The following is a 72,089-nucleotide window of genomic DNA, read 5'->3' on the forward strand; positions in this document are numbered from 1 at the left end:
ACTTCTCCACAGTAGATATTTTTAATATTTATTCAAAGAATCACCAAATTATTAGCCTTGCCCAGTGGCTTGCACACCGCAGTGAGGCTTGTCAGAGCCTCTTTGAGGCACAGCAGAGCTGCCAGACCATTGCAGGGATGAGGTGACAATGTGCTGATGGGAACCCGAGTGGGATATGGGAAAGTCCAAGGGATAAAAAGACTTCAACATCACATTTACTGATCCTGATTTCTGTGCTGTTTCCCTGAAAGCAAACAGGCACTGGGCCCACCTGTAAGTGTTGCTTCACATGAAATGGACAAGGTCACGACAGAGAGATGGGCTGCAATTCACTCAGTCAACAGCAAGGCCATCTTTGCTTGGCCTGAGTACCTGTGTTCCTGTGCCACACCAGTTTCAGTCCCTTACATGGCTCTGGCACAACCCAAAAAAAGAGAGATGGCAAGAGGAGCTGGGCAGGGAACTGAATCCCCCAGGCCATTACAATGGATTCAGTTCAAGCCGACCCCACACAGGTTCACAGCAGCCCATATTGCCCAGGGAAGACCATGACCTCCTTCCCTCCCCAGGGCTCCTTAACATTGACTGAACACTTACTATGCTGTAGGCCTTGCTTTACAAGCATTGATTCACCTTCACAACTTTAATGAGGAAACTTCTATTATTATGTTCATTTCACGATTGAGAAGAGCGACGCACAGAGAGAAGTCTGCCTGTTCAGCAGTTACTCTATGGCCTTACTATGTGCCTGGCACTGAGCTACATACTGGGAGTTGCAAGGATGAGTTTAAAAAACAGACAAGTTGGTCAGGCGCGGTGGCTCACACCTGTAATCCTAGCACTTTGGGAGGCCAAGGCGGGTGAATTGCCTGAGCTCAAGAGTTCGAGACCACCCTGGGCAATAAGGTGAAACCCCATCTCCACTAAAATACAAAAAATTAGCCAGGCATGGTGGCACACACTTGTAGTCCCAGCTACTCGGGAGACTGAGGCACAAGAATCGCTTGAGTCCAGGAGGCAGAGGTTGCACTGAGCTGAGATCATGCTACTGCATTCCACCCTGGGTGGACAGAGCTAGACGCTGTCTCCAAAAAATACATAAATAACAGACAAGTAAATGGCACTGCTCCTGTCTCATGAATTTATTTCTTTTTCCTGTTTCATTAAGTCATACAGCAAAACTTGCATTTATTTTATTTTATTTTAGAGATAGGATCTTGCTCTGGGACCCAGGCTGGAGTGCAGTGGCATAATCATGGCTCAAGGGATCCTCTCACCTCAGCCTCCCAAGTAGCTGGGACTAAAGGCACACACCACCATGCCCAGCTAATTTTTGTATTTTGGGTAGAGATGGGGTTTCGCCATGATGCCTAGACTGCTCTCGAACTCCTGGCCTCAAGCGATTCTCCCACTTTGGCCTCCCAAGGTGCTAGAATTACAGGCGTGAGCTGCTGCATCTGGCTCACATCTTACCACATCATAACATATATCATGCATGCTGTCTTTCGCTTGACGCTGTACCATGAGAATTTTCTCATATCACTAAAAATTATTTGAAGATGTGATTTTTAATAATTCTTAGCACAACTAGGTTATGCTAATTAACTGTACAGCTTATTTGCAGTCTGGTATAATGTAGTAGCTAAGAGCGGTCTGAATGCGTGCTCAAATCCTGACATTTGCTGCTTCCTAACTGTGTGACGTTGGGCAAGTAACTTCTCTCTATGCCACACTCTTCTCAACTGTGAAATGGACATAATAATAGAAGTGTCCTCGTTAAAGTCATGAAGATGGGTCAATGCTTGTAAAGCAAGGCCTACAGCATAGTAGGGATTCATTTAGTCAATGTTAAGGAAGAGAGATGGCAAGAGGAGCTGGGCAGGGGACTGAAGCCCCTAGGCCATTGCAGCAGATGCAGTTCAATGTCAAGTAGACCCCACATGGGTTCACAGCAGCCCATACCCCCGCAGAAAAGATCTGGACCTCCTTCCCTGCCCAGGGCACGCCTCCCATTCAGCAGTTATTCTACAGCACAAATCATATTATATCATAATGTATGGTGATTATTTAACAATTCTGTGCTGCTAGTCTTTTGGATTGTTTCCAAGATTTCAGTAATGATGCAGGAATTTCATTTGTTATATTTTTCTGTCCTTGTTGCTGACTATTACATAACACTTAAGATACGGAATTATTAGATCAAATGGTATAAAGTTGTAAGACCCTCAAATTACTTGCCAGAAAAGTTCTGCTACTTGGCTGGCCACCAGCAGGGTTTGAAATTCCACTTTACCAATTACCACCTGCATTAAAAATCATTGCTAGTTTGGTAACTATTATTAATGCTATCTCACTGTTTCCATTTGCAGTTCTTAGATAACCATTGAGATGGGATATCTTAATTCTTCTCTTACTCAGATTTTCAGTCCAAATTACTTTATCCAGAGCTAAAAAATAATCTGCAAAATCGCAGTAGGAAATTCTGCCAGGAAATAGAAAACTGAGGCAGAGGCCAGAAAGGGACTTGCTTAGTCCAGGAGTATCTCCAGACTATATAGAGGCTCGCTCAATGCTAAGAACATTCTAGAAAAACATTAAGTTTCAGGCCTGGCATGGTGGCTCACGCCTGTAATCCCAGCACTTTGGGAGGCCGAGAGAGATGGATCACCTGAGGTCAGGAGTTCAAGAGCAGCCTGGCCAACATGGAGAAACCCTGTCTCTACTAAAAATATAAAAATTAGCCGGGCATGGTGGCAGGCACCTGTAATCCCAGCTACTTGGGAGGCTGAGGCAGGAGAATCGCTTGAACCCGGGAGGCGGAGGTTGCATTGGGCTGAGATTGCGCCACTGCACTCCAGCCTGGGCGACAGAGCAAGACTCTGTCAAAAAAAAAAAAAAAGAAAAGAAAAGAAAAGAAGGAAGGAAGGAAGAAAGGAGGGAGAAGAGAAAAACATTAAGTTTCTTCCAATAATCCCCTGCACGGAGCTCTAGGACAGCAGAAGCCCCTGGCACAGTAGGATTTTCTCTCTAATGTGCTTTCTTTATCCCCCAGGGAGCTTTGCTTCCCCTGTCTCTGTCTCTAAAATGCCCCCCAGTGGCCTTTATTTTACATCTAAGTGATGGTATTACAATAGAAATTGACCTGAAGGGGAAAAAACTTGGACTCAGCACCAGTTTCCTCCCATGGACAGAGCCTCCGAAACTGACCCTTCCCAATTCTTTTGCCAAGCCCCCAGGAGAGGCTGTCCGTCGCACTTTGAAAGGCAGCATGCGGCCACACCGTTCACTTCACTTAGACACTTTCCATTTTCTGGGATTTTAAGCAGCTGTGACTTGAAAACACTCATAGGTGACAGCAGCATATTGCCCAAGTCCCCAGCTAGACACGATCTGCTACAGAATGTGACCACACTGGGAGCACCTCTCCCCAGGCCCCAGGCTATTCCAGAAGGGTGAGTGGCGACATTGCTACCACCCTACCATTCCAACAAGTAGAAATTGAAATTAAGGACTAATGGCTTTGGGGCAAATTAAAAATGCAGAAGTCAGAGGCACTGTTTCCCAGAGAGGCCCACTCTTCCCTCTAAAGTACAGAAAAAAACAGTAAATACTAACCAGCTGCCATCTCATTGACTACCCATAGCCACACCATAAGGGACATGGTAACACTCCCATTTTACTGATGAGGACACTGCATCGGTCAGGGACCAGCCAGAAAACAGGACCACTCCAACAGAGGAAATTTAATAAAGGGGATGGGTCATATCAGAGATGGAAAAATCCAGAATCCAAACAGGGGACAATGAAGCGACCCAGAGATGAGCAACAGTGAGAAGCCACTGCAATTCAAGGGCTGAGAATCAAAGGAAGAGCCGTGGGCAGGCCCTGGGGGGCTGTTTCCACCGAGGAAGGAGCCAGTCAGTGGGAGCGGGGAAAACAGAGGAGACGCAGCCACAGCTGAAGACGTCACCACTGCCCCTGAGATGCCACTGAGGCAGGAGGGGTAATGGGGATACTATGCTTCTCCCCTCTCCCCATCCTCCCTTTCTCTACCAGGCCCCCAGCTGCCTGACCCTACAGGAAGCCAGGGACAGGGGAGCCTGGAAAATGTGGTGCCTGACATGCAGACTGGGACTGAGAAGGGCTAGGAATAAATGTGAGAAAAGAGGCCAAAGGCTGGCCCATTGCTCGTGGTCCCATAACTACGGTGTGGCAGGGCCAGGTAGTGAACAAACTGCACCTGAGTCCACTAACCTGCTGCATGGAAGAAGCCTCCAGGGAGATGAGAGGCGGACAAAGCAGCAGATGGCAGGAATAAACAGGAGGAGATGTTACCGTCATGCCTCCCTAACCACAGAATCATACAAACCACCAAGGGTGGCGCTTGGGTGTGGACCCCGGCTCCCTGACTCACTTGCATCACTTAGTAGGGATGTGCGGGATCGTAAATTTCTCCAAGGCTGTTTCCCCGTCCACTCATTCAACACTTACTCAACACTGAACAGGTGGAGAGGCAATGTGAAAAATAATGCTTCAGGGGGTAAGAGAAACAAATCTTCATCCCTTCTCTCCTCTACGTTCCTAAACCACCAGGAACAGACAAGAAGGTAGAGGTGAGAAATCAGTTCTGCATAGGCAAGAAAAGGGCAGGAGAGTAAGCAACCCACACAGCCCAAAGTCCATGCAGCAGACCCGCCCCTGGTCCATATGTTCCAGTCAGTCTTTATTTACAGTCTCTCCAATCAGATAAATCCGTCCTTCCTCCTATGGTGAGGAGCAAGTGAGGACCTCAAGAGAGGAAAAGATACATTCCTGCAAAAACCTTCCCATCCTGGAGGCTAAAGAGGTGAATGCCTTAAGGATATACGAGGAAGGATGTATGTAGAACCCCACGCACACAGCAGATGGCCCACGAATGCCACATATCATTAGCACATTCAGGGACCAAGTGTCAATGTGCAATCTCTTTTTTTTTTTTTTTTTTGAGAGAGGGTCTGTATTAGTCCGTTTTCACGCTGCTGATTAAGATATACCCAAGACTGGGAAGAAAAAGAGGCTTCATTGGACTTACAGTTTCACATGGCTGGGGAGGCCTCAGAATCATGGCGGGAGGCAAAAGGCACTTCTTACATGGGGACGGCAAGAGAAAAATGAGAAAGAAACAAAAGCAGAAACCCCTGATAAACCCATCAGATCTCGTGAGACTTATTCACTATCACGAGAATAGCATGGGAAAGACCGGCCCCATGATTCAATTACCTCCCCCTGGTTCCCTTCCATTCCCACAACATGGTAATTCTGGGAGCCACAATTCAAATTGACATCTGGGTGGGGACACGGCCAAACCAAATCAGGGTCTCACTCCATGATGGCTGGAGTACAATGGCATGATCACAGCTCACTGCAGCCTCAACCTCCCAGGCTCAAGTGATTCTCCCACCTCAGCATCCCGAGTAGCTGGGGCTACAGGCATGTGCCACCATGCCGGGCTGATTTTTGTATTTTTTTGTAGAGAGGGGGTGTTACTATGTTGCTCAGGCTGGTCTCTAACTCCTGGGCTCAAGTGATCCACCCACCTAGGCCTCCCATAGTGGCTGGGAGCCACCATGCCCAGCCTTCCAATGTGCAAGCTCAACTCACACTTAGTATGTCCCGCACCCTGTCCATAAGGGATCTCACAGACTTCAGTGCAAATTCTGGCTTCTTTCTACACCGGCTATGTGGTTTGGGAAAATTACTTAAACTCTATGATCCTTAGTTCCCTCACCAGATATGGAACTAATATCTACCTCACTCAGGTGCTTAGTCCAGGTTCCCTAGAAAACAGCGAGAAACAAAAGCTTATGTGCAACTGGAAATCATCAAAGTTAAAAATTATGTTCTTCAAAGGGCACCATCAATAAAGTGAAAAGACAACCCACTGATGAAAGAAATGTGTGGCAAATCACTTATCTGATAAGGGAATTATATCTAGAGTATATAGAGAATTTAAGAATTCAGTAATAAAAGGATATTATTAAAAACTGAGCAAAGGATCTGAACAAACATTTCACCATATGCAAATGGCCAACAAGTACATGAGAAGATGCTCAACATCATCAGCTATGAGCGAAATACAAATCAAAATCATAATGAGATGCCACTCCACACCCACTAGGATGGCTATAATAAAAAAGAGACAACCTATAATCAAGCAACCAGTGCTGATTTTAAGAAAACCAAAGTTTTAGAGTCTAAGATAGCAACTGAATTAAAAATTATGTAATACTTGTGGCACTTTGACAAATGAGACCTTGAGGTCCTTACTTGCTCCTCACCATAGGAGGAAGAGGATGGACCTACCTGACTGGAGAGATGTAAGTCAAGACTGATTGGACTGGACATGTGGAAAAACTAAAACCATCATACACTACCAGTGGAAATGTAAAATGGTGCAGCTGCTTTGGAAAACAGTCTAGAAATTGCTAAAATGGTTGAATATAGAGTCACCATCTGATATTCAACAACTCTACTTGTAGGCATGTACCAAGAGAAATGAAAATATATGTTCACACAAAGGGTGAGTTTTGCAAATGTTCACAGCATCATAATTGATTATGGCCAAAAAGCAGAAACAATTCACATGTCTAACAACTGATGAGTGGACAAATAAAATGTGGCATAACCATACAATGGAATATTATTTGGCAATAAAAACTGAAGTATTGCCACATGCTGTGTAACATGGATGAACTTTACTTTCTCATCATACTTCCATATAAAATTAGAAACAGATAATAAGAATAACAACCAATACTTTCTGAGTACTTCTATATGCCAGTCCTTTTGCATGCATTCATTTGTTTAATCCCTGGAGATCATGATAATGTTCCCATTTCTCGTATGACTGAGATATGGAGATATAAGAAATATTCTTAAGGTTCTACAGCAAGTAAGTGGAAGAACTATGCTCAAATGCATGTGACCTGACTCAGGGTCCCTCTATAACTCTATATTGCTTCTAGGTGTAGGTTATACTCACACTGAAAGTTCCAAAGAAAAAGTCACAATTGTTTAATGGAACAGACCACAGTGGGTTCCTCCCCAGTACTCTGGAGCCCCATGGCATGCTGCTCTATTCCTAGAAGCTGTGAATGCTCTCGGCTTCCAGGAACATGCAGGCTGACCTCCAAGCTGGTGACAGCCCATTTGGAAGGGGGCAGAAGCCACAATCTGGAATGTAGCAGGAAATTAGCACCTAGAGGCAAGCTGTCTTCAGGCAAGTTCGGGCTGAGGGAAGCTAAAATTCAATAAGCCAGGCTTCAAATTACATGTATCTGATCAATTCACCAAGAAATGATTTCAGCTATAAAGCATATCTGTGAGAACAAACAGATTCAAAAACCTGGTGGAGTTTTCCGGATTCTGTTCAAGGATAAAGTTTAGAAGGTTCCAACAAAATATCTAACCTAAGTTAAAGTTGGCTGTACACCATTTCTTCTCCTCTCATGCTTTCATAACCCCACTCAAATCTTCCCTACTCCCCATTACTCTACTGGAACTGTTTGTCAGGATCGCAAGGACCTCCCCACTGCTGAGTCCAATGGTCAGTTTTTATAGCCCTTATCTTACTTGACTTCTCACAGCATTCAACACTGCTGCTCATTCCTTCCCTTCTTGATACTTTCTTCACTTTATTCCTGAGACACCACATTCTTACTTTTTCTCCTACTTTATTGGTTGTTACCTATCAGTGCCCTTTTGTTGATTTTTTTTCTCCCTATTATCAGAGAAATTATCTTCTTCTCTTCTCACATATTTAGTGTATTGCCAGTTTCCAAAGTATTTCCTCTCTGCTCCAAAGCCACCCTTCATTGCCTGTTCTGCAATAATGGAACTGGACTCTGTAAACATTTCTCCTGCACAGCTGATACAATGTTCAGTTTTGCCAACAGAGAGTGTTGGAGGAGGGGGCTTCCTTTCCTGGTTCTGGTGTGCTTCCATATGGTTCCTGCCACACGGCTACCATATACATGTGAGGGACATCCAGCAGCACTTCATGCACCCTGGCAGGGTGCTTCCTGCTTCCCCAGTGGCTGTAGACCAACACAGGCCCACGGAACCCAACAAACTGTGCTGTCCAGTGCCATACCTTCTCCATATCCACCTTTCTATGTCCTACTCTATGTCCACCGCCATACGTCCTCCAATGAAGCTCAGGTCCCAGCCTTGGGGAGGGATTTGTCTTCCAAATTTGTTCCTCAAGTGCTGTCCCTCAGTGCAAGAATATTCTTCAGAGTTCTCATTAGCCTTTTAGAATTAATCCTTGCTACTCGATAATTCTTTATATTACACTGACCTCATTCACAATACTGTGCGGCTTCTGTCTTCTGGACCCTGGCCAATACATTCCCTTAGTGATCTCACCTAGTCTCATAGCGTTAACTGCTTAGGACCCCCAGATCTCTCAGGACCCCTAGATCTCTCTCTCTCTCGAACACCAGACTTAATACAACTGCCCACTTGACATCTCCACTGGGGTATTAATAGAGCAAACCTCTATGTCCAAAACAACACTCCAGATACTCCCAATACTTGCTCTATCCACAGCCTTCTCTATCACACTTGCTAACTTAATCCCTCCATTTGCTCATGTCAGAAACTTTGGGAGACATCACTGACTCTTTTCTCTCTTACCCTCACGTTAAATCCACCAGGAAATCCTCTTGAATCTATCTTCAAAATATCCGCCATTTCCCAATTCTCCTCTCACAACCTCCACTGCTACCACCCTAACCACTGTCATTTCTTGCCTGGATTCTTGCAAAAACCTCAGTACTATCCTCAACACAACAGCCAGAGCAATCTTTTAAAACATATCATGCCACTCTTTTGCTGAAAATCCTTGCGGTAGTTCCCAAAATCCAAAACCAAATCCTTACAATGCCCAACACTCCCTTACATTTGCTATTCCCAAACCGTGCACCAAGGCACTCCAAGGCAGCATTCACAGGGACTCTACAGGGTACTTTCCATATTCTAGGTTATACAGCAACATCAGTCATATTACTACTATAAAATTGTTAGAATCCAACCACTTGTAAATCCAAATCATTAGTTATTTTCTTTGATGTAGGGGCATTGTAAAAAATTACTAAGACACTAAGGGCACTATGGACCTAGAAAGTTGAGGAACCCCTATCCTACACAGTCATCTGTCTGATCTTATCTCCTGAAACTGCCCCTCTGTTTGCTCTACTCTCTGCCCCAGCCAACCCAGCCTCCCTGTGTTCCTCACCCCACCTGGTACACTCCTGCCTCAGGCTCTTTGCAATGACTGGTTCCTCTGTCTTAAAATGTCCTTACCTCAGATGCCCTTCTACACTTTCTTTCAGATGTGTTCAAATGTCACTTCCTCACATGAGATATTCCATCACTGCCTGTATTAGTGTGGGCTGCCATAACAAAACACCACAGAGTGGGTGGCTTAACAACACACATTTATTTTCTCTGTTCTGGAGGCTGAAAGTCCAAGACTGAGGCTCCAGCCAATTCCATCTCGTGAGGGCTCTCTTCTCAGCTTGTGGACGGCAGCCTCCTTGCTGTGTCCTCACACAGACTTTCCTCAGTGCGTCCGTGTGGGAAGAAAGTGAGAGGGAGAACTCTGGTGTCTCTCCTTATAAGAACACTAATCCTGTTGAATCAGTGCCCATCCTTACGAACTCATTTCATCTTAGTTACTTCCTTAGAGGCCCCATCTCCAAATACAGCCACATTAGAGGGCGGGCTTGAACATACAAATTTGAGGGAGACACCCACATTCAGTTCATAACACTACCATTTCTGAAATTGCAATCCCATTCTCCCCAACACTCCTTCACCCCCTTACCTTGCTCTCTTCCCCCCACAGTTCACCTTTCTCATACTCTCCAATGAATTCATATTATGAATTCTATTGTTTATTATCTGTCACCCTCTCCCCCAACTAGAATAAAACTCAATGATTAAGGGTAGGAGCCTTTGTCTACTTGTTCATTATGTGTCCCAGGCATCTAGGTTAGTGCCTTGTACACAGTTGGTACTCAGATTAGCTGTTGAATGAATGAAGGAGAAAAAACATCTCCTTCCTGGCCCCTTTTCCCTTTTCATTCTCTTTGCACATCACCAGGGAAGGAAAAGGAACACACCTCAATAATCGATTAGTTTCAGTAGAGCTGGTAGTCTTCATTCCATTTAGAAACAGATCTGGTATTCAATAATTAAAAATAATTAATAATTAATAAGCAGCCCAAATTTCTACCAACGGATGAGTAGGTAAACACCAGATTAAAAGGCTTCCAAGCAGTCCATGATTCTAGCATACTCATCTATGACTGCTGGATATGAGACGTGATTTGATTAAAGAAGACAGGCCAGGCGCGGCAGCTCACGCCTGTAAATCCCAGCACTTTGGGAGGCCAAGGCAGGCGGATCACAAGGTCAAGAGATTGAGACCATCCTGGCCAAAGTGGTGAAACTTCATCTCTACTAAAAATACAAAAATTAGCTGGGTGTAGTGGTGCACGCCTGTAGTCCCAGCTACTCGGGAGGCTGAGGCAGAAGAATTGCTTGAACCAGGGAGGCGGAGGTTGCAGTGAGCCAAGGTCATGCCACTGCACTCCAGCCTGGGTGACAGAGCGAGACTCTGTCTCAAAATAAAAAGACAACACGATAAATAAAGTGTATTTATTAGGATAATCAATAATTACCAGGTCCGGTTCTAAACGGAATGAAAACTACCAGCTCTCCTGAAACTAACTGTACCCTCGTTAAGTCTCTTAGTGTGTGGAACTGTTTCTTCATCTGAAAACTGGAAACAACAAGACATGCAAGGTACAGCATGAGGTAATGTGCTCAGGGTGCTCTCAACAGCTAGACTTGTATACTAGTTTCACGTGCGCAGCTCTCTAGCTAGGTGACTTTGAATAAGCAGTCCAACCTTCTGAGCTCCTATTTTCTTTCCTGTAATAGTTGGATAAAATCACCTCATAGTGGCAAGAATCAAGACTTCTCAAAAGTTAAACATAGAGGCCAGGCGCAGTGGTTCACAGCTGTAATTCTAAGCACTTTGGGAGGCCGAGGCAGGTGGATCACTTGAGGTCAGGAGTTTGAAACCTGCCTGGCCAACATGGTGAAATCCCGTCTCTACTAAAAATACAAAAAATAAATAAATAAATAAAAATAGCCAGGTGTGGTGGTGGACACCTGTAGTCCTAGCTACTTGGGAGGCTGAGGCAGGAGAATCACTTGAACCTGGGAGGTAGAGGTTACACTGTGCTGAGATCGCACCACTGCACTCCAGCCTGGGCAACAAAGCAAGACTCCATCTCAAAAAAAAAAAAACAAAGATAAACACAGAAATTACCATATGGTCGAACAATCCTGCTCCTAGGTATATATCCAAAATCATTGAAAACAGATACACACACACTTATACATGAATGTTCACAGCGGCAATGCTCACAACAGCCAAAAAGTGGAAGCAGCCCAAATGTCTATCAACAGATCAGTAAACAATATTGCAGTGGATACATATAATGGAATATTACGCCACAAAAAGAAATAAAGTACTGATACATGATGCAATGGGGAAGAACATGGAAAACATAAAGCTAAGTAGAAGGAGCCAGATACGAAAGATCACATACTGATTCCATTTATACAAAATACCCAGAAGAGGCCAGGTGCAATGGCTCACGCCTGTAATACCAGCACTTTGGGAAGACAAGGCAGGAGGATTGCTTGAGTCCAGGAGTTTGAGACCAGCCCAGGCAACATAGCCAAGACCTGTCTCTACAAAACTTTAAAAAATATCTGGGCATGGCAACACGTGCCTGTAGTCTCAGCTCCTCGAGAGGCCAAGGTGGGAAGATTGCTTGAGCCCAGGAAATCAAGGCTGCAGTGAGCCATGTTCATGCCACTGTACTTCAGCCTGGGTAAGAAAGAGCAAGACTGTCGCAAAAAAATAATAATACCCAGAATTAATTCACAGAAACAAAATGCAGATTGGTGGTTGCAGGGGTTAGGGAGCAGGAATGGGGAGGAACTGCTTGAAGAGCTCTGGTTTTTCTTTTGGGGTGATAGAAACGTTTGGGAACTAGACAGAGGTGGTGATTATGCACTACTGTAAATGTGTTAAATGCCACTGAACTGCTCACCTACTTAACTTTTAGTACTTAAAATTAGCCTTAAAATGGCTAATTTTGGACGGGTGCACTGGCTCACGCCTGTAATCCCAGCACTTTGGGAGGCTGAGGTGGGCAGAGCACAGGGTCAGGAGATCAAGACCATCCTGGCTAACACGGTGAAACCCCGTCTCTACTAAAAATACAAAAAAACTTAGCCGGGCATGGTGGCAGGCGCCTGTAGTCCCAGCTACTCGGGAGGCTGAGGCAGGAGAATGGTGTGAACCCAGGAGGCGGAGCTTGCAGTGAACCGAGATGGCGCCACTGCACTCCATCCTGGGCAACAGGGCAAGACTCCGTCTCAACAACAAAAAAAGGCTAATTTTATGTGAATTTCACCTCACTAAAAAAAGAAAGAAAATACGTGGTAAAGGCGTTTAAAAACAGCAACTGTCTGGTGACTAGAGATCTGGACTTAGCTCTGCCAGTTACCGGCAACAAGGTAATGTCTCTCTGGGCTTCAGTTTCCTCACCTGTAAAATGATCGGGTTGGATTAAATCACTACTAGTTCTCCACCAGGACAGTCTACATTGGCCATATGTGGAGAGCTGCTTCTAAATGCACAGGGCCATCCCATCACCCCCAGATTTTGACATGTCCAAGGCAGAATCAGGCCTGTGTTCTTGTGTTGAAATATTTATTTCAGGATTTAAACCCACGCCCTTCTGAGAACACCAGATTAAAAAACCTCCAGCAATCCATGATTCTAGTGTACTCATCTCTGACTGCTGTATATAAGATGTGATTTGATTAAAGAAGACAGAAAACAAGTACATTTATTAGGAACAACATTCTGAATACTCACAAGTAGTTATCTTGCACACTTAACCCTAGGCCAGAGGACACGGGGCAACCACACAGGAAAAGGATACCAGGACAGAGTCCACGGAGTTTTGCTTATACCACAAAAGGAGTTTTAAGGCAGTTTAATTCAAGGCTGCAAAAACTACATCTATGACATAAACACGACATTCAAAAATAACTCAGCCTTTAAAATGTCCCCAATACCAACAAATCAATAAAGTAGTCAAGATGACAGCCACTGTCAAGGACAGATAAACATTCTCAAAAGTGATCCAACATGACACCACTATAGCAGGTGCTATGCAGAGCCCTCCCTATGCAGTTAACACAGACTGACGGATGCTATTTGCTGGCCGCCAGTCTCGCATGTTTTTACTTCACATAAATGTATTACACTGTCCTAGGAGAGCAAATGCACGTTACATGAGAGAAAAATAGGACTCATTATCTCGTACCACAAACAGGGGTTACAGAAAACACAAGGCTGGACAAGGCCACACTGAGATAGGTTAGTGACTTTTCTGGCAGGCCCCTCACAGGCACAGAGATGAGGCCTAAAAATATGCTGGGGTGAGTTCCGTCCTTCCTTCTGTGGTTACCACCTGGATTAGGCTTCCTGAGCTCGGTCGGTTTTTCCCTGTGATCCAGTCATGGAAGGTTCTGGAACAGAAAAGAAAAGTTTTTTGTATATTCTCAAAGCAAAAATCTGGGCACATGGTGACCTTCACAGTGACGGCTTGTGGGGTGGGGGGAAGGGGTGGCACAGCAGCGACTGTTTAAAAGCCACTAAGGGCTGAGTGCCATGGCTCACTCCATGATTCCAGCACTTTGGGAGGCCGAGGCGGGCAGATCGCTTGAGGTCAGGAGTTTGAGACCAGCCTTGCCAATATGATGAAACCCCATCTCTACTAAAAATACAAAAATTGGCCATGGTAGCACGTGCCTGTAATCCTAGCTACTCAAGAGGCTGAGGAAGTAGAATCACTTGAACCCGGGAAGCAGAGGTTGCAGTAAGCCAAGGTCGCACCATTGCACTCCAGCCTGGGCATCACAATGAGACTCCGTCTCACAAAAAATAATAAATAAATAAATAAAAGCCACTAAAGGTCAGGCATTATGGCTCACCCCTATGATCCCAGTACTTTGGGATGCCAAGGCGGGCGGATCACTTGAGCCCAGGTGTTTGAGGCCAGCCTGGACACAATGGCAAGACTCCATCTCCAAAAAATAATAAAAAATAAATAAAAGCCACTAGGCATGATGGACACATACCCAGGCCCCCAGTGAGTTCAGTGGTGTACTCGTTCTAATCTCTGAGTGGCAGGATTTGGCGTAAGTTTAACTTTCATTTTGGTATGTTTCTACATTGTTGGAATTCTTTTGTGATTTTTAAAAGATTTTAATTTGGCCAGGGGTGGTGGCTCACACCTGTAATCTCAGCAATTTGGGAGGCTGAGGCAGGTGGATCACTTGAGCCCAGGAGTTTGAGACCAGCCTGGGCAACTGGGTGAAACCCTACCTCTAAAAAAACACAAAAAATAGCTGGGCATGGCACATGCCTGTAGTCCCAGCTACTCAGGAGGCTGTGGTGGGATGACTGCTTGAGCCCCGGAGATCAAGGCTAGGGTAAGCTGTGATCGTGACACTGCACTCCAGCCTGGGTGACAGAGTGAGACCCTGTCTCAAAAAATTAAAAAAAAAAATTGTTTTTAAAGATTTTAATTAGTTCATTCAAAGAGAGAGACATATGCACAATACTTTGCTATATTACCTTCTCATAAATTTATGAGAGAAACAGACGGAATTCACTTATTTGGCATTTTTTTAATCAAACATTTATAGAGTACCCACAGCTGTGCCAAACCATGGAAAAAGAGATAGGAAAAAAACAGACTATTACAATAAAATGTTAAATACAGTAACAGGGCCTTTCACAAATCTGAGGAGAGGAGCAACTGACCCCACTTGCGGCAGTCAAAAAGACCCTCTAAGAAGACGGGAATGAAAAAGGGCAAAAGAAATTCACAAGAAACAAGAAGTAGATGATAATTCTTTAACACAAAACATTTACATTTGAGTACATCATCCATTTTGACAATTCACCAGCTGAGACTTCAGACCTTCATTAACTGGAAAGCGCTTAGCAGTTCCTTCCTGGCAGACTCCCAGTACCGATCTGTAACCTTCTGGGCCAGCGCTGATGTGTAAAGGTCCAGTCATTCAGGCCCCCACTCTGGGGTTTGAACGAGCTCATTTGAGCACATGGGCTTAAAAAACAAAGCGTTGCTAAAATTCTCTAAAGTACTGTCATGTCATGGCCTCATCTCTGGGGACAGGGCAGGTCTCGGTGAGGGAAGGCTCTGAAAGAGACCAGTGCCGTTTGGATGTGTAGGGTTTTGTGTGTTGGTTACACATGTTTTTTTGTTTGTTTTTTTATACTTTAAGTTCTAGGCTACATGTGCACAGCGTGCAGGTTTGCTACACAGGTATACATGTGCCATGTTGGTTTGCTGCAATGCATGTTTTAAATGGTCTTACTTCTCCTTCACCCTCATCTGCAGCGTGGATAGGTGAGCGAGAACGCCATTCTAACCAGGGATAGTAGAGGAAGGATGTGCTCGCAGACTTTATGCCAAAGCAAAACTTTATGCCAAAGCAAACTTTATGCCAACTTTTCTGAGAGTTTTCAAATACCACAAATGGGTGGATGTGATCTCTAGAACAAAAGGGGGCCTGTGACAGCCCGTCCTCTGTGGGTCTGTAGCTCAGCACGAGTTCAGACACAAGATCCCAGATGTTCCATCAAGAGTCTAGGTCTTAGATGAATATCTCAAGTGTGGTTGGGAGTGTTGGCCTTTAAAAAGAAATTCAAACACAAACACAATTCAAAGCTTGATTTCCTCTACAACTTCAATTTTTTTTCCTGCAAATCAAGCATTAAGCATGATTCCTGGCATAGATAGAAATAACTGTCAGCACACCAGTTAAGACCATAGGCTCTGCAGCCACACCACTTATGTCAGATCCTGGCTGTGCTGTGTGAGCTTAGGCGAGTGACTTAGCCCCTGCCATCCCTCCAAGTCTCTAAGCCTCAAACAAAAATGACAGCTCCTCCCTCAGAGTTTGCTATGAGCATTAAATAAGAGTTATGAAGTGCTTAGAATGGTGACTGGGACATAAAAAGTGTTCTGTAAGTATACGTTTCAAACATAAAACGCAAGTCCCAAATTTCTCCCGATTTAATTTAAATGAGATTGTGACATCAGGCCAGAAGCACACTGCTAACTTCACAAACATCTCTTATAAACAGTCGTCAAAGCAGTTTACACAGAGGCACTGCTGGGTCAGGCTGTCACCTTGACCCTCTCGGCACCCCTGCTCCACGTGGGCAGGGATCCCATCTTTGTCCTCACTGTGACCCCGGAGCCGAGGGCAGCACCTGGCCCATAGTGGGTGCTCGATGAACACATGCTTACTAACTAGAGAGGCTTGGGGAACTGACACCTAAACAAACACAAAGGAGGAATTCAGCTCTCTGTCCCATGAGCGTTCAAATGCCACCCATATTCACAAACGGGCAAAAAGGATTTCGGAAATTAAAGGGCACTTTCTGTGGGTCTGTGGCTTGACACAGATTCAGACATGTGCCCCCAGGCCATCTACCTGGTGTCCCCCTCCCCCATGGAGTCTCCTCATCACAGCAGTAACGACGCAAACTGCAGCTGGGGATCACTGAGCACTTGCTATGGCCAGACACTGTGTCGAGTGCTTGGCGCACACTATCACATTTAATCCTCCTAACAAGCATGATGGACTTCACGATACAGGTGGGGAAACTGAGGCCTCGGCAGGTCAATAATGTGCTCAGCATGGCCGGAGGTGAGGGAGGGAGCCAGGATTCATGTTGGCACTACCCATTCCACCACTCTGCTGCCTGTCTCCAAGTCCAGCTACCCTGAGATTCCGTCTGATGTGCAATGCATCCTCAGAGTCCCAGAGACCTCCCAAGACCACCCGGATTGACGATCTCAGGGAACACAGACTTGTCCTCTGGACCAGAGCAGGCAGAGAATAGGGGCTGGAAGCTGCTCAGTCATGGACATGACTATAATACTCACTCAACTAGGAATTCTAAGGGTGTCCAGGAGCTGAAGTCAGCCTCAGGCATTGATTTCCTGTTCATCGGGGTATCCAGGGTAACCCTGCAATGGACACAGATAAACATGTCATTCATGTCGCTCCTTCCTAACAACAGGTGCCCAGTCCCCCTTGGCCAGGAAAACGCAAACATACAGCATGACAACCTAGAGCCTCTGGCACTGAGGGTGCTATTTACATGGAAAGATCAGACAGAGAGATAAGCAGAGAGAGAGCAGGAAGCTGTCCCCGCTAGCAAAGGCCAGATCTGAGCATAATTCAATAAGGTGTGCCGTGGCTCACCACTTAGGCAAATAAGAACAAAACAGAAGGAGCCACATTTTGCCATTTTTAAAAACAGTCTTCACTGAATTAAACTGCTTTGTTGCTGTGTCTTTATTCACTCCCTAACATGCAGCACATTCATTTCTAAGGATTTAAGATAGTAATATGCCTTTAAATATGAGAATACTGAAATACTAAAATTTTAAATATGTGGCTATTTTCCACAAAACCTTAAGATTTTTGGCAGAAGAATACAGAATTCAGATATGCATGAATCTCCCAAGAACATTCAGGCCTCGGGAATCATTCGAATCATTCAAAACAGCTGTGGGAATCATGTCACAGAATCACAGAGCCTCACAACTAAAAGGGAACCAGAAAGTCAATCGGTGCACTCCCTACAGTCTCAGCATCCCTTTATAGGACCACAGGCAAGAGGCAAGCCTGCTGGCGCTGGAAGCCTTCCAGCGAGAAGGAGTAGCCTCCCTCCAAAGCAGCTGCCTCTGCCTGGGACGGCTGATGGGGGACTGTCCCCCGATGACCAACAGAAACACCTCCAACAGTTTCCCATATTCTCTCTCTCTCACACACACACACACCCCATATAATGACTTGAAAGACAGAACTACGTATAAAAAAGTAAAATGTGCAGTCTAATTTCAAAGGAAGAAATGATGAAGGGAGAAAAGAAAGGGAGAGGAAAAAAAGAAGCAAAAAAGACAGACCCATCCAACCAGCCAATCAAACATTCTGGACAGCCCAGGAGAACCCAAAACTTGAAATATTGCTATGGTCTGAATGTATCCCCCTCAAACTCACATACAAAACGCAATCTGCAATGTAATAGTATTAAGAGGTGAGGTCTGCAGGAGACAACTGGGGGCCTTTAGGAGGGGATTAGCATACTTATAAAGGAAGCTAGAGGGAGCCCATTTGCCCCTTCCACCATGTGAGCACATATAGAAGGCGCCATCTATGAGGAATGAGCCCTCACCAGGCACCAAATCTGCTGGTGCCTTCATCTTGGACTTCCCAGCCTCCAGAACTGTGAGCAATACATTTCTGCTGTTTATAAATCACCCAGTCTAAGGTACTTTGTTAGAGCAATTCAAACAGATTAAGATAGTAAGTATCTTAAGAGACTTTGGTGTGTTTCAGAGCCAGAGGTGAGAGCACACACAGCCTGTGGAAAGCTACAGTCAGACAAACGGTCACCCGCAGCAGTGGGGCAGAGGTGGGCAGCAGCCAGGGAACCCCAAGCACTTACGGGAGCACAGCGATGGCGGCTGCCCCGGGCGGCATGCCGCTGTTCTTCCCAGCCAGGCTCTGGCAGAGCTGGTGAACAGCACCCTTGGCCATGCCGTACCCGATCATACCTGGGAAATGGTGAGAAGATGGCTCAGTGACCACTGGCAGCCAGGGGGACAGCAAGGACATGCAATCTTCTCTTGAGATCTCTATTCCCTGAAAACTTTATAAATAGCTGCGTCTGGCCTCCTCCTTCAGGCCGGACGCCCTCACCAACCCCCACCAAAAAATGGCAGAGAGCCATGAGAAATAGGGGATGGGAACAGGTGGGTTGGGAGTTATGGCCTCTGGCCAGTTTCCAAGAATACAGGCTTTACACAGGCCACCGGTGCATCCAAGGTGCGGCATTCCAGGGCCCAGAAGAGGCCAGGAAGAAAAGATAAATGAATATTTATGGAGAGAAAAGTGGAGGAGACATGACATTTCAGGTGTACCTACTATTCATCTAACACTTAACATTTATTACAAAAGCCAGAAGGTTGATCTTATTTTTATTCTTAGGAAGCCAAGACTCAAGACAGGTTGAGTACATGCCAGGCTCACACACAGACTTGTGCCAAAGCTGATGGAGAGGTTAAAGCCCAGGCAAGAAATGGGTTCTGAACCTTTTGATCACTAAATGCTTGTGAGCACCTGGCACACAGTGGTACTCAATGGGACAGCAAAATCAAGCAGTCATTTGGAGTACAGGCCTTAAAGTTAAATTACACACATTCAAATCCCAGTTCCTCCACTTACCACTAAAGAAATTCTGGGAAAGTTCCCAAAACCTCTCTAATCCTCAGTTGCTGCATCTGTAAAATGGGTTTGAGGTGTTTTCTAACACAATCAATTCTCTAAGTCTCCAGACACCAACTGGGTGTCTGACAATTCAATTAGAACTCCCGGCTAGGTGCAGTGCCTCATGCCTTTAATCCCGGCACTTTGGGAGGCTGAGGCAGGAGAATTCCTTGAGCCCAAGAGTTCCAAGACCAGCCTGGGCAACATAGTGAGACCCCATCTCTACAAAAATTAGCCATGCCTGCTGGTACATGCCTGTGGTCCCGGCTACTCGGGAGGCTGAGGTGGGAGGTTCACTTGAGCCTGGGGGAGGTCAAGGCTGCGATTAGCTATGATCACATCACCGTACTCCCGTCTGATTTAAGGGCTCAGTCTCATAAGACCTACCCTACTTCAGATGCCAGTCACAAGTCCTGGGCCACTTAGACTTCTGACCGACAGGCTAAATCAGGGGTTTGCACAACCTCCTCTTCAGGTGCAATAATTTGCTAGAATGGCTTGAAGAACTCAGGCAAACCCTTTTTTTTTTATAGTTACTGATTTATTATAAAGGATACACTCAGGAACAGCCAGGTGGGATGACACAGAGGCAGGGTAGGAGAGGGGATGGGCGTGGAACTTCCACACCTGCTCCAGCCACGCCATCCTCCCAGCGCAGACGCCTATCACATCTGGAAGTTTTTATAGAGCTTAATCTCCAGCCTACTTCCTTCCAGGAGGTCAGTAGGTGGAGCTGAAAGTTCTAACCTCCTAATTGCTTGGTCATTCTAAGAAGTAGCTCCATCCTGAGACTGTCTAGGGGCCCCAATCTACTAATCACCTTATCAGTATAAACTCAGGTGTGATCCAGAGGGGCTCACAACAACACACAGGAATAGAGTAGTTAATTGTGAGCATACCCTTAGCACAGGACAGGCACTCAATGAAGGTTTCCCATCAAATCAATAGAAGTAATGTGCCCTGGAACCCAACCACCTGGCTTCGTGTCTAGGCTCTGCTGCTTGCTAGTGACTGACACTGGGAGAGGCTACTAAACCTTGGAATCCTCTGTTTCCCATTCCGTGAAATGGGAATGACAATCCCAAATGCTAAGGATAATACAACAATCAAATAAAATACCATGTACAAATGTAGCAGACAGGGAGGGTCTCCAGGGACTATAGGAGTTTCATCAGCTTGAACAATTAGCCTGTTTCACAGCCTCCTGCCCTTCAGCCTGGTTTTTCCCACAACTTGCATGGAATGCAGTCACCAGGTCAGGTGAAACCAGCAACTTATAGAGATGATCCCAAGTGGACTTTCCTCATTACCGTGCTACAGTCTGCACCCGGGAGGAGCTATAGCTACATCACCAGAACATGTGACTATGTGCTGGCGTGATGACTCACTGCATCTGTGCCACTGGGACCCCTCCTCCATATGCAATGACACACCCTCTCCACTCTCCATCACCCCGTGAAACCCTCCTGGGAGAGACGCTGCTTTGGAGAATACTTCCAGCATCCTCCTTAATTATGTCAAGTAACAAAACTCCACTGATTGTTTTTTTTTCCAGGTTAACAAATCCCCTTTGTACAGTACCAAGCACAGAGGAACACTCAATCCTGGCCATTATTGTCATTCATGACTCTCAGCAGGTCACTGGCAACTCCTTTTCCTCGGACAGCAATAGGAATTGCAAAAAGGGTCATCAACTTGGAATTCAAAGAGTGCAGCCCTAACTCCTGCCTTTCCAGCCACCAAAAAAAAAAAATCACAGGTTCTGTGGGCCTGCTTTTCCATCTGTAAATGGGAGTGGTATCTCAGATCACAATTTATTCCCAAGGCCGTGCTGAGGATGGGAGGAGACCGCATCCAAAAAGGGACTTGGAAACCATGGAGGCCATGCACAGAACCCGACCGACCAGGGCGGAGGGAGCCCAGCCTGGTGTAGGAGGGGCTTTGCTCAGCACCTTGCCAGGGAGATGTTCTCCCAGTGACTGCGACAGGGAGGGGGTGATGCTTCTCCCACTCTCCCAGCTCATCATTATTCATATTATAATACATGATTCCTCTCCAGATCAAGCAGTCATCTGCGGCCCATCCGGGGCATTTCCTTCCTTATCAGCGATGGAAGGACAGTGGCATGACTGGGATGGTGACAACTCTGGCCTTAACACCATCAAACCGACCTGCCATCACTCTGCTGCCTGTAAAGCCAGAGCCTGGAAAGGGGCTGCCAGGGTCTGCCTGCTCCCGGGCATCAAAACCCACTTACCCCACCCCATGTCATGGAGCCTCTTCTATGTGGGAATCCCTAGGCTCAGTGTTAGAAAGATGAAGAAGCACAAGGCAGCTCCCTGGCTCCCAGGAATGGCACAGCACACCAGAAAGAACCCAGAATCTGGACTTCAAGGCCAGGGCTTGGAACCCAGGTGATTCCGCACCACTGTGACTTCGGCGAGCAGCTCTTTCAGCCTCTGGTTCTTCCCTGCTAAATGGGATCCAATGCCCAGGTCATAGGCTTTCCTGAAAGCGACGTGAAACGTGACACGCCTCATAAACTCGAAAGGGCTCTTTCATTCCCAGAAGAAAGTAAGTTCCACAGAGGCAGGGATTTTTGTTCACCAATGTATCCCAAACCAAAAGGTGACATTCAATAAATACTTTATTTGGCCAGGTGAGGTAGTTCAGGCTTGTAATTCCAGCAGTTTAGGAGGCTGAGACAAGTGGATCTCTTGAGCCCAGGAGTTTGAGACCAACCTGGGCAACATGGTGAAACCCTGTATTCACAAAAAATACAAAAATTAGCCAGGTGATGGCGCGCGCCTGTAGTCTCAGCAACCCGGTAGGCGGAGGTGGAAGGATGGCTGGAGCCCAGGAGGTTGAGGCTGCAGTGAGCCAAGATCACGCCACTGCACTCCAGCCTGGGTGACAGAGCCAGACCACGTCTCCAAAAAAACAAGTAAAATAAATAAATAAATAAATAAATAAATAAATAAATAAATATTCATTGCTTTCAGAAAAGAGCAATAGGTGGGTTTCTCAAAGGAGGATAATGGGGCTTAATCAAATGGTGGGCACTCAAAAACTGTGGGAATGAGAAAACAAACTGGGGCCAGGTGCGGTGGCTCACGCCTGTAATCCCAGCACTTTGGGAGGCCAAGGCAGGTGGATCACCTGAGGTCGGGAGTTCGAGACCAGCCTGACCAACATGGGGAAACTCCATCTCTACTAAAAATACAAAATTAGCTGGGGGTGGTGATGCATGCCTGTAATCCCAGCTGCTCCAGAGGCTGAGGCAGCAGAATTGCTTGAACCCAGGAGTCAGAGGTTGCGGTGAGCCAAGATTGCGCCATTGCACTCCAGCCTGGGCTACAAGGGCAAAACTGTCTCAAAAAAAAAAAAAAAAAAAAGAACAAACTGGTAGCTCTGTTCATTAAAACTATGGCAGGTGATTCTCAGTAACTCATGAGTTTCTCAATATTCCAGACAAACTAACTTTTAAATTATTTAATCTATGATGAAGTGAAAAGAATAAGGCACAGAAAAGCCTCTACTGAGTCATCAAATTATGGTGCTTTTCTTTCTTTTTTTTTTTGAGACAAGCTTACTCTGTTGCCCAGGCTGGAGTGCAATGGTGCAATCTCAGCTCACTGCATCCTTGACTTCCAGGGCTCCAGCAATCCTCCCACCTCAGCCTCTTTTTTTGTTTGTTTGTTTGGAGACAGAGTCTCACTCTGTCACCCAGGCTGGAGTGCAGTGGTGCAATCTCAGCTCACTGCAACCACCGCCTCCCAGGTTCAAGCGATTCTCCTGCCTCAGCCTCCTGAGTAGCTGGGATTACAGGTGCCTGCTACGATGCCTGGTTATTTTTGTATTTTTTAGTAGAGATGGGGTTTCACCATGTTGGCCAGGCTGGTCTCGAACTCAGGTGAACCACCCGCTGTGGCCTCCCAAAGTGCTGGGATGACAGGCATGAGCCATTGCGCCCTGCCAAATTATGGTGCTTTTTAAAAAGTATGTGAATGTGACATGCGCGCACAGTAGAATGGGCGCAGAATGCTTCCCGAAGGACACCCGAGAAGCCATCACTGTAGTTGGGCCTGGGAGGGAGTGCCATAGAGATCAGGGGTGTGAGTAGGAGAGAGTCTTCCTATTCACTGTGTTTCTTTTAGTGCCATGTGAATTCTTACTACATGATTGGTTAGTTTTCCAGTTTAAAAACTGGTTAAATTATTTAAATAAAAACTAATACAGTGCCTTCTTGTCTTTTCCCATAAGCTCTATTTGTCAAAGCAAGTCCTTTTCCAAGACCCTATTTGAATCAGCTCCTTCAACAAAACCTTTTCACAGGTGGACTCACCCCCCCAGGAGCACTCTGCTTAGACCGTAATGTAGCCCAGTCTCACACTCACACCACCAGCACCCCTGCTGCCAGAGGAGGCTCTCAATATAATTATATTATCTCAATATAACTATATAATTATCTCTATATAATTATATTATCAGTAATTGCTATAATTACTGACTATAATTATATATTAATTACTGATCAATGTATTACTCAGACCAATCTGCTACTAACTAGCCAGGTTGTCTTAGACAAGGCACCTAAAATCACTGAACATTTTTTCCTCCATAATCAAGGGAAAATAATAGGACCTACCTCTAGTGATGAAATAAGATCAAGCTTAGCCCAACAAGCCAAGCACCCAGAAGACAGATGCCTAAAAATATTTCTTTTTCACCAAGTCTATTGAGGTATAACTGAAACACAATAAACTTAAAGAAGTTTAGGGTGTACCATTTGAGCAAATTGTGACATTGTGTATACCTGCTACCTATTGGTCTCCCTTTCCTCCACTATTCGATGGATATTTGCTGACAGAAGCAAGGGACGTCTTTTATTAAGGTAGGTTTCCCTCTGCGCCGCAGGCATGTGGCAGGAATGGGGTCTCTTTCCTCTTTATGTTCCCTCACTGTGCCCAACTGTAGCTGCTCACTAAATACTGCTATCACAGCAACAAGAAGGAATGATGAGTCACTGTAAACCTCTCCACCTTCTGAAAACCACTATTTCTTCTAGAGGTCATCAGGCTCCCTAAAATCCTCGGCACACACACTGTTTAAAATGTAATCGCTGTGGAGGCATCACAAGTCCAGCGGGAGGTGGGGGGATGACAGCCCAGCCAAGGGATCAATCACAAAACTGCTTCAACAACAACCTCAAATTGCAAAAGAGGGTCAAGGTCTCAAAGAGCTATTGGGAAGCACAAGAAGAATATTTCACCATCCTTAGCTTCTCTGTTTAATCAGGGGGCATAACAAACTCTTCAGTGACTAAAATAAACCAGGGCATAAGTGCTCATTAACCCAGCCCTGGTCCTCAAAATCCCAGAGCTCTCTCTTCACTCCATTCAAACAACACAACACAAGAGCAGGGACTCGGACGAAGGAAAGAAACAAGCAAATAGCAAACGTAATGGCTTAATTCTACAGAATGACCTTTCCTTGGGCACACAAAAGGGGTTATTTGCAAGATATGAAAAAAAAGGCATTTCACTAAGAAGGTCAACACTTCCAAATTATTAAATGATCAATGTTGTCCCCCAAAACTGATTTCCAATCACAGCACAGATCCTGTAATGGTAAACAAAAGTGAACACCATTTTAATACAGTTTGTCCTACAGAAGACAGTCTAGAAATATAATCTTGGAAAGAGGAGGGTGAGGTTTTCTCAGTATCCTTCCAAGTGAAAAACTTCTCATGTGCAAACAAATCTTCTTGAGTTTGAGGGACTACTAAGCCTGATTCATCATTTACTTCCAAACTGTAGATCTATTTCCCCAGATTTTTCTGAGGTCTGCAGCATACTTAAAAGATATCATGACTCCAATTATTAATAGCTAACAAAATCTAACTTAAGAGGTTAAAGATGAACAAATTCATTAACATCTGAGGCAGAACAGCTGGGCAGAAATAAGCCTAGAGTAAATAATAATAATGGCTCACACTTACTATTGACTCTCTGTAATACTTTTCTCATCCATTTAGATCCACTGAGACATTTACAAGGTACAACCACCATATATATAAAGGAGACACTATTTAACCTTATTTTACAGATGACAAAACGCAGACTCAGAAAGGCGAAGTAACTTGCCAAATGTGTCACAGAGCCTTAACAGAAGACCAACATGCACAGTTCCAGAGCCTACAGTCTTAACCACTACCCAAAATGTAATCAAAGGATACTTGCAAACCAAAGGAAAGTAGGAGACTCTTCTGTCATTTAGAAAAATCAGTCTTTTGGTCCTAGGGTTTTGTTTTTTAAAATGTCAAGCTAAGACTCATTTCTCTGTTTACTTTCTACTGCCTCTGTTCCATGTCATCTTAAATAAAAATCAGATCTCAACCAACCAGACAGCTAACATTTACACAGCATCAATGATTGCTATAGCCATTGACTTGTAACATCACATGCTCTAAGAAATGGAAGAAGAAAATGAGAGGCAAGGTATTGCTAGTAGTCACGGCCTCACAGTTCAGTGAGTTGTATTAAAATTGAGAAGGGGCCTGGTGTAGTGGCTTGTGCCAGTAGTCTCAGTGCTCTCGGAGGCCAAGGCAGGAGCATCACTTGAAGCCAGGAATTTGAGACCAGCCTGGGCATCATAGCGAGACCCTGTTTCTACCAAAAATACAAAAATTAGCCAGGCATGGCAGTGTGTGTCTGCAGTCCCAGCTATTCAAGACGCTGAGGCAAAGGACTGCTTGAGCCCAGGGTTCCAAGCTGTAGTGAGCTAGGATCGTACCACTACATTCCAGCCTGGGTGAGAGACCCTGTCCCTAAAAAAATAAATAATTGAGAAGGGTCCCAAGGTCTCTACCACTCAATAGAGAGTCAAAAAAAGCTCCCGCTTTTTTTTTTTCCTTTTTTTTTTTTGAGACGGAGTCTCGCTCTGTCGCCCAGGCTGGAGTGCAGTGGCGTGATCTCAGCTCACTGCAAGCTCCACCTCCTGGGTTCATGCCTGCTTCAGCCTCCCGAGTAGCTGGGACTACAGGCGCCCACCGCCATACCTGGCTAATTTTTTGTATTTTTAGTAGAGACAGGGTTTCATCATGTTAGCCAGGATGGTCTTGATCTCCTGACCTCATGATCCACCCGCCTTGGCCTCCCAAAGTTCTGGGATTACAGGTGTGAGCCACCGCGCCCAGCCAAAAGCTCTCATTTTTTTAAAAGAAGAGCTCAACTTAGGTAGTTGAGGTAGACACTTCCTGCCTCCCTATGCTGCCCCTTTCTACCCCTGCTTAAATTCCTTTAGCCCTATCCCACAGGGAGTGTTATGGGCTGAAATGGATTCCCCCCAACATTCATCTATTGAAATCCTAATTCCCAGTACCTCAGAATGTGACTGTATTCGAAGATCTTTAAAGAGGCAACGAAGTTAAAATGAGCCCATTAAGGTGGGCCCTAGTCCAATATGCCTGGTGTCCTTAGAAGAGGAGGAAACAAGGACACAGACACACAGAGGGAAGACCACGTGCAGACAAAAGGAGAAGGCAGCCATCTATAAGAAAAGAGGATGCAGAAGGAGCCAGTCCTGCAGATACCTTGATCTCCAGACTTTTAGCCTCCTGAGTTACGAGAAAATAAATCTCTGTTGTTTAAGCCACCCAGTCTGTGGCTACCTAAACAAACTAATACAGGTCATAAAAAATGCAAAAGAAATGACATAATGGAAAAAACACACAGTTGGTAGATGATTAGGGTTTTGGTTCAAGTAAGTCTGCAACTTACTTACTGCACAAACCCAGACAAGTTACTTAACTCTCCAAGTTTTAGTTTCCTAACCTGTAAACTGAAAAAGATAATATTGATGAGATTAAAGTGAGAATATATGTGAAATGAAAAGAGTGAATATAAGACCTACCATTTATTTTGAATAACAGTAAGACTTACCATTTACGGGTGCCTACCATGTGCACTTTCTACATAGCTACACCTCTACAGTTTTACAGCACTCTTCAAGTTAGATGTCATTGTCACTATTTTACAATTAAGGAAACTACAGTAGACATCTGGTCAGAGACCAAAGAACTGGTTCAGGGTCACACATCTAGGGTAAAGAATCCACCCCCAACCCTCTCATTCTCTTTTTTTTTTCTAATGTAGAGACACAGTCTCACTATGTTGCCCAGGCTGGTCTTGAACTCCTGGGCTCAAGCAATCCTCCTGCTTCGGCCTCCCAAAAGTGCTGGGATTACAGGTGTGAGCCACTGTGCTGGCCAAATGAACCTCTCCCATTCTAAAACTTATGCTATTTCCAGCTGCTAAGCTGCTTCCCTGGAACACATGGATCCAATGTGATAATAATAATCCATGTTTATTAATTAATTAATATCCACTAAACCATTCATTCCAGTGTAGATCACAGATAAATAAACTAAATGGGGGTTGCCAGATCAGTGTTCCTTACCACCACCATAAACCTAAGGACAGGCAAACAAAAGATCAGAACTCTTCTCCCTAAAATGATTCAGGCCCAAAAGAAGACAAAATCCATCCATCTGTGAAGCAGCTTAGAGAGTAAAGGCTTTAACAGTCCTCATCCCATGAAAGTGCCCAGCAGCCCCAGCAAGCAAGGTAAGCACCCCCACTTCACAGATGGGGAAATAAAGGCTTACCAGGAGTCCCATCCAGGGCAGCCTTTGCACCAGCCAAGGTCAGGAGGCCTCCTTCCTTGAGATGCTTGGTAGCCAGATGGCTGGAGATGGTCGATGTCCATATGCTCTGCTTCCACATCAGGTCACAGTTCTTAAAGAGAGCTGAGTGAAAAAAACATGTGGGCTCAGCATTCCCAGGAAAGAAACCAAAAGGTGAGCTCAACTCACACAGCCCCACACTCAGGGAAGCCCTCCCTCCTGGTCCCCGGGTCCCTGTCTACAGCAAGGTCTAACACAAACAGCACAGGGCTCAGTGGTCAGAGACACAGGTTCAAATCCAGGCCATGGGATCACCCGAGGTTCAGCTTCCTTACCTATACGCTGGTAAAACGTTGCCAATAAATTTTAGCAAATAAACCTAGAGTTTACTGATTTGCTGGACTGGCTTTAATTCAAAGATTGTTTTATTTTATGAATGGTATCAGATTTGTAATAAGAACCTATATGTCTACGTCAGGTTTTCTCTGTGATAAAAATCCAAGGGCCTATTACTGTACAGCTATAAGGAGCGCTTTTACTGAGCTACATATTTTATGTCTGAAAGTTTAATGTTAACTTTAAAGACTCTTTAAAAGAAAGCTAAAATAACAGCCATTTTACACTTGTTTTAACTCCCCGGCCTCGCCAGAGACATAAGGAAGAACAAATGGTAACATATGTCACACCACCAACTGGGCAACTCGAAGGGCATGTGGTACCTGGTGATCAAAAAAGGATGTCCTCCTGATATAGGAGGGGTTGGTAGGTGATAAACAAGAAATTGCATTTCCCCACTAAAAAAGACTAGGAAAAAAACCTGATGGATCCACATTTATCATTTCTTGCTCCCAAAACATACAAAAAGGTTATCAAGCTGTTTTGCTAACCTGATCACCTCACAAAGCACCACTCTCACATTGACATGTGGGTCACATAATGTCAATGTCTTTTTAAATGGCTTTGGCTAATAATGTAGAAGGGATGACAGAATTAGAAAACTACCATTTTCCAACCCCTGAATAAGTGCTTCAGGCAAAGATTATCAACGAATGCCTAAAACCACTGGGTGAAAAGTATAATACTTGGGAAACAGGACATTCACACACAATACCACAGTACCACACATCCCACAGATGACTGACTTACCACAAATAGAAAAAAAGTACCTTTATAATGGAAGTCTGGCAGTTGCCATCTCAACCAAGCATCAAATTTGGCATCCCTAAGGGTAGGGCAAGCTGCCATGCTGAGCTTCCCAGGTGATGTCATATGAGGTACACACCATCACTCAGGAAGAATTCGCACCTCAAGAATGTTTATGCTAAATCTAACTGAGTCTCTAGACCCAAATTCCAGTTCACGGGGAATACCAAGGATAGAGGAACAAGTCAAACAACACCTTAAAGAAAAGTTCAGACAAGTTCAGAATGTGAGACATGCTATATGAAAACTCCCAAGGACTTGACAAAAAGTCTTATCACAGGGGATTTTTTAAAAAATTCTAGATTTTCTAGATTAAGAGACTAAAAACAACATAACGCAGTACATAAACCTTGAGTGGAATATGTTTAGGGAAAAAGAACTATAACAGACATGGAATAAACTGGGGAAATTTGAATATGGGCTCAATATCATTAATCTTAGATAATCACCGTTAATTTTCTTAGGTACAATGGTACCATAATAATGTAGGACGGGCTTATTCTTTGGAGAAACATGCTGAAATACAGTGAGGTGTAAACTTACTTTCAAACAGTTAACAAAAAAAAAATGCACAAAGTACACAGGCACAAGAAAACAAGCTCAACTCAAGTACAGCAAATGTTAACAGTTACTGAATCTAGATGGAGCATATAAGGGTGTTCACTGAACTGTTCTTTCAACTTTTCTGGTATGCTTAGAAATGTCCATAATGAAAAGTTGAAAAATGGGCCAGGCGCAGTGGCTCACGCCTGTAACCCCAGCACTTTGGGAGGCTGAAGGGGGTGGATCACCTGAGGTCAGGAGTTCAAGACCAGCCTGGCCAACATGGTGAAACCCCGTCTCTACTAAAAATACAAAAAATTAGCTGCGCTTGGTGGTGGGCACCTGTAATCTCAGCTATTCGGGAAGCTGAGGCAGGAGAATCGCTTGAACCTGGGAGGCGGAGGTTGCATTGAGCCGAGATTGCACCATTGCACTCCAGCCTGGTGACAGAGCAAGACTCTGTCTTAAGAAAAAGGGGAGGGGAGAAGAGGGGAGGGGAGGGAAGGGAAGGGAAGGGAAGGGAAAAGAAAAGATGAAAAAAGGAATCAGCTTTAGTAAAATCTCAAGTTTGACTTCTTCTGACTTTCTAAATGATCTCTGCACTTCCTACACATCCTCCAATGCCTGAATAGCAGCACATGGCCTGGGGCACAGGCCATGCTGATTTCATTCTGCCTCTACTTTAAACTCAAACTTAATGCCCCCGTCCCCTCACATCCTCCAGGGGAAGTTTCTTCTTTATCCGTAAAATGGATTAAGTGCATTAATCACTCTCTCCCCGAGCAACTCTAAAGATTCTGGGATATATACAAAAAACAGCTGGCCTGTCACCTAGTGCAAACCCAATCCTTGTCAGCTGGACAAAGAGCAGAGCAGAACAAATGAGTGACTCAGGAAAGGACTCACACTTGGATTTGGCATTGCCCCCGGCCCATCCTCCAGCAACGCAAAGAATTGCATCCACCTTCTCTTCACCCAAGAGCTTTCCAACCTCAGCAGTCACCTTCAACACAAGAACAAAAACATGTATCAACTGTAAGGTAAGCCAACACAGGCTAGCATCTTTACAGATACTCAGTTTCTTTTTCTCTTCTTTTTAAGCCAGTTTACAGTACCTGGCAATTAACACTTTGAGAATTAGAGGGAAGACTAAGCTCTGATGAGCATTTTAGACATCAAAGCCCAAGTACACTTCAGTGTGATTTTTAAAAAACAATCTAGAGTCTCTCTGTGTACATTCTGAAAGGTAAAGACATGAGCATCCCTTGAAATGAAACAATTAATAAATAAAAGTAGGGAAAGGTTAAAAAAAAAAAAAAAAAAGCACCTACAGCTTCACTGCCTGCCCATAGTTAACATCCTGGTGTATTTCTTTCCAGACTTTCTTCACAAATCACAGAATTATAATCCAAAAAGAAAATCAACCTTATTTTCCCTACCCCCATCCAAAAATCCCTTTAACCGCAACTCTGAAAAAAATGCCAACAAAAAATTGTAAGAAAAATCATGAGCAAGAAAAAATACAGTCAATAGCAATATGTTGGTAATATTAAGTACATGGGGGTTCACTTTAATGATCTCTCTACTTCTGTTTGTTTGAGATTTTAAAGCATTGAAAATATATGCATGCCCTCTTGTTATAATTTATTAAAAGAACAGTCCGTCAGGACAGGCAATTCTGGCCATCCACCATGACTCTTCCACATTTCTCTGGAATGGCTGAGACGACACATCCCAATTGCTTCATTAAGATCAATCTTCTTAAGATTTTTTTTTTTTGAAATGGAGTTTTGCTTGTCTCCCAGGCTGGAGTGTGATGGCGCAATCTCGGCTCACTGCAACCTCCACCTCTCCGGTTCAAGCGATTCTCCTGCCTCAGCTTCCTGAGTAGCTGGGATTACAGGCACCTGCCACCATGCCCGGCTAATTTTTTTGTATTTTTAGTAGAGATGGGGTTTCGCCATGTTGGCCAGGCTTGTCTCGAACTCCTGACCTCAGGTGATTCGCCTGCCTCGGCCTCTCAAAGTGCTGGGATGACAGGATTGAGCTACCACACCTAGCCCAATCTTCGTAAGATTTAAATCAGGCTTGGCACAGTGGCTCATGCCTGTAGTCCCAGCACTTTGGGAGGCAGAGGCAGAAGGATCACTTGAGCCCAGGAGTTCAAGACCAGCCCGGGCAACAAAACAAGACCTCATCTCTACATTTAGTTTTTTTTAAAAAAGACTTAAATCAACACCCTGTGTCTCTCCCAGCAGGAACATTTCAGTTGATTACCTCTTTCCCCAGTTTCATGACAAAACTGAATGTTATGCTGTTTGTTCAGAAATTCTTAAGGTTGGGGGTATGGTGGAAAAGATAATTGCCTCCCTTTGGTGGAGTAGTAGAAGAGGGAAGAGATTTTCAAAGCTAAGTTTATAAGCACAAACGCATCTCTCAATCTCTGTCTTAGAGATGCACTCTACTGTCAAGCCTTGGGTGGAGACAACCTCCACATTCAATCTACAGGGACATTAGAAACCTATAATTAATCAGAGCAGAAGAGACACTGAAGAGACACCAATTACAGAGACCCACACCTGGCAGGGCTGCTGCTCTCCAAGCCCAGACACTGCCCTTCCATTTAGTTTTGGCTTTTATTACTTTATTTTTTGTTTGTTTTTCAGAGAAGGCTGGGCTCTGTCACCCAGACTGGAGTGCAGTGGCATGATCTCGGCTCACTGCAACCTCTGCCTCCCAGCCTCAAATCACCCTCCCACCTCAGGCTCCCGAGTAGCTGGGACTACAGTTGCATGCCACCACATTCAGCTAATTTTTGTATTTTTTTGTAGAGATGGGGTTTCGCCATGTTGCACAGGCTGGTCTCAAACTCCTGGGCTCAAGTGATCCTCCTGCCTCAGCCTCCCAAAGTGCTAGGATTACAGGTGTGAGCCGCTGCACCCAGCCATTTTGGCCTTTATTACTTTATTCACATGGAACTATTTTGCTTTAAGGCAGCTTAGCATAGCAGTTAAGAGGACAGCCGTCAGACCCCCACTGCCCATGTCCAAATACTGGCTATGCAACCTTTTTTCTGTTTGACCTTGGACAAATACCATGGCCTTTCTGTGCTTCAGTTACCCCCATTTAAAAGGAGGATAAAATTAGAAGCTTTGTTTTGGGATGTAATGAAGACTACATGTGTTAATGAAAATAAAGCACTGAGAATGGTGCCTGGCAACTAACAATGATGCCATGTCAACTTTCACTATTAAATTCACTAAGGCCAATCTATATGACTTAGGTATGGGAACACTGAGACCACACTAAGAAAAATAAGAACAACAAAAATGAAGTGCTAAAATAAGTCATCTGGCTTTTACATTCCAATCTATGTCAAACTGACACTTTAGAAAGAGCAAATGAGTAGCAGAGTTGTGCTCACAGTTTTATGTTCAAAATGTGTAGATTTATACATGTATATTTTGGAGAGACAGACTAGAAGGAAATATAAATAAATGATTAACTATATGTTAGAACTATAAATGATTTCCCTTTTCTTTTTGCTTATTTGTATTTTCTATATCATACATGCATCACTTCTAAAATTTTAAAAATTTGTTATAAAAAACAGATAAGGATCATAAAACATCAGTATTGAGATTACTAGGGAGAGTGTAACTAAATGAAAAGCAGACCCACGTACAGACCAAGCGGCACCTGAACTTATTAAAGTTCGTATCTGGAGACCTATGATCCTGACTCCACCACTGAGTAGCTTGTTGGCCTTGTCACTTAGTCGCTGCAAACTTGTCTTCACAACTGTAAAATGGCCTGCCTGCCTGCCACACTGAGTGGTTGGGAAAATATGGCGCTTCACACAGTGATGTGAAGTTATCCTTGGGAATGTGGGCTGCAGCACTAAAAACCATTAAACACAGAGTCAGCTGGGCACAGTGGCTACTCGGGAAGTCCCAGCTATTTGGGAGAATGAAGCAGAAGGATCCTTTGAGCCCAGGAGTTCCAGTCCAGCCTGGGCAACACAGTGAGAACCTGACTCAAAAGTCATCCAGGCAGCTCACCAGAAGAGCTTCTCAAGAAAGTTAAGCACTGCTTAAGAGCATCTAAGATTTTTTTTTTTTTTTTTTTTTGAGACAGAGTCTCACTCTGTCACCCAGGATGGAGTGCAGTGGCACAATCTTGGCTCACTGCAACCTCTGCCTCCCGGGTTCAAGTGATTCTCCTGCCTCAGCCTCCCGAATAGCTGGGACTACAGGCGTGCACCACCATGCCCAGCTAATTTTTGTATTTTTAGTAGAGACGGGGTTTCACCATGTTGGCCAGGATGGTCTTGATCTCCTGACCTCGTGATCTGCCCATCTCAGCCTTCCAAAGTGCTAGGATTACAGGTGTGAGCCACTGAACCCAGCCTAGAGCATCTAAGATATTTATACCAGGATATCCATCAAACTGTTAATAGTGCGTCCTTCTGGGAAATGATACTATGATGGGGAGAAAAGGGACAGTTTAACAGTTTATTTCTATATTTACATAGTTTTGTTGGACTTTTGTTTTATAATATGCATATCATTTTATAATTTAAAATAACCTGTTTTGTTAGTGTTCTTGCTGTGAACTGGGTAATTCCACTTTTTAGAATGTATCCTAAATAATCAGATATGTGGGCCAGGTGCAGTGGCTCACGCCTATAATCCCATTACTTTGGGAGGCCGAGGTGGGTGGGTAACTTGAGGTCAGAAGTTCGAGACCAGCCTGGCCAACATGGCAAAACCCTGTCTCCACTAAAAATACAAAAAAGTTAGCTGGGCATTGGGGTGCATGCCTGTAATCCCAGCTACTCAGGAGACTGAGGCACAAGAATTGTTTGAATCCGGGAGGCAGAGGTTGCAGTGAGCTGAGATTGTGCCACTGCACTCCAGTGTCAACAATAGAGCAAGACTCTCTTAAAACAAGAAACAATAATAATCAGATATGTAGACAAAGATGTTCATCACAACATTCTTGACAATAGTAAAACAAAAATCCTGCAAAAAACTCAAATGTACAATAAACAGAAACTAAGTAAATTGTGGCCATTCCATAAAATGGAATATCAGGCATCTACAAAGAGGTTTTTTCAGTAATCTGGAGAATTATTTAAGTATAAAAAAAAAAAAACAAAGCTGACCGTAAACTATAAAATACAAAATTACCTAAACTTTTAAAAGGAGTAACATACAATATGCATAGAAAAAGACAAGAAAATAGGCCAAAACATTAACAATGAACTAACTCAAAATGATTATATAATTTATCTTTTTATCATTTTTCACTTTTTCCAAATTTTCCTCAATGAACACAAATGGCTTTCCTAGTTAGAGAAATAACAGCTTTAAAAAAAAGGAAGAACAGGCCAGGCATGGTGGCTCATGCCTGTAATCCCAGCACTTTGGGAGGCCAAGGCGGGCGGATCACAAGGTCAGGAGTTCAAGATCAGCCTGGCCAACATGGTGAAACCCCGTCTCTACTAAAAATACAAAAAATTAGCCGGGGGTGGTGGCAGGCGCCTGTAATCCCAGCTACTCAGGAGTCTGAGGCAGGAGAATTGCTTCGACCCGGGAGGCAAAGGTTGCAGTGAACAGAGATCATGCCACTGCACTCCAGCCTGGGTGACAGAGCAAGACTCCGTCTCGGGGAAAAAACGAAATAAAAGGAAGAACATACAGCCAAAGAAGAACATATAGCCAGTGGTCACCTCTCCCCAGGGTTCCCCTCACAACGTTTGGGGGCCTTTTTGAAATTACCTGGTCAGCCTGCTCAGTGAACGAATCTGTCATAACAACAACAACACTAGCACTGGCCTCTTCATTCTCCACCACATCAATGCTGGCAACCCACTGGAAGGAGAAAACAGCTTTGGTTAAGAGGCGGTGAGTTGTTATTCCAGGAAAGAGTCACACATAGAAATGAGAGGAGTTGGCCAGGTGTAGTGGTTCACGTCTGTAATGCCAGCACTTTGGGAGCCGATGTGGGAGGATCTCTTGAGGCCAAGAGTTTGAGACCAGCCTGGGCAACATAGCAAGACCCAGTTTACAAAAAATTTTAAAATTAGCCAGGTGTGGTGGCACATGCCTGTAGTCCCAGCTACCCAGGAGGTTGAGGCTGGAGGATCACTTGAGCCCTGGAGTTGAAGAGTGCAGTGAGTTATGATCACACCACTGTACTCCAAGCTGGGCGACAGAAGGAGGCCTTATCTCCATTTAAAAAAAAAAGAAAAAGGAGGAGAGTGGAGACAGGCAAGAGGCTTAAATGAAAACTCACCAGAGAAAGGAACTAGCAACTGACCTCTCACACATGTTCCAGGGGCACCTGTCTTTGGCCAGCCTACTCTATATTGGGCTCCATCCCAGCCCCTCCTACCTCCAAACACTCCCCTCCTCCTCCACATTCACCTCTAAACACAAACCCTGCACTTCTAGAGACATCAAGGGCCAGCAAATTTTCTGTAAAGGGCCAGATCATAATTACCTTAGGCTTTGCTGGCCATATGGTATCTGTTGTTACTCAAATCTGCAATTATAACAGAACACAGCAATAAATAGAGGAAAAAAATAAATGCAGCTGTGTTCCAATAAACCTTCAGAGCTGAAATGTGAATTTCATATAATTTTCACATGTAACAAAATATCATTCTTCATTTGATTTTATTTTCAACCACCTGAAAATGTAAAATCATTCTTAACTCTTGGGCTGTACAAAAACAGGTGGCAGACCAGATTCAGCCCATAGAGGATCCCTGCCCTATGGCAGAGAGGGATGGGTTTTAGGATTGGAAATCAGACAGATCAGGTTGGAATCCCAGCTCTGCCAGAGTGGCTTTCTCACTCCGATGCTGGGCAGAGGTTCCCAACAAAAGAGGTTGTTTGTTAATGATTAACAGGGTCAGTGTAAGAATTAAATGAAATGGAAGATGCTAAAGCTCCTGGCACAGGTGATGCTCAGTCCTTACTCAGGGTCTCTTGGTCTGAAGTCCCCAGAGATAATTATCTCTACCTTAAGCTGTAAACACAGCATCTATTAATTAACTTGTTATCCCATGGGGGATACTGAAACAATGGAAAATCTCCATTATCCTAGCCCTCCCTAAGATGGCAGGAAGAAGTTCGGAGGGGAAAGACCAAGAGCCAGAGGTAAATCAGCTCTCCAGATTCTGCCAAGACCAAAGTGCCACCACCAGGAGAACGCACAGCCTTCACCCTCTAACACATGACACTAAGAAGATCTACTGTCTTAAAGATACTGGGAGCATTAAAAGTCTATGGGAACTCTGGTACTGGGAGCACAGTGCCTGGCCCTTGGCAGAAGTGCTGCCTCTGTCACCACCATGCATCTCTGAAGACCTGGGAAAGCACCCTCCTCAGTGACCCCAGGGATTGAGCAGATGGGTGGCAGGAAGTGAGCGGTGTGATTGAATTCTTCAGAAGCATATTCCTGTACCAGATTCTGAGCAAGAAGAAAACCTTGGTAAATGTACACTATTTGGGTGATGGTTACACTAAAAGCCCAGACTTCACCACTACACAACATATGCATGTAACTAAACTGTACTTTTGCCCCCTTCATCTATAAAAATTAAATAGTTTTTTTTTTTTTTTTTTTTTAAGAAAATCCTGAGATCCTTTTTCTGGTCCCAGGGGTACTCTTGCCCAGGCTGCCGCGCTGCTGCTGCTAACTAAGCTCCCAGAACGCTGCCCCTGGCAGGGTCTCCATCGGGAAAGTGCTGAGGCCTGCTGAGCGGCTGAGGTCAAGGGTCTTTGGCCATGGATCAGCTCTGCTCCGACTTGCCGCCTCCTGGAAATTGACACCTGACTATGCAAAGTAGTTGAAATAGTCTTTGCAGAGCAAAGAAGCCGTCAGCGTTTTTCCGTGCTGAGCCTTCAAACTGTCAGATCCAATGGGGCTAAAAGAACAGGGGTGGGTAGTAATAGTAACATTAATAGCCAGCATTTAAACAGTTTTTACCAGGCGTCAGGTAATTTATGTGCAACGACACCAATTATCTCATCTAATCCTCACAACTCTCACTGTCAGAATCTCCATTGTACAAATGGGGAAACCGAGGTCCTACGGCGTTAAGTAATCAATACGCGGTCTCACGACTAGTAACCGAGACTGGGCTGTCTCGTTCCAGAGCCTTCCTTCTACGCTCTCTCTCCGTCCTCTCACCCCCGCTCCCGTTCCTCCCCTTTGGAATTCTCTCCCGAGTCACGCCGGGCTTTTTGGGTCTGGCGGAGGCCCACGGAGCACCCCCTTGCAGTGCAAAGGCCCAGCGCCCTGGGACTGGCGTGCGCACACACTCGGAAGCAGGAATAGACGCGTAGACCAGTGCGCGCACGTGCAAGCAACACGGGTCGGGGGTGCATAGGGGCCCCCACCTTCCTTTAGACTGCCCCCAGTCGGGCTCCACACGAAAGCCCCCGGCCACCCCCGCGAAGACCCAGCAGCCCCCCGCCCGCAGCATTACCCAGTTGCGGGCCCGAAAAGCCTGCACGCATCGAGAACCCAGCGCGCCCCTGCCGCCGTACACCAGCACCCTGCGCGCCTCGCCTGCAGCCGCCGCCGCCATCCTGCTCCTGCCGGCTCGGCTCCCGCAGCTCCGAATGCCTCGAGCCAGAGCGCCGCGCCGCGCCCCGCCCCGGCCGGCCAACCCCGCCAAGAGGGAACGCGCGGCGGCCGCGCCCCGCTCCGCGCCCGCTGCTGCCGCCTAGCGCACTGCAAGCTCGGGACGCCCGGACAGCCGGAGCGACTGTAACCTCGGCCAGGCCTTACCCCGGGTACGGGGACATCAGCGATGCCCCGCCTCCCACCTGCAGGCAAGTGCTGGGCCCCGGGGTGTGCAGCGAGCGGCGCTACGGGCGAGGATAGTGGAGAGCGGGTGTTTTACGAGCATTAATTTGTGAAGTGTAAGCATGTAAAATATAGTATAGTACAATTTTCGACCACTGTTTTGGCAATTTTTTATTTTTAATTGTGCATCAAAATAGAGATTTAAATATCCCCACCTGCCAAAAAAACGGAAGAGGTCGCTACGCTCAAGGAGCTGAAAGTCCACTGCGGAGACGAGACAAACCACACTAGGTCTTATTTCTTCTACCTAACCGTAAATTTATACCCATTAATCCAGATGGCCCTTTTACCACATGCCACCCATCGCCAGACACAGATCCTGGCATTTTCTCCCTTGTATATTAGTTATTTCTGCCCATGGCCTGTATCTTTAACACAGAGCTTCTCATCTACAGCACTACTGACATTTTGGGCCAGATAATTATTTGTGACAGGTGCTGCCCTGGGTATTGTAGGATATTTGCAGCATTCCTGGCCTGCATATACTAGAAATCAATAGCAAACCCCTACCCCTCACTTATAACAATCAAAAATATCTCCAGATTTAACAATTGTCTCCTAGGGGCAGATTCATCACTGATAGAGAACCAGAGCTCTAACACTCTGATAACCTTCTTGATAGCAGAACCCTGTATTATGTACATCTTTGTGCCACTTCCCACCCACACATAGCCTTGTACACAGCAGACACAGATGTTTATTCAGTAAACTTGTGCCAGGTAAAGCACGCAGAAATATGTCACTAGAGAAGAGGATGCAGCCAGCAGCACATTTTGTTGTCAGAAGCTTCGTTATCAGAAATAGAACTACTAGGAGGCTGGATGGAGAGGAGAGCACCATCTATTTAGTGCCCATTATATCCAAGGCACTGCGCTAAGTGATCTGCCTGTGCTATTTCACTTTACTCCACACGATAATCCTATGCAGATTAGAAAGCGGAGGCATGAGAGTCACAGACACTTGTCTAGAAGAGTGGGAATTTGAACACAGGTCTTCAATAGCTAGAGTTCCACTTAACCACACCTTTGTTCAGCAAGACAAAGGCTTGTTGGGAATCAAGTGTTTCCCTTAGAGTTTTTCTGAAAACAATTGCTTAACCCTCAAAACACCAAAAGTTGACACAGGTCCCTCACTGACGGCAGAAATATGACTCAATGATATTTACGCAAGTCCTGACTTGTCAAAGCATGCTTAATGTTAAAATAAGAACGTGAACTAACATTATTGATCACTTAATGTGCCAAGCAGTCTTCTGAGCCTTTTATATGTATTCTGTTATTTTTTACCAGAAAAACATTTGCTGTTTCAAAGTCACTGGGATGAAGATGAGCTGTTGTAATTCAAAGACCTGAATTTCAGCCCCAGCACCGACATCCAGTTTCCCATGAGAGAAATGGCTGAAATCGTACATCTCCTGTTTACCATAAAGGGTTGCTGGAGCATCAGAGGTGAGTAAGCATATGGTCAAAGCATTTTGTACATGGTAAAGTGCCACTCATCTTTATATATAGTAAGAGACAGGATCGCGCTCTGTTACTCAGAGTGGCATGATCATAGCTCACTACAGCCTTGAGCTCCTGGGCTCAAGCAGTCTTCCAGCCTCAGCCTCCTGTAGCTGGGACTACAAATACACGCCATCAGGCCCAACTATTTTTTTTTTAATTTTTTGTAGAGATAAGGTCTCACTACATTGCCCAGGCTCAGAAATTCTCATGTTTATTTTCATTGTGGAGTGGCCACTGAAGTGAGCCCCAGTTATGAGGAAGGAAACTGACATTTCCATTAATATGTCCCTCTGCTTCCTTGCCATTCTCCAAGTGAGATTCCTGGGACCGCTATTGGTTAACAGTGCAACTTCCTGAACCCCCCTTCAGGTTTCTGTGACCAACTAAGAAATTTTACTGCTCCACTTCTGCCCAACTTTGCTCCCCAGAGATATGCATAGAGTGGCTGTTGCCAGTCTCACATGATGTTAAGTTGATATTCAGGAATAAGGTAAAAGTCAAAATGTCAGAGTCCACAGTATAAGATAGAAAGGAAAGAATATTTCATTCCTAGTGTCTACAGATTAAAAGGAAAACCTAGATCTTCCACCATTAGAAGGGATGAATACCCCAGCAGTGTGACTACTATTTGCTAATACACTAGAAAAACACTTTTCTCTCCCATTTCAGATAATGTAGAAGGAGGGATGGGTGAGAGCAATGTTAAGTGTTGGATTCCAGGCTGCTCCAACAGCCGCAAAGTAATTCTAGTCACAGTTTACCCCCAGCAGATTCACACAGTGAGAAATTCATAAGGTCCTGTTTGCACATTTCAATATTAAAGCCCCAAGAACCGGGGTCATTTGATGGTATTAATAACAGTCCTAAAGATTCTGATAGCAGTGACATTTCCGAGAAAGAAATGCCAGGGCACCCACGCATCAGAGAGATCAACATTTGATACTGCGCATTGTTGGCAGTATTCAAGTGCTAATCATTCCGTTTTTGTTTTCCTTCTACCATATGCCTTTTTTGAGATTGGTTTGCGTCTCTTTATCGTGAGAGCTACCTGGTTTTGCTTATTACTAACTCCTTTATCATTACGAGGTCCACTCCAGGGCTATTTAAATACTTGAAACGAGGAACAATTAAGCAGTCTGCTGAAACTTTAGTCTAGGAGGAGATATAAGGTTACTTCCTTCAGTAACACACTCCGCTACATAGTCAGGTGAAGATTGTCTCTGTAGAGGCTTCTGGATGTGGTTGTAGGAAGCATGAACTGTGCAAGCTCGCGCTGAAGGAGGACGAGAGGATGGACTTACAATCTTGAAATAGAGTGTTTGGAAGAGCTGACCTTGGAGCAGAGCATTGCCGAATATCTGAAAGATGTCAACGACCCTCGCTGCTGCTCGGAGACCTTGGGGATGACCAGCACCCACGAGCATGCCTGGATGGTTCAAAAAGGCGTGGTATGGGCTGGCGTCTTTACTCAGCTTCTCCTCCTTCATCCTGATCATCGTTGCCCTGGTAGTGCCCCACTGGCTGAGTGGGAAAATCCTTTGTCAGACTGGAGTGGATCTGGTCAACGCCACAGACAGAGAGCTGGTCAAGTTCATTGGGGACATTTACTACGGGCTCTTCCGAGGGTGTAAGGTGCGGCAGTGTGGGCTTGGGGGCCGCCAGTCCCAATTCACGAGTGAGTATATTGGAGGCATGAAAGCTGATTCTAGGCACTCATTTTTATTAATGTGTAAGGGTGCTTATGTCTCGTTGTGGAATTTGGCTGCTGCCTCAATGTCAGGCATAATGTCAAAGTCCACAGTGAGCCAAGGGTTCTGGATCCACATCAAAAAGATCTTTCCTTCCTTCCTTGCTTGCTTCCTTTTCTTTTTCTGTAGAGGTGTATAGAAACATTAGAAATAAGGATTTGTGCATTTTTGCAGTTTACCTCTATTAATAATGACTATTAAAATATTGAGGGTTTACACATGTCAGACATTGTAAGCACCTAACACCACCTGTCTCCTTAAAGCCTTACAACAAAGTTATACGGAAGGAATTGTTAATGATCCCATTTTCCAGAGGAGTACACTGAGGCTTGGAGAGGTTACATAACTTACCTGAGGTCACCCAGCCAGGAAACAGTAGAGCTGGACTCCAGACCCATGCCACGTGACCACAACAAGTAGGTGGAGGCTGCCTGCAGAACTGAACCTTTGGGAAGCATGATGACCACTTCCACATCTACTTTTGTAAAAGTTTCATAGTCTGAGAAAATGCAAAGGGGCACTGTGCTTGGGTTCTGGAACCAGACTACCCCGGCTGGAACCCCTACTGGAAAGTTTACTGGTGGGGAGACCTCAAGCAAGGCACTTGCTTGCTCTCTGTGAACGTGAGCGGGCACGGACTTTGACTGGCGTTCAGTGTGGCATCAGAGCTGCCCAGGATGTAAGCAGAGCAGTCTGTGCAAACAGGAATCCAAGCGGGACTTAGAAATGGGCTTCTGGAAAGGCAAAAACAAAACAGGCAATATTCTGCAAGCTTTTTGAATCGATGAGATCACTGGTGAAAACAGTGTCCACCCAAAACCGTAATTAATCAATACCATGCCAATGCAAGGTGATACAGAATTGTATTCATTCCTTTATTTCTATATTTCAGAATTATAGTAGTTTATAGAAATCTGGCCAAGGTAAATGTCGTATTAAATTTATAAGGACAAAAAGCTGGAACCGTTGACAAATATAATACAAATTGTCATCATTTAAATACACAAAAATTTAGGTTTGTTATGTATATTCAAGATCAGTATGTCTGGGCATATTTATATTTACCTAGCAATTAGATTAGACCCTGGATATTGAAAAAATAGCTCCATCAAAATTATAACATAAAACTTGAAAATACACACACATAAACAAATAAAAAAAAGAAATGCTAAAAGCTAACCATGACAAGTACATGGACTACTTGATTCTGAACTAGATGCTTTGCTATAAAGGATGTCATCAGGACTGTAGGGGCCAGGAAAACTTCCCCTTTGCACTCTGAAGGTTCTCTGAACAATCTACTGACAAAAGGCAGATTAATAGGGAATATGGCATACACATTTATTAGCATGCATAGGGGAAAAATCACAGAGTGATTGTCCGCTATCTCAATGGGGTACAGATGGTTGTATCCTCTTCATCTTAGGGGAAAGGGAGATGGGGAAGTGTGGATGATTTTAGGGGACTAGTAATTTATTTTTAGGGAAACTCAATGGGCTTAAAGAACATACAGTGAGCTGGGACAAAGTCTGTTGGGCCCACAGAGCAGACATTGATTTGTGACAAAAGTCTGTCCAGCTGTGTTAACAGACTTTAGTCTTTCTTCCTGTGATATGGGTACAATTAATGAACACTCAGGGAAGGGACCAGAGGTCTTTTTCTTTGGTAAGTCTGGATGTAGGCAGGTAAGGGAACGTCAGAGAACGACCTCATCCTGTGCTTATGAGACAGACAAAGAATGGAGAGACACGAGGGAGAGGGGGGGCCAGAGAGACCTTGAGGCTTCTTCACAAAGCTTCATATTTTAGGGGTGTTGGTTTCTGAACCCCAACAGGACAATTGTTGAAACTGGAATGGGGTGAGAAGATTAAACAGCAGTCACATGCCAGCATTAACCTAATGACCAGACCCCTGCCATTCCCAGCTCACAGAAATGTAAACTGCTTCGAGTGGGAAGCTGCAAACAAATGCATATTTTGTTTGAGTCTTGGAGAAAGTCAGAAAATACTTCTTGCCTTCCTCCTTCTTCCTTCTTAGAAGGACACCCATGGGAAACATTCCCCTGGGTTCATCTAACATGGTCTGGTCTGGAAAGCATCAGAACCCTGTGAGAAGCATAAAGGACATTTTATTCTTGTCCCTGAGTAGGAGCGTATTTGAGAAGGTTTTGTTTCCTGCTGCCCCGGGGTTGTCTCAGAGGAGGGTCTATAAACATCCATGCACAGTACCTTGGATGTGATTCTCTTTCAAAACATTCACAAGGAACCTGGGGCCAAGTTCCTCCTGTGCTTGGCTGGCTTTACCCCAATACAGCTCGGGGACACTGATATTACAAGGTTCTCTAGTGCCAGTCTAGTCTTCTTTAGATTTACAGCTTTTAATTCTAGCACAATGTAACCTTGAGGCAGCTACGGGGTATATCAGAGCCTCCCACAACCAGGAGTCTGTTTCTCCTGGAGTCTCTTTCTGACATTCACTATCCATCTGTAGAAAAAAAAAATCCCCGCAGTTGCAGATCAGTGTAGATGGGGACATAAGTGAAAGTGCTTTGTAAACTGTGGGATGGGGAGGTTTTATTGGGTCTTGTTCACAAACAGCCACTTTCTCATCACAGAGGTCTCCCCAAAAAATCACCCAGGGGAATGAATTCCCATGCCAATGATGGAGAAAACCAAAGAACTATTCATCACAAAGATTAAGGTCCTTTTTTTATACCCAGGCCCTATGAAATAAAAACAAGCCAACATGGCTGTTTGGGTGGCTAGAGAAAGAAAGAGACAAACATTACTTTAGCATTGTCCACACATTCAATTGTACTATGGAGTATTTACAGACCAGGCTCTTAGGAAAACAGGGATGAACAAAACAGACAAGTACCTGCCCTAGAAAAGCTTACCATCTGGCCAGGTATAGTGGCTCATGCCTATAATCCCAGCACTTTGGGAGGCCAAGGTGGGTGGATCACCTGAGGTCAGGAGTTTGAGACCAGCCTGGCCAACATGGTGAAACCACATCTCTACTAAAAATACAAAAATTAGCCAGGCGTGGTGGGAGGTGCCTGTAATCCCAGCTACTCAGGAAGCTGAGGCAGGAGAATCACTTGAACTTGGGAGGTGGAGGTTGCAGTGAGCCAAGATTGTGCCATGGCACTCCAGCCTGGGTGAAAAGAGTGAAAATCCGTCTCAAACAAAAAAAAAAAAAAGAAAGTAAAAGAAAAGTTTACCATCTGATAAAGGAGAGGCAGGTAAATATATACTAGGCACAGAACACAGTATCTGAAGCCACTGCCTTGTAGTTCATTTCCTTCCATTTTTACTATGCTAGAGAAGAGATTTTATTACGCCCATTTTACTGATGAGGAAATTAGAGATCAGAGAAATCAATACATAAAATAATTTATTTAAAAGCACCTAATATAATAGATTGCTTTGCAGCTTTTAGTTCTCTGGTTCCTCTCTACTTCGTGCCTCACAGGTATTCCACTAGTGGCCAGGACCTGGGTTTGACTTCAGATGTCCTGCTTTTCTTATTTGCCCTGCTGGGGCAAAAAGGACTGCCAGACCTCCCTGGGATTCGGAGCAAACAAATTATCTAATAGTTTTAGACGCTGATAGAATGATTAATCAATTCTGGTATTCAAGTGAGTTGCCTCTAATGCGTAGGAAACAACTATATCTATTCAAATTCAAAATGAGACCTCCAGAATTCAAAAGACTCTATGTTTAGAATTTTAAACCTCTACTTATCTATGCTTTCTGATTTTTCTGCTCTAGCCCTGTAATAGAGTAGTTAAGCTGACACTTTCTTGCTGTGGGAGCGTGGCTAAGCTATTTCACTTCTCCGAGCCTCAGTTTCCTCATTTGTAAGCGTGAGAGAGGGTGTCCATGAGCAACAAAACAAAGAATATGTATAAAGCCACCAGCACATAGTCTGCACCCCATATAGGTGGCTGTTGTCATTTATCACCATGAATCATGTGTTGTCATTTATCACCATTAATCGTGTGTAGAGTCATGGATTTCAAGCTGGAAACTTAAATTTAATTCCTAGTGGGAGACATCTAAAACTCTTGGAACCTGGGTTTCAAATATGAAAGGCAAGTGAGCAACAGCTTTCCTAGGGCAGCACTGGGTGTCAGGCTAAGGCAGTCACCCCTCAGAAAGAAAGTAGAAAGAACTGGTGCATTAACACTCCTGAGAAATGATTTGAATTTCTACTTTCTTCTTCTTTTTTTAAAATAATTTAGAGACAGAGCCTTGCTATGTTGCCCAGACTTATCTCCAACTCCTAGCCTCAAGCAATCCCCCCATCTCGGCCCCTAGAAGTGCTGGGATTACAGGCATGAGCCACTGCCCCAGCCTAGAATTTCTAAATAATGACATATATTAAAAAATAATGAATCTCAATTAACCATGAGGTCCTGAGCCCTGAGTTATGGCACAAGAATGTGGGGGTTGAGTGAGATTTGCCCTTTGCCAATAAATATTTTTTAATTATAGTTAATGCACTTCCTACTATGAAGGCCGAGGACTGGGCACTCTTTACCACCCTCTCCACATCACTCCATATGCCCCAAATTCCCTCTCCCCCATCATCCTAATATGATTATTTCTCAATTTTTAAAAATCAAATCTGGATATGGGTTCAATCATTATGTGGATATAATTCTTTCTTTTTAAAAGATGAATTATATACATTATGGACATTATGGATACCTTAATTTATTAAATCAGTCTATTCACATATTGTTTTTTCTCCAATCTTTTGCTATTGTAATGAATATCCAATATTTGATCCACGCTTTGAGCACATGTGGGAGTGCTTCTGGAAAATAAATTCCTAGAAGTGAATTTGCTTTAGTAGATGTTGCCAAACTGCCCTCTAACAAGGTTACATGAATTAATATTTCTACGAGACTTGAGAGTGCCTCTTCCTTACACCATTGTCAACACGGTGTGTTAGCAAACATTTTGATTTTTGCCATTCACATAGGTGACTGTTTTCTATTGTAAGAGTTTTGGTGAGCATTACTATGTTAGTCATGTGTCCTAAGGATTGCCTGGTCAAGAAAGGGGATAATGAAACAATTTAAAAATCAGGCACAAGTGGCAGGGTCTGGTGGCTCATGCCTGTAATCCCAGCACTTTGGGAGGCCAAGGCAGGCAGATCACTTGAGGCCAGGAGTTTGAGACCAGCCTGGTCAACGTGGTGAAACCCCTATCTCTGCTAAAAATGCAAAAATTAGCCAGGCATGGTGGTGGGTGCCCATAATCCCAGCTATTGGAAAGGCTGAGGCACGAGAATTGCTTGAATCAGAGAGGAGGAGGTTGCGCCAAGCTGAGATGGTGCCACTGCACTCCAGCCTGGGTGACAGAACAAGATTCTGTCTCAAAAAATAAAAATAAATAAAAATCAGGCACAAGCTACTGTGTCTGAGACAAAAAGGGGCTGAGGGTTTGAAAAGAGAAAAAAAAGTCTAAGGGACATTAAGATGGGATAGAGGCACAGGGAAGAAAGACGCTTTACAAAGACAAACTCACTGGAAAGGAGCTCATCTTCCAGGGTAAAATTTCCAATGCTGATTAGATAACCATAGAGAGATAAAAATAAATGGAAATTCAGAACTGGAAAGAAACATCAGAACTCACAGTGTAAACGTGGAGTGCCTGAAAATGTGTGGGTGGAAAGGACACCTAACGGGAAAAACAAAAACTCTAGTTCTCAGGATTGGGAGACGCCAACCTTCAGTGACTAAGAGAGGCAGGTGAACCAGCAAAGGAACTAGTTCTATCAGGGCGGGTATTCATCAGGGCAGGAACCTTGGAGCAATTGCAGAGGAATGAGTATGCTCAGAAGTTCTGTAGCTTTCATAATGTTCAATTCTTCATTTAAAACTACTAAAGATCATGATTTGACACTGTTGATACCATACAGTTGTGAACAACAGTTCTCAGAAAAGGAATTTGGAGGAAAGAATTTATTCCAGTTAACAGTTTGCAAACCAGGGAAACACAGCCGCTGGTGTAAAAGGAAGATGTATTCCAGAGAAGAAAGGGAAGGCTCAGATTTTATAGCAAAATTTCCCGCCCAGGTTTCCAATCAGGTCTGTTTATGTAAATAAAGGATTCAAATTCACTTAGTTCTGATTGGTCGATACAGCTGAACACTGATTAGCTGATACAGCTGAGCCCTGATTGGTCATTACAGCTGAGCCCTGATTGGCTGAGACAGATCTCAAAGATTAAAAAGGTGTGGGTTTTCAAGGAACTCAGAAGATGTGTATGACTCCCTAGTCAGTAAATGGCCACTTGACCCTATTTTAAATTTAGACCCAGTTAACCATCTTGAAGGACTGGCTCTTTCAGGGTCACATTTGTCCTCGTAGTATATTGAACTATAATCTTTAATATAGAGTTTAGAGCTGCCTTGCCCAAACACAAGCAATTTAATGTCTCCAAGCCTGTGGGTGAAGGGAGTTTATAAAATCTACCTCATGTCTTTGTCATGCGCATTGAACAAGATGACGATGTAAAATGTTTGGCCCATGACTGCACTTAGTAAATGTTGATTATCCTCAATTCATATGCAGAGATTACTATCCCTATTGTACTGATGAAGAAACTGAGGCTTGAGAAGTCACATGACTTTCCCAAGACCGTCAAAATATAACAGCAACAACCACAGCTGCCATTTTTGAGAACTGACTTTCCCAGGCACTATTTGAGCTACTCTATTATGTTATGCCATTTCATCTTCACGGCTGGTACTGGTGGCAAACATAGAGAAAACAAATACAAATTAAGATTTCACTAACTTATTTTGCCATATTCATAAGGCAAATTAATATTTTAATAAAATGTTGTGCAACGTGAGAATTGTGTATCCTTCATACATGGGGGTGAGCAAGGGTCTACTTTGCTGAGTCACTGGGGTCTGTTTGCATCAGTTCACATCAGACCCCAGAGCTTCAAGCTCAGTGCAACTTAAATTGACAGCCAGGGCACATTTTGATTTTGTGTCCACTCTAAGGAAGAGAGGCTTGTTGGTCAACTGACAAGCATGAATCTGGGGGCCATGAGTTCATCTCAGAAAGTCTCCCACTGTTTGAAATCCCCATGCTTGCTGTCTTGCCCTCACCCCTGTCTGTCGAAGCCTTCGTGGTAAGCAAGCTTGGACTTTATGAAAGTGAGTCTAACTCTGACGTTGAAATGGTGGCTGTGTCTTGTCTCCCCAGTCTTCCCACACCTGGTGAAGGAGCTCAACGCAGGCCTTCATGTGATGATTTTGCTGCTCCTCTTCCTGGCCTTGGCCCTGGCTCTGGTCAGCATGGGCTTTGCCATTCTTAACATGATCCAGGTCCCGTACCGGGCAGTCAACGGTCCTGGGGGCATCTGCCTATGGAATGTCCTGGCAGGTAAGAAGTCCCTTAGGGAGAGAAAATTATGTCCACACCGTCACAGGGCTGGGTTGCAAGTAGTTGGGCAGAAGGTGTGAAGGAACTAAAATGCCCCACTGGAGCCTTGACTTTCCTGGGTCTAAGACCTTCTTGATGGGCATGGAATGAATGTCCTCTTTTTCTTTTTTTTTTTTTTTTTTTGAGACAGGGTCTCACTTTCTCACCCAGACTGGAGTGCAGTGGTGCGATCTCAGTTCACTGCAGCCTTGACCTCCTGGGCTCAAGTGATCTTCCCACCTCAGGCCCCCAAGTAGCTGGGAGTACAGGCATGCGCCACCATGCCCAGCTAATTTTTTGTATTTTTTGTAGAAACAGGGTTTCACCATGTTGCCCAGGCTAGTCTCAAACTCCTAATCTCAAGGGATCCGCCTGCCTTAGCCTCCCAAAGTGCTCATGAATTTCCTCTTTAAGTTGCAGAGTCTGTCACAACAAAGAACCATCTTATTAGAGTACGTGAATGGCTGAGGGCTTAGAGCAGTGAAGAGAGATCGAGGTGAAAGGAGGAGCCAGAAGACAGAGAGCTGGAACTAGGGAGAGGTCGGGGCCCGGAGACGGGAAAGAGATGGAGCTGGTGCTGCAGCTAAGGCTGGGAGGAACTCCACAAATGACAGAAGAGAAGGGTAGTGTGAGCAAGAGGCCATTCGTGAAAGGCTCCTCCATTCGGGCTTTGGGTTGAGAAGGGGAAGTAAGTGCCATCTAGTTGCCAAGGTCTTTGGTGTTCCCCCCCGCCCCCCACACACACACTTGGACATATTAATGCAGACATGGCTCACTGGCTGTCTCAACTCTCCCTCCTCTCACCTCCCCAACACCTTGACTGCACCATGCCCTTAAACTAGATGCAACTTACTGAGCAACCACTAAGGGCTGGGCAGGGACCTGGAGATTTTGCATGCATTGCTTCATTTAAATCTCACCACATCCCTGTGGGAGGTATTATTAGACCCACAATTACAGATGAAGAGCCTGAGGCTCAGAAAAGTTAAACAGTCGCACCACAATGAGTGGCAGAGGTGGTATTCCAACCTAGGCATAACTGATTCTAAGCTCTTTATTTTTCCACAGATCCATGCTCTCATTTATGACCATCATGACCTATTTTCCAAGCCAAAAACTAAAAGGTGTGTGTGTGTGTGTGTGTGTGTGTGTGCATGCATGTTGATTTGGGAGTATACTGATGCACAGAAATTAATTCACATTTAATTATGCACTTAACACATCATCTGTAATGAAAATAACAGAATCTTGTGAGATGAGGGCTGTCACAGAAAACTCAGGTCAAATATTCAAGGTACCATTAGAACAATAATCCCTCACTATGATTACCTTATACAAGAATAATATAAAAACAGGTAATTTATTTTATTATGTATTATAATGTATATCAGTCAATCAATTATTATGTATTTGCCTTTGTTTGCAGACGGTAGCCACCTTGTAGAATTGTTTATATACATGGCTTACCCTCATCAAGACTACAGGTGTCTTCCTCATCTGCATGAATCCTCACAGAGGCTGTCATGTAAAAAGTGCTCAACCCTGCTTATTAAATAAATACTTATCTCTGTCCATTCCTTTCCTCAGAGAGATAGTGCTCTCAGACTCTGCTGATGAGAGTATTAGCAACAGGCAAAAAAATCCTGGACAACATAGCAAGACCCCATTTCTACAAAAATAAAAAATAAAAAATAATTAGCTGTCTGTGGTGTCAGGTGCCTGTAGTCTCAGCTGCTTGAGAGCTGTAATCCCAACACTTAGGGAGGCTGAGGTGGGAGGATTGCTTGAGCCTGGGAGGTCCAGGCTGCAGTGAACCGTGATCATGCCACTGCACTCCACCCTCAGCCATCAGAGCGAAACCTTGTCTCAAAAAATAAAAAGTAAAAACAGGCAAAGCTTTATGTCTTTTGACAAAACTTTATTTCTTGCCACTGAGCTTAAAAAAACAACACTGTAGTGTCAAAAGTTAGAAAAAGGTGAATAGCCTTTGAATATCTTTTGACTAAACAATTCCATGTTTGGATTTATGCTAAGGAAATACTGGACAAGAGAACAAGGATGTACATAAAATGGTATTTGCTGTAGCACTTTATAATATCAAAAAATTAGAAGTAATCTAGACATGCAGAAATAAGGTCAAACTTACATAAATTATAGTGTGTGACCTTATTTCTGTAATTTAGTAGAGACTGTTTAGTCTCTACTAAAAATACTTACATAAATTATAGTGTGTAGTGCATAAAATACTATTCACTCATTTATAGTCATGCTGTAAGCCTGGCATGGTGGCTCACGCCTGTAATCCCAGCACTGGGGGATGCTGAGGCGGGAGGATTGCTTGAGCTCAGGAGTTCAAGACCAGCCTGGGCAACATAGTAAGACCTCATCTTCACAAACCAACCAACCAACAAAAGTCAAAAATTAGCCAAGCATGGTGGCATGCACCCATGAGCCCAGCTACTCAGGAGGCTGAGGCAAGAGGATTGCTTGAACCCAGGAGGTCAAGGCTGCAGTGAGCCATGATCATGCCACTGCACTCCAGCCTGGGTCACAGAGCAAGATCCTGTCTCAAAAACAAAAATAAAAACAGACAATAAAGTCATTCTGTAACAGAATATGTAACAACACGTAAAAATGTCCAAGTGAGGGAAAAAAATCAAATTTAAAATCAAAGTAAGAACACCATAATACTAATTTTGTTAAAGAGAAAGAAACGTAAAGAAAAACACTAAAATGTTCAAAGTGTTCAAGCTGGCTTTTAGGATAAAAGTAAATTTGTTTATGATTTTCTCCGGTGTCCAAATTTTTCTTCGATGAAGATATACTAATCTTTTAAGAAGCATCATAAATGTGTTATTAAAAATATTAATTAAAATTGAGAGAGAGAGAGAGAGAGAGAGAGAGAGAGCCCAGAAAGTCAAAGTTTCAAGCAAAACATAGGGAAGTACTTTGGAATTCTTCCAGTTTTCCCGTCCCTCCTTTCCTTTTTCTATGAATGGTCATCCTTATCCTTAAGCATGGAAGGAGGATAATTAAACAGGAGAGCAACAGTTTTTCTTACGTCTTGCCACATAGCCTTCACGGTCTTCATAGAAATCCTAGGATATTTTAGCCAATGAACTTCTCCAAATGTGGATCCCTAGAAAGCATGGTACTGGGTAAGGGGAAAAATTGGAAGAGTGGGCCGGGCACGGTGGCTCACACTTGTAATTCCAGCACTTTGGGAGGCCAAGGCGAATGGATCACTTGAGGTCAGGAGTTCGAGACCAGCCTGGGCAACATCATGAAACTCCGTCTCTAATAAAAATACAAAAATTAGCCAGGTGTGGTGACAGGCACCTGTAGTCCCAGCTACTCAGGAGGCTGAGGCAGGAGAATGGCTTGAACCCGGGAGGCAGAGGTTGCAGTGAACTGAGATGGCGCCACTGCACTCCAGCCTTGTCAGTAGAGCAAGACTCCATCTCAAAATAAACAAACAAAAAAAATTGGAGGGGTGGAAATTCAAAGCTGATAAAGCAGATTCTCTCTTTCCCCACACAATCCTGCCTTTCTCCTTCATACTGTGTGGGTTATCTCGTACTTTTAAAAGCAAATTAAAACTTATGTCTTCCTCATAATTTTTTTAACCCAAAACAAGTTTGTCACATGTGGCACAGAAATGCCACCTCTCATAGAGTTGCAAAACAGAGCCGTGAATGAGGGTGATCTTTTTGGGTTTTAGGCGGCGTCGTGGCGTTAGCCATTGCCAGCTTCGTGGCTGCGGTGAAATTTCACGACCTGACGGAACGAATCGCCAACTTTCAGGAGAAGCTCTTCCAGTTTGTGGTGGTGGAAGAACAGTATGAAGAGTCGTTTTGGATCTGCGTGGCCAGCGCGTCGGCCCACACCGCAAACTTGGTCGTGGTGGCGATCAGTCAAATTCCCCTCCCCGAGATTAAGACCAAAATCGAAGAGGCCACGGTCACGGCTGAGGATATCTTGTATTAATAGCCTTCCCATGTTCACACCCTGTCCTAAGTCAGTTCTGTGTGTGAATGGAGTCCTCGTGTTTTTGCAGCCTTCCCACTCCATCATGGCCGTGTTCTCAGCAGTAAGAAAAAGGATGTGAAGGACCAAGGCTGTTGCCTGGGCCAGAAAAGAAAAACTTGCCTGGAATCCCCAGCATCCTTGCATTCCTCTCTCATAACCTTGGAGTTCAAGTTGCAGCTGGAGACTCTGCCGTTTGCCAGCTGTGTGTGACATTAGACAATTCACTTAATGTCTACATCTCTGTTTCTTCATCTGTAAACTAAGCACAGTAACAACTTCGCAAGGCTGTTGTGAAGTTTAAATGGGTGATGATATTGCCAGATTCTGCATTCTGTAGAGCACTTGACAAATATAAGATACTACATACTCCAATAAGTGTCTGTAGATCCCTGGTCAATTCCATACAATATTGGGCTGGTGAGTGGGGAAGAATTCTAAGAGGAATATGATACTGTTCCTGTTCCTGCCTTCCAGAAACACCTGTCTTTCCACATGACACAGGACTTAGCAACGGTAACACTAAGAATGTAAGTAACTGCCATTTTTTGAGTGGTTACTATGTGCTAGACACTGTTCTAACTCATTTATTAACTCATTAGGTCCTAATGGCAAAAACAGCAATTACTTTTGCACCAACCTAATAATAGAACAGCCATAAGGGACCGAGGAGGGAATTAAATCTTGGGGATGGGACGTGGTATTAAAGAAAGTATCACAGCATGAATATTTGATCTGAGCTTTGAAAGGTGAGTAGACTTTTTCCAGTGGTGAAGGAAGCAAGGTTAGAGAAGGGCACTCCAGGATGCATCAGTAAAAAGGCTGGGCACGGGGCGTGAAATTACAAGGAGGGACTGGGCACAGTGGCTCACACCTGTAATTTCAGCACTTTGGGAGGCTGAGGTGGGCAAATCATGAGGTCAGGAGTTCGAGACCAGCCTGACCAATATGGTGAAACCCTGTCTCTACTAAAAATACAAAAATTAGCCTGCTGTGGCGGTGCGCACCGGTAGTCCCAGCTACTCGGGAGGCTGAGGCAGAAGAATCGCTTGAACCTGGGAGGCAGAGTTTGCAGTGAGCTGACATCACGCCACTACACTCCAGCCTGGGCGACAGAGTGACACTCTGTCTCAAAAAAAAAAGAAATTTCAAGGAGGGCTTAGAAGCATGTGAGTACTCAATGGGATTAGAATGTCGCTTTAATCACCTGTTGGAGAAATTAGGCTGTTTTGTGTTGGGTTTTCCTAAGTGCCACTGGAATGATTAATTTTGTGTGTCACCTTGGATGGACCACAGTACCCAGATATTTGGTCAAACACTTCTAGATGCTTTTTCAAAGGTATTTTTTGATGAGATTAACATTTAAATTTGTGTATTTTGAGTAAAACAGATTACCATCTGTAATTGGATGGAATTCCCTCATCCAATCAGTTGAAGGCCCTAATAGAAAAAAGGCCTAGCTCCCCTGAGGGAGAGAGAATTCTGCCAGTAGACTTTTTGGACTCAAACTGCAACTGTCACTGGATCTTTAGCCTGCCCACCTAGCCTCAGGATTCTGGAATTGCTGGCCTCCTGAGTCATGTGAGACAATTCCTTAAAATATCCCCCTCTTTCTCTCTGTCACTCTACACACACACACACACAGCCTGTTGGCTCTGTTCCTCTGGAGAACCCTGACTAACAGAGGTACACAACTCTATGAACTCATTTTCCCATGGTGCTAGCTTGGATGAATCTTTTCCCAGGTCTCCTATCTTCATGTCATGCAAAAGTTATCTAATGCAATCCTTTTGTAGTTCATGAGGATGACGATTGGGTTTTCATGCACGTGTGTGAGATGTGCTACCCTGGAACCTTGTTATGACATCTGCACATTACACATCTGACCTGAAGGAAAAAAAAGGAAAAGGAATTTTTTTTTAAAAAACAGAGCTTTGCTCTTGTTGTCCAGGCTGGAGTGCAATGGCATGATCTCAGCTCACTGCAACCTCCGCCTCTCGGGTTCAAGCAATTCTCCTGCCTCAGCCTCCCAAGTAGCTGGAATTACAGGTGTGCGCCACCACGCCCAGCTAATTTTGTATTTTTAGTAGAGATGGGTTTTCACCATGTTGGTCAGGCTGGTCTCAAACTCCTGACTTCAAGTGATCCACCCGCCTCAGCCTCCCAAAGGGCCGGGATTGCAGGCGTGAGCCACCGCGCCCAACCTGGGAATTTCTTTTTTTTTTTTTAAGTGATCTAATTCCCCAGATTAGCTCCATCTAAAATGACACCTGATTTGGTGACTTCAGGAAGTGCTCATGTCATCTCTCTCTTCTTTATAATTCCTTGCTGGGCTCACCTGCCCCTTTCAGCCCTCTTTCCACATCCCAGGCATAGCTTCAGCACTATTTAGTGGACTGATGTCACTCACCAAAGATGCAGATGGCACATGGCTAGAAGAGACAGTTATGTGATAGGAGAGGGATCCAAAAGATAGTGACAGACTGCCAAGCTGTCTTGAAAACCAGAGGAAATGTCAATATCGTATCAAGTTTGAACACAAAGTCCTGCTGACTGGTTTTTTAAAATCAACATAAATACAGAAAATCTGACAACAGTTTATATGACAAGTATCTGAGGATCTTGGTACATTTATTCATTCAGCAGTATTGACACTGATCTAGGTGCTGGGACTAAAGCAGTGAACTGACAAAAATCTCTGCCCTCCAGACATGTCATTCTCCCAGCAGCTGGGGATGATTCATACTGAGAAGGCTTGTGATGGAGCTATGCAAAAAGTTAGCACAGTGGACAGACGTGGTGGCTCATGCCTGTAATCCCAGCACTTTGGGAGGCCAAGGAGGGAGGGCTGCTTGAGTCTAGGAGTTCAGCCTGGACAACATAGTGAAACCCTCTCTCTCTATTTCCAAAAATAAAAATAAAAAGTCATCAGGGCCATAGCCTTTGAACTGATCACTGCCTTCAGTCATACACAGACCATCATGCCAAGAAGGGAGCAGAGTGGGCTGGGCACAGTGGCTCATGCCTGTAATCCCAGCACTTTGGGAGGCTGAGGCAGGCAGATCACCTGAGGTCAGGAGTTCAAGACCAGCCTAGCCAACGTGGTGAAACCCCGTCTCTACTGAAAATACAAAAGTTAGCCAGGTATGGTGGTGGGTGCCTGTAATCCCAGCTACTCGGGAGGCTGAAGCAGGAGAATTGCTTGAACCCAGGCGAAGGTTGCAGTGAGCCAAGATCACGCCATTGAACTCTAGCCTGGACGCCAAGAGTGAAACTCTGTCTCAAAAAAAAAAAAAGGGGGAGGGGGCAGAATTCAGTTTTGCTTCTAAGTGTAAATTAGGATTGACTTTAATCAAGACAGGTGTGTTTCTTTTCTTTTTGAGACAGAGTCTTGCTCTGTCGCCCAGGCTGGAATGCAATGGTAGGATTTTGGCTTACTGCAACCTCTGCCTCCTGGGTTCAAGCGATTCTCCTGCTTCGGCTTCCCGAGTAGCTGGGATTACAGGTGCTCGCCATCATGCCCAGCTAATTTTTTGCATTTTTAGTAGAGACAGGGTTTCACTATGTTGGCCAGGCTGGTCTCGAACTCTTGACCTCAGGCAATCTACCCGCCTCGGCCTCCCAAAGTGCTGAAATTACAGGCATGAGCCACTGCACCCAGCCGGATGTGTTTCAAGAAGTCAAAGTGCAGGCTTTTGTATGCATGTGCATTTTTTCTGTGACAGAGTCCGTAGCTTTTGAAAGTGTTCAGAAGTATCTATAACATGTTTAAACCATGATCCATCAGGTGGCAACCACATTACTGGCAATAATCAGGCTTAGTCTGAAAGACTATCTCTCAGGAATACTGTAAATGAGATTCCTGTATGGCATTTAGCAGGGTGACAGTGGGGGTGGGAAGAAGGGAGATTAAATATCTGGGTAACAAAATTCACTTGCATTATTTTTCAAATGCACAGAGGAAAATGTAGCTCCTTTATCTTGACTACAGTTAATTTGGTCATTCTATGAGTAAATAAATAGTAGCTTCAGGAAGGCGGCTGGTCACAGGAAAAGACCAAGGCAGGATTAGAGGGTTGGGACTTCCAGCCTCACCCACACCCATGACTTCTGGGAGGAAAGAGGGGCTGAAGGTTAAGTTGATCACCAATGGCCAATGCTTAATTAATCATGCCTACATAATGAAGCCTTGGCAGAAAACCAAAAGAACTGGGTTTGGAGAGCTTCCAGATGGCTGAGTATGTGGAGGTTCCTGGAGGGAGGTGCACCCAGGGAGAGCATGCAAGCTCCGCACTCCTTCTCCCATACCTTGCTCCATGCATCTCTTCATCTGTATCCTTTGTGATATCCTTTGTAATAAACCAGTAAATAGAAGTGTTTCCCTGAGTTCTGTGAGCTGCCCCAGCAAATTAGCCAAACCCAAAGACGAAGTTGTGGGTTTGGCTAATTTGAGGCCAATCAGTCAGAAGTTCCAGAAACCCAGACTTGCGAGTAGTGTCTGAGGGAGGAGGGACAGCTTTGGGGACTGAGCCCTCAGCCTGTGGGACCTGATGCTATCTCCAGGTGGATAGTGTCAGAACTGACTTAGAGCACACCCAGCTGGTGTCTGCTGCAGAACTGATTGCTTATTTGTTGATGGAAGGAAATTCCCCACATTTGGTCATAGAAGTCTTCTGTATTAATTGTTCTTGAGAGTAGTTTGAGAGCTCAGAAAAACACTGAGTTCTTTCCTCTCAGAGGTCACCATCTTGTGTGGGCCAGGCACTGTACACTTTCTCCTTAATTCTGACAACAATTATTCAAGATAAATATTGTTATCTTTTTTTTAACAGATGGGCAATTTTAGGTTTGGAGAATTTAAGGAACTTGCTCAGCCCCATTGCTAATAAGTAATGGAGAAAGACTTCAGCCCTGATTTATATGACGTCAAGGCCACCACTTTTCCAATACACCAAGATTATTGCCTTGAATCACTCTTGAGGCTCCTTCTTAGGATTTCTGCAAGTGGCTGTGCAGGTTGCACCCCGCCCAAGGGAGGTGCAAGTATAGGGGGTGAGGGACTAGCCCATGAGCCCCTGGCTTGTCCTGGCCTCATCCACAAAGGTGCTTTCTCCTAAAGGGGATGCCTTTTCCTAAGGCTCACAAAGGTGTTCAATGGCCTGCAGTGCACTGTCCCTTCCAGCCGACCAGTCCATGCAAAGTCAAAATGTTAGTCATAACATTATTTTATGACATTAATTAGAATGTGATGATGATTAATTTGCATATGCCCTTTAAAAATAATTATGCATACATTTGTATGCTTGCTAATGAGATGATATTACTAATACTAACTGCAGGGACCAAAGCCAATAAAATTTAGCTGCAATTAAGAAAAGTAATTTGTTACTGGTGAAAAGAAGTTCTACTCTATGTTCACAGCATAAAAAATGAGTAATTGCCAGGGCAGGTGGCTCAAGCCTGTAATCCCAGCACTTTGAGAGGCCGAGTCGGGTGGATCACCTGAGGTTAGGAGTTCAAGACCAGCCTGGCCAACATGGTGAAACTCTGTCTCTACTAAAAATACAAAAAATTAGCCAGGCATGGTGATGTGCGCCTGTAATCCCAGCTACTTGAGAGGCTGAGTCAGGAGAATCGCTTGAACCTGGCTGGGAGGCAGAGGTTGCAGTGAGCCGAGATCATGCCATTGCACTTCAGCCTGGGCAAAAAGAGCGAAGCTCCATCCAAAAAAAAAATGAGTAATACATGGTTTTCATTAATGAAAATATAACTAATAACATATACAATTTATCAAGACCTTTGGATAGCAAGGATCTTTCCATGTCAAATCAGAGCAGAGTTATATGTTACAAATATACTTCTCTCTCTTTCAGGAAAAATGTGAAACTATGAAGAGTAAGTTAAACAACTCCTCACACTTCCAAAAGCATATAATAAAAATGCTAACTCCTTCAATTTAAAAAATCCTATTTTCTATATCATAAATAAGGTCACTGCAAAGAGGTCGATGATTAATGAGAACTAACACATGCTTTAGCAAAAATGTGCAACATAATCCAAAAAGACAATTGTATTGTTTTCCTAGGGTTCCTGAAACAAATTACCACACACTTCGTGGTTCAGAACAACACACATTTATTATCTTAAGAGTTTCAGAGGTCAGAAAACCAAAATGGGTCTTACTGGGTGCTATGGTTTTGATGTGTCACCCAAAGTTCATATGTTAGACATGGCCCCTAATTCAAAAGTGTTGAGAAGTAAGACCTTTAAAAGGTGATTAGGTCATGAGGGCTCTGCCCTGGTGAATGGATTAATTCACACTCTCTCATTGTGTAATGCCTCCCACCATGTTATGATGCAGCAAGAAGGCCCTCGTCAGATGCCAGCATCTTGATATAGGACTCCCCTGCCTTCAGATCTATGAGAAATAAATTTATTTTCCTTACAAATTACTCAGTTTTTGGTATTCAACACAAAATGGACTAAGACACGGGTAAGTCAAGGTGATGGCAGAGGTCAAGCACAGTGTCTCATGCCTGAAATCCCAGCGCTTTGGGAAGCCAAGGTAAGAGGATTAATGGAGGCAAGCCTGGGCAACATAGTAGTGACCCACATCTCTACTAAAAATTTAAAAATTAGCCAGTCATGGTGGCATGCATCTATAGTCCTAGCTGCCCAGGAGGCTAAGGCAGGAGGATCACTTGAGCCTAGGAGTTCCAGGTTACAGTGAGTTATGATCATGCCACTCCCCCCCGGCCTGGGTAACAGAATGAGACCCCCTCTCAAAAAAAAAAGAAAAGAGAAAAGGTGTTGGCAGAATTGTGTTTCTTCTATAAGCTCTATGACAAAGTTTGTTTCTCTGCCTTTTTTAGCTTCCCGAGGCCACCTACATTTGCTGAGTCATGGTCCCTTCCAGCAATTATATATTTCCAGACTCTGCTTCCATCATACAGGTGACGATGGCTCTGACCCTTCTGCCTCTCTCTTAAAAGAACCCTTGTGATTATACTTGGTCCACCCAGGTAATCCAGGACGACTTTGGGGAACAGATTGCCACCTACCACAACAATGTTACTCAATGCCAGTATTTCTTGTTCTAACAATATTCATGAAAAGAACATAATGTTTAGATATAAAACTCATGAACAAAAAAGGTATTAATTATTAATCATTACTAATACATTAGCATCACAATTTAGAAAATACTTGCTGGGGCTGGGCGCTGTGGCTCACGCCTGTAATCCAGGACTTTGGGAAGCTGAGGTGGGTGGATCACGAGGTCAAGAGATCAAGACCATCCTGGCCAAGATGGTGAAACCCCATCTCTACTAAAAATACAAAAATTAGCTGGGCATGGTGGCGCACGCCTGTAATCCCAGCTACTCGGGAGGCTGAGATAGGAGAATCGTTTGAACCCGGGAGATGGAGGTTGCAGTGAGCCGAGATTACACCCCTGCACTCCAGCCTGGTGACAGAGAAAGACTCTGTCTCAAAAAAAAAGAAAAAAAATACTTGCTGGGAATGAGGTGCTAACCTACTTCCAGTACTTAAATATTAAGCCAGGTTCATCACTGGAAGTCATAGAGGGGAAGGAGGCTACGCAAGGCACAGGGAATCTCAAAGGTGAAATGTGAAATGTGATGTCATGATGTGTTACTGGAGAGGCACACAGCAACTCAGAGAAGTTCCTGAGCCCATTTTATTTGTTTATTTATTTTGTTTTGTTTTATTTTATTTTATTTTATTTTTTTCTTTTCGAGATGGAGTCTTACTCTGTCACCCAGGCTGGAGTGCAGTGGCTTGATCTTGGCTCACTGCAACCTCCATCTCCCGAATTCAAGCAATCCTCTTGCCTCAGCCTCCCAAGTAGCTGGGACTACAGGCATGCACCACCGTGCCCAGCTAATTTTTTTTTTTCTGTATTTCTTTGTAGAGACAGGATTTCACCATGTTGGCCAGGCTGGTCTCGAACTCCTGACCTCAAATGATCCGCCCACCTCAGCCTACCAAATTGCTGGGATTACAGGCGTGAGCTACCATGCCCGGCTTCCTGAGATGAATTTCTACAGGTGAAAGATTTCTCCTATTCATTTCCTCATGATTCTTCGTTTCCTTTTAGTTTTGGTAGTTTGGGTTGGAAACCAAGAGTAGAGCTTCTTAACAAACCTATGCAACTAGGACACACATGAAATCCTTGCCAAATAAATTAGGTTGTATGCTCTCTGTTTCTTTCTTTTCTACAGCAATGTCAATCATGAGTCAGCAGTAGTCACAGCTTGACAAAAATAAGGCCAATCAATAACGGAGCGTTTGCCATATGCTAGGCTTTCTGCTAAGTACCCCACATGCATTGTTTCATCTTCATTATCATAAAAATTCTGAGACGTAGTTGCTCTTATTACCAGTTTTTGGGTTTTTGAACAAAAGTTCTCTGAAAAGAAATATGGAGGAAAGAGACTTTATTCCAATGAACAGTTTGAAAACCAGAGAGATGCAGCCTCCTTCTACCCCTCTATGATTTTCAAGGATGTACCTAGCCTAACATGTAAGTATTTGAAGTAAGTGCGTACCCCATTCCCAGCCTTGCAAACCAAGGAGACACAGTTTGCAAACTGAGGAGATGCAGCCTTCAGTTTGTGAACAAAAGTTTTCTGAAAAGGAATCTGGAGGAAAGAGACTTTATTCCAGTGAACAGTTTGCAAACTGGGGAAACAGCTTCAGTGTAAAACAAAAGTGCATTCCAGAGAACAGAGAGGTTCAGGTTTATAGCAAAACGTCCACCCCAGCTTCCCAATCAGGTCTGTTTATGAAAATAAAGGATTCAAACTTTCTTAGCTCTGATTGACCAACACAGCTGAGTTCTGATTGGTTGGTAGAGCTGTACCCTGATTGGTTTATATAGCTGAGTCCTGATTGGCCAAGACAGGTGAGCTCTGATTGGTTGGTTCAGGTGAGACCTGAAAGTCTCAAAGTTAAAAGGGTGTGGGTTTTGGGGGAACTCAGAGTGCATGTTTGACCTCTAACAAGCAAATGGCTCCTTGGCTCTATTCAAAATTTAGGCCCAGTTAGCCACTCAGGAGCCATCTTGAAGGATTGACTCTTTCAGGTTCACATTTATTCATTACATTTATTCACAAGTTAAAGAATTAGACACACGGCTTTCTCATTTGTAAAATAACCAAGTCACGTAAGATAATTTCTAATTTTCTCTCCCTCTCTAAAATTTTATGACTTTTAGTGCTATGTAATATATCCAGATTTATAGTGAATAGAGCACCTAACTATATGCCAGGCACTAAGCTAGGCGTTTTCACGAATGCTATTTGGTAATAGTTGACTACCAATGTGATTGGAGAGGCTGTTACCTACACTGACAATTCAATATTGTGAGGATTTCAACCACCAATTCAACTATATTCGGAATATACTGTATATGCATTTCTCTGATGTTCACGGCTGAGTTCTTGGTTAAATAAAACAAATGTAAAAACATGGCATGTAATTGTTTGCTTTATGTTTTGGAAAAAATAATAAACAACACTAACAACTTTGGAACCACAGTGATTTTTCTTTTGTCATTGACCTCTTGCAGAACAATGAATTGGACGTAATTCGTTTTTTTATTCTAACGTAACAATTCTCTCAACCTTATAGATTTCAGGGGAGTAGGAGGCAGGAGGGAGTGAATAGGACAAAAAGAATTCTTTCTATTGAAAAGGAGATGTGGCCGGGCGCAGTGGTTCACGCCTGTAATCCTAGCACTTTGGGAGGGTGAGTCTCAGGATTTCGAGACCAGCCTGGCCAACATGGTGAAACCCCGTCTCTACTAAAAATACAAAAATTAGCCGGACGTGGTGGTTCGTGCCTGTAATCCCAGCTACCCGGGAGGCTGAGGCAGGAGAATCACTGGAACCTGGGAGGCAGAGGTTGCAGTGAGCTGAGATCGCGCCCCTGCACTCCAGCCTGGGCGACAGAGTGAGACTCTACCTCAAAAAAAAAAGAGATGTTTGTAAGAGGCCCACAGAAGTTCTCAGCACCAGACCAGGTGTGGTGGCTTACGCCACCCTGGGGTAGGAGGCAGGAGGGAGTGAAAAGGACAAAAGAATTCTTTCTATTGAAAAGGAGATGTTTGTCTATTGATACAATCCCAGCACTTTGGGAGGCAGAGGCAGGAGGATCAGTTGAGCCCAGGAGTTCGGGACCAGCCTGGGCAACATAGGGAGACCGTGTCTCTATAAAAATGTATTTTAAAAAAAGGAAGAAAGGAAAAAAGAAGTTCTCAGCACTGTTGAAGAGAGAAACGAGCCATCCTCAAGTCATCCTGTGGCCTACCTGAGAGGCAGCTCCTGATATACCTGCTGTTTATTAACTATGTCATTAAGGGTGATTTCTGTCTCCAAAACAAACCACTCAAAGTTTTACTTTAGTTTTGAAAAGTAGTGTTCCTATGGTAAGTAGTCAGCTGAACCATTTTAAAAGCCCACCTTTCAGGGTTTTGCTGTAGTAGGTTATTCCTTGTAATGAAAAAAATTTTCTTGAAAATTAATGAATCATTATTTTTTAAATTTTGTTTTGTAAGTATGCCTTTGTTTCTTTAAAGCTCTCATCATGAAGGCCTCGTCTCTTTTCTCAGTCATCACTACGGCAAACTTTAACAACTTAGTTAGAATTTACAAAACTGTGGCAAAAATACTGTTATGTACTTCAGAAAGTAAAGAATGGGAATGCATGACTTTTTCAAGTTCCCTTTACATAGCAGGTTGTGTGCCTTTCAGCCAAAATGAAAATAATAATAATAATAATAATACATTGAAATAGGTAATATTTTATTTATTAAAGTTATACATTCACAAAATTTGTTCCTCCTTAAATTGAAGTTCAGCTTATAAATCTTATTATTCTGTTTTTAAGGTTAGCAAATTTTAATGATCACTTTTTAAAAGTTTTTGTTTACTATTTGGTCCCCTTTATGAAAGTACTAAATAAACATATTGAACCAGCTTATATAACTTAATTTCTTTTCCATGCACTTCAATTAACTGACCAAATTTAATAATTCTTCTAAGTCTAATGAATTAAAGTCAAAATGCTGTGAACCTTAAGTTATCTTAAAAATTCTGGCTGGGCGCGGTGGCTCAAGCCTGTAATCCCAGCACTTCAGGAGGCCAAGGAGGGCGGATCACAAGGTTAGGAGTTCGAGACCAGCATAGCCAACATGGTGAAACCCCGTCTCTACTAAAAATACAAAAAACAGCTGGGTGTGGTGGCAGGCACCTGTAATCCCAGCTACTTGGGAGGCTGAGGCAGGAGAATTGTTTGAACCCGGAAGGTGGAGGTTGCAGCGAGCTGAGATCGTGCCATTGCACTCCAGCCCAGGCAACAGGGTAAGACTCGGTCTCCAAAAAAAAAAAAAAAAAATTCCAACTCTGTATATAAGCAATACATGATTCCAAATCCAAATCATTGGAAATACAAGGCTGTCCTGTTTCGCCAGCAGACCAGCTTCTCTTTCATCACCAATACGTAAAATAATAAGGAAGTACAAATTTTAAAGTAAAAAATATCAATACCTTGATTTTGCTCCTTTTAAACATTTTTGTACATAATTCTAAGCTTTGTCAGGGCAAAAAGAAGCTTACTCACCAAGTAAATGATTACATAATCTTTCACAACTTTAGAAATTGCCTTCCTATCTATTTTGGGAATTGACTTCTCAGGAGGTTTGAGGTTGCATTGTGACCTTGAGTCTTGCCTCAAATTAAACCCAGTTTAATACTGAAGCCTGCCTTGTACCTTACCACTATTGTTCATCTTTACTACCCTGCTCAACGTTTTCTTTTTGCTTATCTTTAACATGCTAGATAATTGATATTTGTGTTATACTTACTGTATATTGCCTGTCTTTCTCCATGAGAATGTCATCTCTATGAGGACAGGAATTTTTCTTTTTCTTTTTCTTTTTTTTTTTTAACGGAGTTTCACTCTTGTTGCCCAGGCTGGAGTGCAATGGCATGATCTCGGCTCACTGCAACCTCCACCCCCTGGGTTCAAGTGATTCTCCTGCCTCAGCCTCCCGAGTAGCTGGGATTACAGGCATGAGCCACCACGCCTGGCTAATTTTGTATTTTTAATAGAGATGGGGTTTCTCTATGTTGGTCAGGCTGGTCTCGAACTCCCAACCTCAGGTGATCCGCCCACCTCAACCTCCCAAAGTGCTGGGATTACAGGGATGAGCCACCGCACCTGGCCAGGACAGGAATCTTTCTAGGGCTTTTTGCTCTTTGACAGATGTTAAGCACCCAGAACTGTTCCTAAATTATTTAGAAAATAGGCCAGGTGTGGTGGCTCATGCCTGTAATGTGCCAGTTGGAATTCTGCAATATCTACATATATGTAGGTACAGTATGTGTGTATGTACATATGTATGTATCTATACAGTATATAGCCTTTTCAGACTGGCTTCCTTCATTTAGTAAAATGTATTTACGTTTCTTCCATGTCTTAGTACCTTGATAGCTCATTTCTTTTTAGCACTGAATAATATTCCATTGTCTGTGTGTACCAAAGTTTATTTATCTATTTATCTACTGAAGAACATATTGGCTGCCTCCAAGCTTTAGTAATTATGAATAAAGCTGCTATAAACATCCTTGTGCAGGTTTTTTTGTGGTCATAAGTTTTCAACTTCTTTGTATAAATGTCAAGAAGTGTGATTGCTAGACGATATGGTAAAAGGATCTTAGTTTTTTTGTTGCTGTCGTTGTTTTTGTTGTTGTTGTTGTTGTTTTGAGATGGAGTCTTGCTCTGTGTCCCAGGCTGAAGTGCAGTGGCACGATCTTGGCTCACTGTGAGCTCACGCCATTCTCCTGCCTCAGCCTCCTGAGTAGCGGGGACTACAGGCGCCCGCCACCATGCCTGGCTAATTTTTTGTATTTTTAGTAGAGACGGGGTTTCACCGTGTTAGCCAGGATGGTCTCGATCTCCTGACCTTGTGATCCACCTGCTTCGGCCTCCCAAAATGCTGGGATTACAGGCATAAGCCACGGCGCCCGGCCAAAGGATCTTAGTTTTGTAAGAAACTGCCAAACTGTCTTTCAAAGTGGCTGTACCATTTTGCATTTCCGCCAGCAATGAATGAGAGTTCCTATTGCTCCACATCCTCACCAGCGTTTGGTGTCATCCGTGTTCTGGATTTTGGCCATTCTAATGGGTGTGTATGGTATTTCACCATTTTCTTCTTACAAAGAAAAAAAAATCACCTATGATAGATAATAAGCCAATGCTTACTTTTTATTTATTTATTTTTATTTTATTTTTTTGAGATGGAGTTTCGCTCTTTTTGCCCAGGCTGGAGTGCAATGGCACGATCTCAGCTCACCACAACCTCAGCCTCCCAGGTTCAAGCGATTTTCCTGCCTCAGCCTCCCTAATAGCTGGAATTACAGGCATGTGCCACCACGCCCGGCTAATTTTGTATATTTAGTAGAGATGGGGTTTCTCCATGTTGGTCAGGCTGGTCTCGAACTCCTGACCTCAGGTGATCCGCCTGCCTTGGCCTCCCAAAGTGCTGGGATTACAGGTGTGAGCCACCGCATCCGGCCTAATGCTTAACTTTTTAGATTAGTAATTGGATTTATAGAAGTTCAGGAAAGAGGTTGGTATAGGGATTAGTGAATAAAGTTTCTTGGGAAAGGAACTAGAGCTCAACTAAAAATGTTTCATGCTGGTCAGGAGGGTTACAGGGTGCATGCCGGGCAAAGACAGAAATGCAGGTAAACAGAGTGTGGAAGGAGAGATGAAGCCCGTGTGTTCTTTAGACCAGTGGTCCCCAGCCTTTTTGGCACCAGGGACTGGTTTCCAACACACAATTGGAAAAATTGTGTGTTGGGGGTTGGGGGTTGGGGGATAGATGGTTTCAGGATGAAACTTTTCCATCTCAGATCAGGCATTAGTTAGATTCTTAAAAAGAGTGTGCAACCTAGGTCCCTCAGATGCACAACTCACAATAGGGTTGGCGCTCCTGCAAGACTAATGTCGCCGCTAATCTGACAGGAGGTGGAGTTCAGGCAGTAATGCTAGCTGGCCCACAGCTCATCTCCTGCAGTGCAGTCTGGTTGGTTCCTAACAGGCCACGGACCAGTGACATCTGCTATAGACAATGGACAGATGTACCGAAAAGAGTAGAAGGTTGTATATTGGCCGATAAATTTTGTAATACCAGCTATCTTGCAGAAAGTATTTCCCATGTGCCAGCTACTGTGCTAAACACTTTATCTGTTTTACCTGTATTATCACATTTAATTCCCATGGCATTTTTTTAACTTTTTACTTTTACACAGCCTTAGACTTAGAGGAAGTTGCAAAAAGAGTACAAAAATTTCCTAAATATCCTTTAGCTAGATTCTCCAAATGTTAAAATTTTATCACATTTGGGCCAGGTGCAGTGGCTCATGCCTATAATCCCAGCACTTTGTGAGGCTGAGGCAGGAGGATCACTTGAGTCCAGGAGTTCGAGACCAGCCTGGGCAACAAAATGAGACCCTGTCTCCACAAAAAAATGGAGAAATTTAAAATTTTTTTTAATTAAAATTTTTATCACATATGCTTTATCTTAGTCTCCCTCCTTTTTCTTTCTCTGTGTGTGTGCAAACATCTGTGTGCACAAATTTTTGCTGAACCATTTGAGAGTAAGTAGCCAAGGACATCTTACCACTTTACCCTAAGTATGTCCATGTATATTTTCTAAAACAAAATGTACAGCAACCACTGTACAATGATGAAAATCAAGAAATCAACACTGGCATAGTTCTGTTATCTAATCTACAGATTTTATTCCAGTTTTGTCAGTGGTTCCCCTTATGTGCTTTATAGTTCTTGTTGTTTTAATATTTTCTACTGCTACAAGGTCCAGGTTGCACTTGGTCTTCACTTCTTTTTAGTCTCCTCTATATCAGTACAATCCCTCAGTGCTTGTCATTTATGACATTGACATTTTTGAATGACATGGGACATTCTTTTTTGGATGTCCCTTAATTTGAGTTTGCCTGATGCTTTTTTTTTTTTTTTTTTTTTTTTTGAGACGGAGTCTCACTCCGTCGCCCAGGCTGGAGTGCAGTGGCGCCATCTCGGCTCACTGCAAGTTCCGCCTCCCGGGTTCACGCCATTCTCCTGCCTCAGCCTCCCAAGTAGCTGGGACTACAGGCGCCCTCCACCACGCCCAGCTAATTTTTTGTATTTTGAGTAGAGACGGGGTTTCACCGTGTTAGCCAGGATGGTCTCCATCACCTGACCTCGTGATCCGCCTGCCTCAGCCTCCCAAAGTGCTGGGATTACAGGCGTGAGCCACCACGCCAAGCCCCCTGCCTGATGCTTCTTTATAATTAGATTCAGGCGTGTGCTTTCTCAGCAGGAATACCTGCAAGATGACATTTTGCCCATCTCAGCGCATCTCAATAGAAAGCGTGATTTTTTTTCTCCCATTGCTGATAGTGTTCACTTTAATCATCTAAGAAGTAGTACTGACAGATTTCTCCACTGTAGTTCCTACTTTTCCCATTTTAATTAGTTGGTATCTTGTTGAGAGATATTTCTCATCATATTCTCACCGTTCAAACCATGATTTTAGCATCCATTGATGATTTTCTGCCTGAATCAATTGTTACTGTGGTGATTGCCAAATGGTTCCTTTTCTAATCCCATTATTTCTTTTAAGTTGATTGGTTGGCATTCTACTGTAGGAAAGAGCTTTCCCTTCTCTCCCACTGATTCATACATTTATATCACTATAGACTCATGAATTCCCATTTTGTTCCATTGTTTACTCTCCATTACCATCATCATTTATTTTGATACTCAAATTCTCCCAAATTTGGCTGGTGAGAGCTCTTTCCAGCCAGCTCCTGTTCCTTTTGACATGCCCACGCCATTATCTGAGCACTTCCTCGCCTATGGCATGGCAAGAGTCTAGGCTCATTTAGTACTTTTGCCATCCCAGCCTTGAAATCAACCTGGGAGAGCTACTGTTTTGTTGTTGTTGTTGTTTTAACATGGTAGAGTTTTAAGGCAGGTACTATCATCGTTGCTATTTTATAAATGAAAAAGAGAAGCTCAGGAAGTTGGATATGTGGTTAGAGATAACAGAAGAATGAAGGCAACTCAATAACAGTTTGCTACCATGCCACACAAAACCATGAGGAAAACACCATTAAAATAACAACTGGGCCATGGTGGTGATTTGAGAAGACCAATTTAACTCCCATTTGGGATTAGGGACCACTACTCCCTCACCCTGGAGCACTGGCTAGCATGCGAACTCTTGCCAACTTCATCCTTGACAAAGAAACAGACAAAAAAGAGAAGAGGCCATCAGCAGCTGCTGCAGTACCTGCTAGAAAACCAAATGCACTCCACACTGGTGTTTAATTGTCAAACACTCAATGGAAATGTGATTGCACTGAATTTTGAACATCTTCAATTTTAAGAATTATCAGAAATACGCTGTCTGGGTTTTCAAAAATAAATATTTATTATCATTGGTGAATGTGATGTATCCTTGCTGGATTTTTACTATGTGAGAATACATTTTGTATTGTTTATTGAAAATGTAATAAATTGATGCAATAAGACAATTTTTAAAAAAGAATCCTCTTTTCCCAATACCCGCAGCATTTTTGACAGCTTTATTGAGCTAAAATTTTTACAGCATAAATTTCAGCTATTTAAAATGTACAACTCAAGTGGTTTTCAGTATATTTACAGAATTGTGCAACGTCACCACATTTTTAGAACATTTTTATTACCCAAAAAAAGAAACCTTCTGCCCATTGGTAATCACTCTTCATTCTCTTCCCTATGCAGCCCTAGGCAACCACTAATCTACTTTCTGTCTCTATGAATTTGCCTGTGCTAGATATTTCATAGAAGTGAAATTATACCAGATATGATTATTGTATAACCAATGACTGGTTTCTTTTACTCAGCCTAGTGTTTTCAAGGTTCATCCATGTTGTGGCATAATATCTCAACATTTTAACTTTTGTTTTTTTTTGAGACGGAGTCTAGCTCTGTTGCCCAGCCTGGAGCGCAGTGGTTCCATCTCGGCTCACTGCAAGCTCCGCCTCCCGGGTTCACGCCATTCTCCTGCCTCAGCCTCCCAAGTAGCTGGGACGACAGGCACCCCCCACCACGCCTGGCTAATTTTTTTTTTGTATTTTTAGTAGAGAAGGAGTTTCACTGTGTTAGCCAGGACGGTCTCGATCTCCTGACCCCGTGATCCACCCGCCTCGGCCTCCCAAAGTGCTGGGATTATAGGCGTGAGCCACTGCGCCTGGCCCATTTTAACTTTTTAATGCTGTCATAATGTCCCTCTTCCCATGCGGCACACATCAGACTTATTTTCCTTCTGCTTTCTTCAAATAAATATATTAAGCATGTTTTTATTTCGACAGAATTTTCTTCTTTCTAAGTTTTAATGGCTATACCAGTACTGAATCCCATGACATCCCCCTACAGTGGAAATTTCCAGGCTTGTCGTTTCAGACAATGCAGTCGTTCCTGTAATCCCTATTCATGCAGTCGTTCAAGAGGAATCTGTTTACAAAATCTGAGCCAAAGGATGACCCGCAACAATAATCACTTTACTACTCAACTGTTCCCTCTTGCAGCTAAATGAAGGTTTTGTCCTCGGGAGACTGTGACATCACCTCTAGGGCTGACAGGCCACAGCAACTGACCTCCTCATCTGGGCTTCTCCCCGGAAGAGGTGGAAGTCATTGTCATTGTTCCTCACAAAGGGCCGCTGTGCCGAAATGCAAAGTAAACAAGCAGAAATGACAGCCTGCTTCATTATAGTACTGGCACTTCTTTCTCACACTCGTTTCTTAGTAAACAGACATGGGTTTGTTTTCGCTTTTTACTTTTTATTGGTGAATATGTATTTAATATGCCTAATTTATATATATATTATGCATAACATATATAATATGCATATAATATATATAATGCATAATATATATAATATGCATATAATATATATTATGCATAATATAATATGCATAATATATATAATATGCATAATATATATATGCATAGAAACTACAGTATTGCAGTTCTAGGTAACTATTATCCAGCTTCAATAATTATCAGCCCATGGCTAATTTTGTTTCCCCTGGACGTTTACCTCCACTCTCCACCTCCATTAACAAAAGCTTCTTACTGAAAATTATTCCAAATAGTTACTTCATTGTCCCTGCCCTGTCATCCCATAGATCCAATTATTTTCATTTTGTTTTCAACAGATTATTTTGGGAACATTACTATGTGTTTGGCACAATGCCAGGTCCTGGGGATACAAAGATGAAGATGACATTGTTTGGGCAGTTTACAGACCAGGAACTAGAAACACAAACATTGTGTTTTATGATAACATGAGGTTGGAGGATGGACAGAGCTGATCCTGACACAGCCTGGATCAGGAAGCGGTGGGGTTTAGAAACAAAACCATTAATAGTAATTACATGGCC

General features: G+C 43.9%; 2 protein-coding genes and 1 non-coding gene across 4 annotated transcripts; 2 read left to right on the top strand and 1 right to left on the bottom strand.

Moving 5' to 3' along the window:
- Positions 1–13,115: 13,115 nt before the first annotated feature.
- QDPR (quinoid dihydropteridine reductase) lies at positions 13,116–38,651 on the bottom strand. Of its 2 annotated transcripts, XM_009239825.4 has the most exons (7): positions 38,454–38,649; positions 35,734–35,826; positions 30,857–30,953; positions 28,187–28,327; positions 18,698–18,806; positions 17,127–17,210; positions 13,116–13,668 (listed from the first exon to the last, which is right to left on the bottom strand). In XM_009239825.4, the coding sequence occupies exons 1-7, from the start codon at positions 38,553–38,555 to the stop codon at positions 13,563–13,565; spliced, it is 732 nt and encodes a 243-aa protein (XP_009238100.2). In that variant the 5' UTR covers positions 38,556–38,649; the 3' UTR covers positions 13,116–13,562. The 2 variants fall into 2 exon arrangements, with proteins under 2 accessions (XP_009238100.2, XP_063579407.1); XM_063723337.1 differs by lacking the exon at positions 35,734–35,826 and having other exon boundaries at positions 38,454–38,651.
- A 2,885-nt stretch (positions 38,652–41,536) lies between these two features.
- On the top strand, positions 41,537–53,941 carry CLRN2 (clarin 2). Its single transcript, XM_002814623.4, has 3 exons — positions 41,537–42,016; positions 49,324–49,503; positions 53,264–53,941. Exons 1-3 carry the CDS (start codon positions 41,764–41,766, stop codon positions 53,527–53,529), a joined length of 699 nt encoding a protein of 232 aa, XP_002814669.3. The 5' UTR covers positions 41,537–41,763; the 3' UTR covers positions 53,530–53,941.
- A 1,411-nt stretch (positions 53,942–55,352) lies between these two features.
- LOC112133295 (small nucleolar RNA U13) lies at positions 55,353–55,456 on the top strand. Its single transcript, XR_002914963.2, has one exon. It is a non-coding gene; the product is annotated as a small nucleolar RNA U13 (small nucleolar RNA).
- Positions 55,457–72,089: the final 16,633 nt, after the last annotated feature.

This window comes from Pongo abelii, chromosome 3 (assembly GCF_028885655.2).
Source record: "Pongo abelii isolate AG06213 chromosome 3, NHGRI_mPonAbe1-v2.0_pri, whole genome shotgun sequence".
NCBI lineage: Eukaryota > Metazoa > Chordata > Mammalia > Primates > Hominidae > Pongo > Pongo abelii.

Coding starts and splice junctions, on each gene's coding strand:
- QDPR (XM_009239825.4), bottom strand. CDS start 38,555: ATGGCGGCGGCGGCTGCAGGCGAGGCGCGCAGGGTGCTGGTGTACGGC. Junction 28,328..30,856: donor GGGCAATGCCAAATCCAAGT/GTGAGTCCTTTC, acceptor TTTTTCACTCAG/CTCTCTTTAAGAACTGTGAC. Junction 13,669..17,126: donor CCCTTAGAATTCCTAGTTGA/GTGAGTATTATA, acceptor TTTCTGTTCCAG/AACCTTCCATGACTGGATCA.
- CLRN2 (XM_002814623.4), top strand. CDS start 41,764: ATGCCTGGATGGTTCAAAAAGGCGTGGTATGGGCTGGCGTCTTTACTC. Junction 42,017..49,323: donor CCGCCAGTCCCAATTCACGA/GTGAGTATATTG, acceptor TTGTCTCCCCAG/TCTTCCCACACCTGGTGAAG. Junction 49,504..53,263: donor CCTATGGAATGTCCTGGCAG/GTAAGAAGTCCC, acceptor TTTGGGTTTTAG/GCGGCGTCGTGGCGTTAGCC.